Here is a 72089-nt window from a genome sequence, read left to right as displayed (position 1 = left end):
CCAATGGAAAGGGATCGGCCATAGTCAACTCGGTTGACCAAATGGTAAAGAGAAAAACTAAGTCTGTGATAGTCCCGTGTACCATTATCAAAGGGTCCATATGTTTATATTGTCAAAGAAATGGGCATTGGTTGCAAAGCTGCCATAATTTACCTAAGGATGTTAAAGTCGATAAGTTTGACTCTACTTCAGGTAAAGTCCACTAACTAACTCTATTAAGTTCCTATTTGGAGATTCTTATTACATAATGTGAATGGGTCACATGTTGATGTTTTTAAGAATCAAAAGAAAAAGTGAAGAAACTTAAAGAAAGAATATGTTGAATCTGATCGCGTAGATGGATTTCTATCGCGTAGTTTGAAGACCGGATTCTTGAGCTACTTCTTAGGAGTTATAATATATTGCTTGTGAATAGATAACAACAAGGTTTTCATGTGGATTGTAAGGATAAGTTTTTCCGCAAAGTTTTAAAATAAAAGAAAAAAAAGGGTTTTAATTTTATTTATTTTAAAAAAAATATCCTTACAATGGCATCTGTGGAAAATTGTTTCTTATATGTTTCCAGTAATAGCAATATTAGAAAGTGGATTTGATTCTTTCATTTGTGGTAGTGTCTGAATTTACCAAATGAAGAAAGTTTTTCATCACCCAAGTTTCAATTGGACAGAAACTTGGAATCATACAAGTTGTATTCTATGATGAATGAGAATTTTTCATCTTTGAAAAATTAAGACTAATTCTTTGATCACATGTATATGTGAGTCAATTGAAGGACTAAGGAATTAAGTACACTGGGTGTGCACTAGTCAAGGTCCACCACAAAGATTGATTTGTCATGATTTATTAAAGATTAGTAAATATGATTATACTTATAAGGTTAAGTATAATTCTGTAACATTGGAAAGGTTCCAATGTATGGCAGAGTGAATAAGAAGAATCAAATTAGGCAGAAGGATAAAAGTTTCTCAAATCTGAAAAGATGGGAGAGTACTTTAGTATCAGCTTTGTGATCATCTTAATGATTTAGAAACCATATCACAAATTCATACTCTAAGGACGTCTTAGTGCATTGTTATGGCTAAGAAGAGAGGTCGTGAATTATTGGATTGGTTAAGATCAAGAAGATGAGTCATACTTCGTTCCAATACAAGTCGTAGAGTCATACTCCAAGATTGTAACTTGAGTGACATGTCTCAAAGAAGGTTTAAAACACTTATCAAATGTAGTGTGGAAAGTTTCTACTCTTGTACATTTGAGATTGGTAAGTTGTGATGTCTTGGATGAGACAAAGACCAACTAAGACCAATTGTGTGAAGTGTTAGTCTTGATAAGAATCCGCACTATCCGTTGAATATTTGTTTTGTCAAGGAATGGTTCTTGACTGGGGAAACTTATATGTCAAGAGGACAATGGGAGCCTTAAAGATCCTGAAAGAGTTTCAAGATTTAATCAAGAGTGGAACCTGTAATTTATCACTAGCACACGACTTAAGGTTTGCAACCTATCGTGTTGACATAATTCTTATTTCTGTACCTACTTCAAATAAGTTGAATTTGCATGTGAGTTATCAGAGTTCAACTTGGAAGCATTGGTGGGCCTTGTGCTACCAAGGTGACAAGAAACTAAGATTGAATAAGTTTAATCCATGTAAGGCTGAATTTGTCACTAACCTTATCTTGTGATTATGGTTCTAACAAATTCACATGGATAGGAACTCATACACTATAAAATCTAAGTGTCATAAGGTTTCTCTCCGATTCATGAAAATGATGGTGAGGAAACGCTTTCACTAAGTAGATTTTACGTAGATATCAATTGTGTTATTTGCATTTTCAAAAGTCGTTAGTGGAGCGCGTGTGGTTAACCGGCACACTAACATGGACTTGTGAGAAATGGCAAATGCCTAAGCAATTGAGACTATGATTACGGCATCCCTTTTCATAGTTCTGGAAATTGTTTAGACTCACAAGTGAGCTATCTATCAAAAGGATGTATGAATCTAAATTTCAGAAGTCCAGCAGATTTCTGAAAATATGTCAGAGCTAGTGGGAGCATAAGTGTTATGTTGATAATCATCATGTTAGTGGGACCATGATTATTATGATTAGTATTGCAAGCTAGCAATGTTAATTATAGAAAACAAAGTTTCAATCCGTGAAGTTGCAGGGGTTGAAAAGTTGTTTTGCTATAATTAAGGGAGAGGAAATTATACTTCATTTCAATTCTAAAGCTTAGATTGAGATTTTAATCATCTTTAGTCAAGAATATATATGAATTTTGTGTTGGAATGGTTCAACTTGAAGAAATTCTATATATATTGCGTTTTCAAATTCGATTATGATTACGGCATCCCTCTTCATAGTTAAATTTTGAAAACATGGCAAATAAAAAATATTGTAGCAAAAGACTAGTCTAGTATCATGCCTTTATGTCAAACATCATGAATCGTATCCCATATGCTTCGGATATAGGATCGATTTCATGTGCTATAATATTCATCCTTTCTAAATTTTCCAAATGCTTAAGGCATTTAGATGGGAAAAGTCTAGAACTGGATATGACTAAAGTGATTAAGCAATTGTCGAGGAAAATCTGAGGTTTGCCAAAGATTGGTTGCTCAAGGACATTTGGAAGTATAGTGTTAATTTTAGCAGGACCATATTGACATAATCTGTAAGGAGGCAACTCTTGTTCAGAAGTGATAGTCAAAATGGTATCTGGAAATATTTCAAAGTTAGAAATTATTCAATCTATGTAAGATTAGGAAACTTAATGCAAGAAGGATGTTCCCAAGGAGCTGATCTCCTTTGGAATGCTCTGTAATGGTTGTTGTCAAGTCTTTCTGACTTCGTGCATAATCATTACAAGAGGATCAATGCATATAAGTTTAGAATCAAACAGATTTCAGTAAATGACATGAATTTGGAATTCTTGCATTTACAATAAGGATTTGGGATTGTGAAATGAGTATCATTGGAATCATGTTCAATTGATCTACATCACAATGTAAGGATCATAGACAAACATAGTGTGCATACTTGGGGTATGGCATAACTGTTGTTTAGAAAAACAAAGTGTACATGCTAGGAGCATGGGACGACTGTTGTTTTATTCAAGTCTTAAGTTGATTATTTGAAACATTGAATAATGTGTAATCAATATGGTGATAAATAAAAGGTGGTTTTATTTATATTCAAAAGGGTTCTGAGACCATATTAGATTCGATTATTATTGTTTTTCACTTTGCATGTTTTGACTTCCAAAATAGCTAGGTTATTCTTTTCGAATGACTAAGTTATTTAAACACTCCACAGTCGTTCATATGTTGGAAGTAGGTATGAATCAAGACTGTCATGAATCGGGTTTGTAGATGGCTAAATGAGTTTAGTCATGGCAATGGTTGCTACAACATTCATGAGTGCTCTTAAGTTATGAGTATTGGAATAAACCCACGCTCACTTGTATCACTTCATGGAATTTATCTCGAGTGATCGTGAGACGGTAATATCATATAAATCTTCAAACCTAGAGATATGAGTTGTTACCTATGAGTTGGTTGTGCATTGATTGCACGTAAACGCATCAGTAACTTGATGTTATAAAACGTGCCTTTGTGTACAATTCAACAAGTAGTAGAACAAGCATATGAGTCGAAGTTTATATGTTCCTTCTAGAAATAGAAGCGATATCTGGGCCCCTCGATGATTTTATTGTGACCTATGTACCGGCCGGTCAGAACTGAATTGATGTGTTCGATTAAGTTCTTTGTCAAACAAATCGAAAATCGGGAAACAAACTGCTGGACAATAAGTACGACGTTGTTCCATGTATTTGTCCGGCTGATATCATGAGAACAGAGGATTATATGATCCCTTATCTAATGGATAAGTCATTGACAAGGTCAGAGTTCAACAGAAGCTTTTGAGAGCTACGATTGCCAGTTGGTTCCTGAAGTCATACGCAATAATAGTTTTAGACTTATCCAAGTGGGAGACTGTTGGATTAATGTCTAAGTCCATAACTATAATTGGTAAGACTTGACCCGACCCGGCATGGTCCATTTGGGTTGCATACCATCATGCACTTGGATAGACTATAATGAGAGAAATAAGACACTTATGGTTATTGATATATTGTAAGTTCTAGTATATTAATAATAAGAATAATAAGATTATTTAACTAGTATTGATCAAGAATTAATCTAGGATTAATTAAGTGATCAAAAGAAGACTAATTAAATATATGGGTTGATTGTGTAAATCATCCATACTTATATAGTGGGCTAATGCTCCATGGATAATCAAGTTGGGCTAAAACCCATAGGATGGTCCATGGATGCTCCATGGTGTATTTGAACCCATGGATCCAAGGAAATGGAAAGCCATGACAATTAAGGATTTACCCTAATTGTAACGCTATATAAAGATCTTATTCTTGACAAAAATCGGCCACTAGTATCACACTAGAATCACATTAGAAAGTGAAGAAGAGGGCTAGCCGATTTCATGAAGTGTAGAACTCTCTCAAGTTATTCTAAGTGTTTTGATGATTGTGATTCCATTTGAGGCTTCCACACTATTGGGGCTAGGCACTCAAGCTTCATGAAGACTTTCTACATCAAAGAGGTATGTTATCTATCTTGTTACACTCATTGTTTTGTATGCTAGATTAGGATAATACCTTGGATGTTCTTATTTGCATGTATAATAGAGAAAACATAGATCCAAGGTATTTAGGGTTGCATGTACACTTAGGAGTGTTAGAATGCTCAAAACCCAACAAATACATGACTAAATGCATGTAGATTGATAAGGTTGTTTCTTTTTTACTTAATAAAATCAAAATGACTTGTCGTGCTAAGTGAGAGGTTGGTCACTTTATGTATTAAGACCCTCCCTATTACAATATTACCCTTGTTTATTTTTTTATTTTATTCAACTTTTGACAATCTCATGAAAAAGGCACTATCGACCTCGTTTTTTTTCAATGTTCACAGAATTTTAAGCAAAATGTTGGCATCTATTTACCTGTTGTTGTTTGTTTTAGAATTTGGAGAGAGAAAGAGAGAGAGAGAGAGAGAGAGAGAGAGAGAGAGAGAGAGAGAGAGAATCTTCATGCCTTTATGGTGTATCAAAGGAGGCCGCGAAAAGACAACCTAGTTACCATCCTAAGCAATTAGTGGTCCTAGACCATGTGAAAAACAGAGCTCATATCATAAGCTGATTTCATAAAAAGATATAAAAAGAAAGACTAAAGAGCCAGTACCAGTTGATCAAACCCATGACATCTTTTGTGTGCCCAATGAATTTGTTCATGACAAGTGGATCCGAAGGACATATTGCATTTGCTTGCAAAAAAAACTATACACAACCAAAGAAAAATGAAATTACATCAAACCAAATAAAGAAAAGGGTATTTTAGACATTTTTTTAAGAATGTGGTATAGCAATTACTACCTGCTCAACGAGTTTAGGTAAGTGACACCTAAAGATTAAAAACAAATAATTTAATCATATTACACTTTGATAATATTATCATTTTTTAATTTAAATTAAAGAAAAAAGATATATTACCCAGGAAATAAGCGTGCAGCAGTTCAATAACAAGACATAGCTTGATCATCTGCTTCTTTGGGTGCATAAGCATTCCCATATCCTATCCAACCAGGGGAAAATATTCCTTCCAAGTTACATGTAAGTGTTGTGATAGATTAATCAAAAATTAATTAATTAATCAAAAATCAAAAATAGGATGGAACCTTTTAAGTTACCTATTAAGCGTTGTGATAGATAATGGGCAAGAGCAGCTTCACCATGGAGGATTTTAGCGCCACTCCCAACTGCCTCCTCATCAACAACCACACCATCTATTATATCTTTACCTGTTCTTTCATTAGGAATTTGCATTACATTTATAAATTATCATTCTATTTCTATCATTTCATTATAAAAAGAAAAAAAATAATACAGTAGTAATCTTTAGATAGAAACCTCATACATGGCATTTCATAGAGCTGAACATTGAAGTAGTTTGTTGAACAGCTATTTTTTGGTCCTCCTGTGATCAGACAACATAACAAGTCTTCATCCCAAATACACAATTAAAGATTTTTTTTTCTTAAAAAAAAAAAGAAAAGAAATAATATGGTTTTAGTTTACCTGGATGCTATCCTTCCCAATCCAACAGCACAGGTAGTGATCTTCTTTCTTTTCATCAGAATGGTAGGAGTAAAGACAAATATAGCAATCTCCACTGTAAAATTTTCCAATATCCTCTTTGGGTAATTCCGTCTTTTCTTCACCATCAATACGCCATACCTAAAGCGCCCACAATTATTTTATCTTTCTACATTAAATCTAAATGTAGCAACAAGTTTATGATCTGAAACCTCAATTTTTCCATTTTCTCCAAGCAAAGGTGGAACTTCCTCCTCTACAGGAGCCGTTTTTGTCTGGCCTTTGGCAAAAGCACCTTGTTGCTTCAGCAGAGCTAGTCATTAGAACAAGAGTAGAACTTAAGGTAAGTTTTAGAAAAAGTCAAAAATAGCCCTAGAAAACTCAAACACCCATGTCCCATGTAACAAAAATATATATAAGATATAGAATGAATCTACCTGCTACTTTTCCTCTAGTTTCCTCAGGAGGTCAACTTAGGGTTCAAGAATGAATCTACGCCCACAAAGTAAATAATCCAACTCACTTGTAGAAAATATTTGTAAACTTGAAGCCTCAAAAACCTGATAGTAATAAGATAAAATATTAGCTTAAAAAAATTATTTTGTATATTTTCTAATTCCATAAACAATTTAGCATATTAGAATGTTGGAAAAAGATGATGACCTGATTAAAGCCAGCTCTAAATGCTTCCAATTGCCTTGTGATACAGAGAATCAAACTTACTTCTTGTTTCTCCTCAAATAAGATAAAATATTAGCTTAAAAAAATTATTTTGTATATTTTCTAATTCCATAAACAATTTAGCATATTAGAATGTTGGAAAAAGATGATGACCTGATTAAAGCCAGCTCTAAATGCTTCCAATTGCCTTGTGATACAGAGAATCAAACTTACTTCTTGTTTCTCCTCCCACGTTTAGGTCCCCATCCTTCAAGCTTTGCAACAAGGCAACCCACATATGAAGTTCATATGTGGTGGAACTTGTCAAATAAAAGAAAAAGAGAGAACTGAATGTGTTCATCTTAATCGGTCACTTCAATCAAGAATTAGTGCCCTAAATCTTCAACTACATATGTCTTAACAATTTCACATAAATAATTATAAAGGATTGTTACAATTATCTGAAATTTCAGATCTAGGGATGACGTACCTGGAGCCCTTGGTCGCTCAAAGATGATTTCCTCGGTAGAAACCATGGTGAGTTTGGCGCCGACGTCCTCTTGAACGGCATCACCGAACTTAGGCCAAGAACGCCTCTCCATGGCGCGCTTGCTCAGCCGAGCATTAGCGATTTTATGGATGCGTGTGGTGGTGTTAATCTTAACCCGATTACCTTCGTCGTTGAATTTGTACTTTCAACCCGTGTTCATCGGGTCCAATAACCTGTTTCGGCGGCAACAAATAGTCATAGTCACCGCCATCAGCTTCTTCCTCCAATTCGCCCCATCTGGGTTTTTGAGCCATGTCTGCGAAGCTGCTAGAATTGTTGCTGAGGGAAAATTAGGGTAGGAGATTCGAAGTGGTAATGTGAATAAGATAAAGATGTAATGAATTCGGTTGTTGTGATTCTTTAGGCTTCAAAATTGATAGATTTTTTTTTTCGATTCTTTCAAGTTTGAATAAGAAAATGAGAAAGAGTTAGGGAAATCAAGAGTGCAATGCTCGTCCTTGTTAGGTTGAAGATGAAAGATAGATAGAAGATAGAAAAAAAAAAAAAAAAAAAAAAAAAAAAAAAAAGGCGGGTTTTCAAAAATTTTGGGGTTTTCATTTCCCCCCTTGTCTACTAAAAGCGTGTTTCATTAAAATTATAAAGCGACAGGTACAAACGACGCGCGTTTAAGATAAAGCGCCCTCCGTGTTTTTAATTTTTTTTCTTGAGACACTAAATTAAGGGCATGCAATAAAGCGTGACGTAAATCCTTATATTTTTTGGAGAGATGACACTATTTTAAGGGCACGTCCTTTTGCGTATCGTTAATTATCGCGTGTCATAAAAAGCGCGTCATTAAAGGTCTTTTTTCTAGTAGTGTGCATCAACATTTAACTTGTAGGAACCAATTACAGTAGGTGAGATTTGAACAAAAGGTATACTCCGTTGGTGTTTTTTGTTATAAAAAAAATAAAAATAAAAATTTAGTTGGATGGTGTTTTTTAGCGGACAAAAATTCAATGGTCTTTTTTGAACGTCTTTAAAACATACTTACCCTTATAAGTCAGTTTCCCTTTTGGTTACACAAAATGTGGATGATGTGAGGTATGTTAAGGGAAAACCATTTCAATGTGCTTAAGAAGTTTGGAAAGAAATGAAAAGATATAGAATAAGAGGACATGACTTAAGGAAAAGGAAGGCTTGACAAATCTTAAAATATAAAAACTACAAGTACTTAAAAGTTACTTGAAATAGCTTTTGGATTTGAATCTTTTTTTATTTAAACTAAACTTTTGAGACATATTATTACTCATATAACCATCTTATCCGTACAAAACTTAATACTAAAAAAATACCTTACCACTTAATTTGGAAAAAGAAAAAACCAATCTCAATTTCTTTTTAAAGAGGGAGGCGAAAGAAACGGAAAGAAATGAAACAAAAAATCATTGTTTTCCAATTTTTTTAATGGAAGGAAATGAAAAAAAAACAGGTTATAGATAATCGTTCATCATAATTTTCCCTCTAAAATGAACGGATTTTGAAAGATATACAATCAAATACAACTATAAGAACATCCACCATAGGGAGTTTGATGCAAAAGTTGAATGAGGTGACAAGTCTATGTATCATTTAATGGATGAAACTCCATCATTGTGAGATGTCTAATTTGCATTTAATGGATTTGAAGTTCAATGGTCATTGAACTCTTCAATAGGAAAAAATAAAGTTTTTAATTCTTAAATACTTATTATAAATTATATTTTGTAACATTCTATTGAACTTTGTAGAGTTCAATGCATCGTAGGAAAAAATAATAGAGTTGTATGGATTGTAGAAAGATGATGTGACAATCCATTGAACTCTATGAAGTTCAATGGATTGTAGATGACCTAAGGTTTTTTCATTTATTGTATTTACCTTTTAACACAATATAAGAAAAAAATTGCCGTAAATTATGAATTTCTTCAACGTGGGTCTATTTTCCATTATTAACCAATTCGTTATACTCGGTAAATATAAAATAGAATATATCTTTTTATTCTGACCCTTTTCTTTCTCTACTTTTTCTTATTTTTCCATTTCTTTTTAGGGAATAAGACTTATTAAAGTAATTAAATTTTCGGGTTGTTCACATATAAATAACTATGTTTTTTTGTATACATCTATGTAACAAACTTTTTGAAACTGTTCACATATGACAATTATGGCATGTTGTAGCAGGTTATATTCAGCTACAGCAGGTCATAATGGTTATATGTAAACACTTTCAACAAATTCGTTATGTAAATGTGTACAAAAAATAGTTACCTGAATATGAACAAAACCAAAAGTAGGAGTAAATTATACGAATGGTCCCTATGGTTTAGGGGAGTTTGTGTATTTGGTCTCTAACTTATTTTTTTAACTCGGATGGTCCATACTGTTTATTTTTGTTGTGCGCTTAGTCTCTGTCTTACCTAAAAAAGACTATTGTGCCCTTATTTATTTATTTTTTAATTAGTTTTCTTACTTATGTATTTGTTTTTATATCTTTAAAAAAATTAATAAATCTCACATATCTGTATCTCCTCATCGTAAAGCTGAAACTACATTTTAGAAATTTAATCTGGGTCCCACCGGTCACCATCACATCCCTCATCCTCTTCAACTTCTATTTTCTTTTCATCTTTAGTGACATGAAAATCTTCACCATCCCTTCATTTTTGTCCTCAACTCTGGCGAACAAACACAATAACCTACTGACTAGTGTCTCTTCACTTTAGTGAGTTGTAGTGTTGGTTCGTTGGAGTTAAAGGACCGAAAAAAAATGGATGGTGAATACGTCGATGTCACTAAAGATAGAAAAACAAAATAGAAGTTGAGGGTGATGAGAGATGAGATGGTGAGGAGATACAGATATGTGGGGCCTATTAGTTTTTTTAAACATATAAAAAAATACACAAATAAGAAAATTAATTAAAAAACATAAATTAATAAGGGCACAATAGTCTTTTTAGGTAAAACAGGACCAAGCGCAACAAAAATAAACAGTAGAGACCATCCAAATTTTAAAAAAAAAAAAAAAAAATTAGTGACTAAACGTACAAATTCCCCCAAACCACAAGGGTCATTTGTGTAATTTACTCTAACTTTTGGTTTTGTTCATATTTGGGTAACTATTTTTTTATACACATATAGGTAACGTACTTGTTGAAAATGTTCACATATAACCATTATGACCTACTATAGTCGGATGTAACCTATTATAGTAGGTCATAATGGTTATATGTAAACAGTTCCAAAAAGCACTGTTGTAAAAGTCCCGACTACGTCCCGATTAATCTATAGGTGCTACTCGACCGATTAGAGGGAGCCTAGCGATTAATCCTCATTCCCCACATACATAATGAGTGAAACAGTATAAAACGATGAAATTTTAAAATGTTGAAGAATTTTTTTCTCAATGGAAACTATTTGAGACATGATTAGTGTTATGCTATTAGTGATATTTATGAACTTTGATATGATATTAGTCATATTTAATTTTTTAAAATTCAGTAAATTAGCAATTAATGGTCCCCGATTAATCCCTCAATTAATCTCCGTCTAGCCGATTAATCGGTTAACCCTAGTCCACCGACGAGCTAACGTCGAACGTTTTTTACAACCTTGCCAAAAGTTTATTACCTTGATGTGTACAAAAAAAAAATTACCTATATGTGAACAAACCGAAAAATTAATTACCTTAATTAGTTGTATTTCCTTTTTTTATTAAGTCGGGATAGACAGTGTACAAATCAAAATTTGACTGAAAGAGGTCGACTAGTTTATAGGTGTTTTAGCATTTGACGTTTCGTTTAAACTAAATATTAGAATTCTGTAGTGTTAAACAAGACTTTCTGTTCAAAATAGAACGTTTTGTTAAACGCTAAAAACTACAAATTTTCAACACACCAAAAAAAAAATTATGTGCCTACCACGCCCATGATTGGAACAACAAATTTTAGCCATTCACCGACTGGACACATGACATGACATGGTGAAGCAATGCCACCGTCACCGTTAATATTATCCAGGGTGGATCGGCCACTTCCTTTCTCATTCCCACAGACCCAAATCTTAAATCTCTCCCAAATCAACATACGTCTCTCCCTCTCTCCACTTCCACACGATTCCATAAAAACCATCTCTCTCTCTCTCTCTCTCTCTCTCTCTCTCTCTCTCATCTTCTATGTCTATACCCTTTCTCATCGACTTACTAACCCTAAAGTGAACGGCTTGCAGAATTTTTAGTAATTAAAGGAGCAACGTAGATGAGGACGATGGTGAAGACAATTAACAGTAGCCAAAGTCACACGGGTCTTTCTGTCTTTCTCATAGTTAATGCTTATCCCAAAAGGTATTCTTCCAAGATCCCCTCTGATTTAGTCCTCTTTTTGGGACTTGGCTTCATAGATTGGTAGGTCTGTCTTCTCGGCTGCATCTGATTCAATAAATATCGTTTTTTTTTTTTTTTTTTTTTTCTGTTCCTGTCATAAATACCATGGAATTTCTCCTGATCTTGATTCGGTACATGGAGATTCATGTGTGAGGAGATGACCTTGATATAGTTTTCATCTAGGTAAATCATTCTTCTGTTCAGATATATTCATTCCCCGATTCATCTTCCCGAATACTCTCTCTGTTTCTCTCTCCCTCGTCCGTACAAAAAGTTCCGAGTCTTCGATCATAATAATTCAGAAAAAATTGGGTTTTCTTTTTTGTATTCAGCTAGTAATATGAAAGCTGAATCCATCTTTCTTTAGTTTCTAGGCATATTAAAATGAGCCTTATGATGAAGAATTCAAATCCACGATCTCAACTCATAGCTCTTAGAAGTGTGATTTCGTGAGATGGGAGATTCCCTTCTCACTGGTTTTTTAATGTTAAATCATCATCCTTCAACTTTTCTGTCAATGGATTCCAGTGCCTCTTCTTCTCACGATGATTTAGACCTAGAAATGAGTCACCAGATCATCAACCCCACCCGTCCTCCCGACATCAATCTCCCTCTCTCGGATGAAAGAACCTCCCCACCCTCATGGAATCAAGATCAGTGTGAAGTTCTCGATGTTGGAGTCGGACTAGTCTCACAGCTATACGAAACTGAAAGCTTCCTAAACGGAAACGTCCCTAAAGTTGGAAGAAAGTGTGCGAAAAGAGTAGATAGCATATGGGGTGCTTGGTTTTTCTTCAGTTTTTACTTTAGGCCAGTCCTGAATGAGAAATCCAAATCCAAGATTGTAAGAGACAGCAATGGGGTTTCCGGGTTTGACAAATCAGACCTCAATCTTGATGTCTTCATGGTCCAACACGATATGGAGAACATGTACATGTGGGTTTTCAAAGAAAGACCTGAAAATGCATTGGGGAAGATGCAGTTAAGAAGTTACATGAACGGGCATTCAAGACAAGGGGAACGCCCCTTTCCTTTCAGTGTTGACAAGGGTTTTGTTCGATCTCATAGAATGCAAAGAAAACATTACAGAGGCCTCTCAAATCCTCAATGTGTCCATGGAATTGAAGTTGTCCCTTTGCCTAATCTAACCATACTCGATGAAGATGAACTCAAAAGATGGACAGAACTTACTGGAAGAGATTTAAATTTGTTGATCCCATCTGAAGCTAGTGATTTCAGTTCATGGAGAAATCTTCCAAACACCGAATTCGAACTTGAAAGGCAACCTGTAACAAGAAGCAACAACAATTTAAACTCTCAGTCAAAGAAGTTGCTGAATGGGTCAGGGCTAAATCTGTCAACTCACACCAATGGGGATGCTGACCTGTCACCCGTCATCAAGAAAAGGAAAGACCTGTTGGAAGATATCTGTTTGACTGTTAATAATCATCCTCCTGATGGGTTACCAAACCCAAACCCAAACCCAAACCCAAATGAGCCGTATTGGTTGAATGAGTTTTCTGGGGTTGTGAGGAATGCGTGTGGGCCCGTGACAGCTGCAAAGACAATATATGAAGATGAAGAAGGTTACTTGGTTGTTATAAGTTTGCCATTTGTTGATCTTCAAAAGGTTAAAGTGTCTTGGAGGAATACCCTTACACATGGCATTATTAAGGTTTCTTGTATAAGTGTTTCTAGAATGCCATTTGTAAAAAGACGTGATCGCACCTTCAAGCTCACTGATCCGTGTTTAGAACACTGCCCTCCTGGGGAATTTGTGAGAGAAATTCCACTGTCTACCCGAATTCCTGAAGATGCAAATATAGAAGCTTATTATGATGGACCAGGGTCAGTGTTGGAAATTTTGGTCCCAAAGCTTCGTGAAGGGCCTGAAGAACATGAAGTGCGGGTTTGTCTTCGGCCTCATCTTGTTGGTAATGAACTTAAGTTGACTTGAGAAAAATGGTCAAAGATGGTGGATCTTGGTTTCTAGTTTAGTGATCTTTAGTATCATATCATGTATTGTGTTGTTGTGTGAAGTTTCATAGCCTTGGTCATGTATTAGCATATAATGGATTGGTTGCTAGAATAATACCATCATTTCGTATTATATATATATATATTGAACTAAATAGTACTTTAGTTAAACTTACATGTATGATGGACCTATTAATGAATCAAAATTATCATATTATAACAAGTGTATGTTCTATAGACCTGAAAAGGATAGCTTTTGAAAATCATTAATTTTGTTATATATATAAATGTTCCATCTTTTATGGTTTGATTCATGCTTCCCACTTTTGTTGGGCAATATCAAGATTTATGGTGTCGTTTTAACTTCCCTTTTGTGTTAGATTATGGAAGGTGTTGTCACCCCTTTTTCTTTTTTGGTGGAAAAATATCTCCACTTATCTTTGTTGATAATGAAATGTTTGTGTTTCCACATATGGGCGGCTATATCTTATGTCTAATATACAACAATAACAACGATATCCTAGTCACGTAAGAACTCAGAATTAGATAAGAGGGAGGCAACATGAAAAAAGTTATTAAAAGACGTACTTTTTTTATGTGACTGCTAAATGTTGTTCATGGGATCTTGGTTTGATAAAACTCAGATCCAATGTTCTATCAGTTGAGTGAATGTTAGTATTGACATGTGTTGACACACCATTGTCCATTGGGCACTTGTAAAAGGGGATTTGGGAGGTCGAGGTGTTAGTTGGGGTAACTGTTTAATAATGAACTTTTGTTAGGGATTGTGGAAGTTGACAGGGAAAAAGCAAGTGTAGGTGGTGGTGGAGTCACAATAGAGTCTCATTATTTTGGTCAACCTTCTTCCTTTGACTTCAATTGCTTATTATGTCGTAACAGTTGGTGTTATTAGCCAAGTAATAGCTATAAAATCACAAGGAAATACAAGTCTATGTTATAAATTCACATATGTTTAAATTTGAATTCCCAATCAGTGGACATTTGTGTAAGTTTGCAACGTATTTCAACTTTTACTTGTTGAACAGATCAATTTTATTTTGAATGTATTTATCTTTTTTTTTTTAAGGAAAAAAATAAAGATGAAATTGTCACCAGGCAAATAAGTCGAGTAAACTTGTTGTCCTAATTGATGTCTCCCATTAGGGGATTGTGTGGTTTGTACGGAAATCAGTGAACATGGTGAACCTTATGCTGTACTTAATGTCTCCCATAATGTGATTTTTGTGATTGTGGATATGCTAACAACCAATCATATATTTTCATGAAGCTACAGTTTGATGATCTGACCATTGAAGTAAATCAATTTACTTATCAAATTCAAAAAAATGTATTAAAGTTTAGGAACAAATACAAAACTATACATATCAAGTCCAATGGTAAATAATTATGTACCAGTTTTTATTTTATTTATTTATTTATCTTAAGGATAATTGTTTGGGTAAATCATGTTTTTTATATATAATGACATAAATTTCTTGATGAAGAAAAATAACAAAACTATAACTCATTTCACATAAATGAAAATTTTGAGTAGTGAAACATCTTCAAAACAAAGATCAACTAAAATTTCTTAATGGAATTCCAAATTATTGTGAGTTTAATTTTTGGCAAGCTACACACATTGGGAATGTATTTTCAGATGTCGTATCTTATCTAACATAATAGGTTACTCTCGTTTTTTCTATATACAATACTCTTTACCTTTTGTTCTCATGTGCCCTCAGTTCATCATTTAATCACAAAGAAAGTAAAAAATCAATTGAAACATTACCATTTGAATCGATAAGTAACTATGCATCTTGGACTCAAAATCGGTTTTTGGTTCTTCACATGCTATATCTAATTTCCTCCAAATTATCATCCATGTGGAAAAAATGAGACACCAGTCCACCACATCTAATTAACTACAGTGTAACAAATAATGGGTTCCAACTAAGAGCAATGAAATCATTCTCGTGGTTGTCATGATTCACGTTTTATAAGTCAACTGGTGGCACAAGAATAAATAAGTGTAACAATAAAACACCCAAATCCAATAATTGAATTAAAAAAAAAAAAACCCTAAATGGGCCCGGTTCTGATTGCATGATCTAAATCAGCAATCAAATCATTGACATCTTCAATCCCGACAGATATCCGAATTAGATCTTCCGTTAAACCTCTCGCCTCACGAACTTCTGCTGGTATTGACGCATGCGACATGAAACATGGCATGCTAATCAACGATTTTACACTCCCTACAAAAATCAAAAATATATATATAAAAAATATATATATATATATATATATATATTGAAACGAATAAAAAAACAAGAGAAATAAATTATAATTATTACCAAAACTAACAGTTATCCCAAAGTACTTGGTAGTCTCCACTATATGCTTAGATAGTGCTAACGACCCTGTCAAAAAGCTCAGAACAGATCCTGCCCCCTTTGCCTGCATAATCAAATCATCAAAATATAAAGTATTTTGTTTTTTTGCCCAAAATAGCAACATGCTTATCTTTTGGGTAAAAAATGTAAATACCTGAGAGTAGTGTAATGAGTGTCCAGGGTGACTTGGAAGACCAGCATAATTAACCTTCTTTACATGGGGATTAGAGGACAGAAATTCTGCTATCTTTTGTGCATTATCCTGATTAAAACCATTAAAAAAATTTAATGGTTTTCTTTAAGTAATAAAACCCCCCCAAAGAAAAAAATATTTATGTATGAAAATGAAATAATACTTGTTGCTTCTCAATACGTAAAGCCATTGTCTTGATGCCACGTAAGCAAATCCAACAATCAAAAGGTGCAAGTCCAGACCCTTCTGCATTTTGTAAAAAATACAATTCTTTTGCCAACCTATTTCAAACACAGAGGATTTTATAGTAATTTTTAACTAGAAATCTTTCATGCATTTTGTTATCATAATTCATAAATGTATCTTTTATTCTTTCATCAAAAAAATATATATATACAAACCTTTCTCCTTTTACAGCAAGCACTCCAGCCATGACATCACTATGCCCAGCAATAAATTTTGTAGCTGAGTGCATCACAATATCTAAAAAACAACAAAATTGGTTAATCTTATAGATATAAAACATTAAAACTCACAAATATTTTATAAAAAAATATATAAGATTTCAAGCACCTGCTCCGAGTTCCAAGGGTTGAGACAATACAGGAGACATGATGCTATTATCCACCAACACAAGAGCATCATTAGCATGAGCAATTTCCGCTATTTTCTGAAATGAAATGAAAGGTCGTTATTACCCTTTATAGAATGATAATCAAAACATGAGGTGTATTATTTTAATAATTAATATATTATATTAAAACTTACACGGATATCAGAAATTTGTATTCGGGGATTGGTTGGACTTTCCAACCACACGAGCTTAGTTTTAGGGCCAATTGCAGCAGCAACCTCATCTAAGTTAGTTGTGTCCACTCGTCTTCATAAGTTTATTTTATTTTAAAATGTCATAAATTTATGGCTATAAAGATTAATAAATTTGTTTTTTCAAAGATTATAAAATACTAACTTAACAGTGGTTCCTGTTCTTGGAACAACTTGTGAGAGTAATCTATCAGCACCACCATATATGTCTTCTCCAGCAACAATTTCTTCACCTATAAGAATAATGTTATTATCATTTATCAATATCATGGATGGATTATTTATTATTTGTAAAAAAAAAAAAAAAAGGCAACAAATTTTGTTTGATTTTACCGTTTTTTACTAGATGAGTGACAGCAGCTAAAGCAGCCATTCCACTAGTAAAGCAAAATGCTCGATCTGCTTTATCAAGCTTTGCTAGGAGACTGAAAATAGAAAGGAGAATAATGTTAAAATAAGATGTGACAAAAAAACACAATTTATTAAAAAAAAATGAGGGATTGAACCTTTCTAACACATCACGTGTGGGATTGCCACTTCTAGTGTAATCATAAGGGCCATTTTCAGTTGCAGAAGGCTGCAAAATCACAAAAATTAAAGAACTTTCCGATTATAATCCCACAAATAAGTATAATCATAAAGATGCAAAACAGGGTCTTAAACTCTTAACACTTACTTGTTTGAAAGTAGCAGTTTGATATAGTGGTGTGCTCATTGCACCATAAGGATCGAATTTGTTTTCAAAATTCATCAATATGGTCGATACGCTAGGCTCTCTAATGTCGGTTTCCACCATTGAATCTGCCATTAAAACAACCACAATGATAAGAAATCTTTGAAATATACAGATTGAAGAATTTTCCGACAGCTACCATCAAAGCATTCTGCAAGTCCTTCAACGACGGCCGATGCACTCACATCCATTCTGTCTTCCCTTGAGCAGCGCAACACCAATTTTTCACCAAGCGAATTCGAACAACGATTGCTTGCAACACCAGATGTACACCCAAAACTAGCAACCCCCTAAAATGTCATACGAAAAGCTTAAATTCGAAACATGTAAATCTCAAACTAAACCAAAACCCTTTAATTCATCTAGGTATTCGGCTGATTTCATCAGAATTCACCAACTAAACTGTAGTTTTTTTTTTCTTTATGATGTCAAAATGAATGCAATCGCATTTCGTGACCAAATTCATTTGGGTATGGATTCAAATTAGTAAATTACAAGACCCCACTGTTGAAATGTCCTCTTGGTTAATTTTCATTTTCGTTCTATCAAAAAACCTAGTTAAGGGTAACAGAAATTCGAGGAAACACAAGCCTAGACAAACTTACACGGTGATTGATAAGTTCAGATGGTGGAGCTGTGAATAGCGGCGATGATCTGAGAGAAGAAGAAGCAGAAGGAGCAGCCATTGTTGTATTTGGATTGTTGTGGGTCCACGACTCTTGAGCCGGCGAATGTATTTAGACACAGCAGCCAGTGTCAAGTGTGTACAGTATACATGCAACATTTAAGAAAACGGGTTGATCCGGAAAAATATCTGTTTGTGTAAAATAATAATTTTTAAATTAAAATTTCAATCAAATCCAAATTACTTTCTAGGGTAAATGACTTGGGCTGGGGAGTGGCTGCTTACTCCTTTTACCTCCGCCCCTCCACTACGATTTGGATGCGGTGGAGGCCGTCCTGCGTTAGTTTCTAACCGTACTTTTTCTTTTTCTTCTTTTTTACTTGTTCTCTTTTTTTTCTTTCAACCAATCATTTTCTTTTTTTTTTTTTTTCTCTTTCCTAATCTTTTTCCCACTCCCTATTGCAGTTTCTAATTGATGAAAATAAGAACAAATATGAGTTGATATCTACGTGGTATAGGAAGGAGTGCGGTTTCGGTAGCACTACTCCCTCCAGCATTAGGACCCTTATGTTTTTATTTTTTTTGTGATTATATATATATATATATATATATATATATATATATATATATATATATATATATATATATATATATATATAGGATTGAGATCGATTGAGAACTTATAGTTTCCCGAAAACTAAAAGTGGAACGTTGGATCAAAAGTAATTCATTTAGGACATGATCATCATCTTACCAATCTCATTTAATGTTTAATTCTTTTGTGTTATTTAACATATTAATATAAATGTCTAAAAATTTACATCATAAATCAAATTTTCATATTTTTTCAAAATACTATTTTTTTTTTTTAAATGCAGATTTTTTTAATTTTTTTATAGAAAACATGAATTTTTGAAAAAATATTAAAAAAATTGTTTTTTAAAAACTACAACTTTTTAAAAAAACTGTAAGTTTTTTTTAAAGAAAGTTACATTTTTTTCAGAAAAAAATGTATTTAAAAAAATTGTAATTTTTTTTTTTTTTAAAATGCATTTTTTTAAAGTAAATTTTTAGGTGCATATTTGCATATTTTTTCAAATGGACATATGTACATTTCTTATACTATAATATTCGTAAGTAAATCACAACAAATCTCATATTTATTAATTAATCTATAAACATAATAGTATAAGTATTTTATTCGATACAAAATAAAATATAATAAATAAAAAATGCTACAAATTTCAAAGCTTTTTCATATCTTCGTGTCAATATTTTCTTATTTTCTTCAATTTATCATTTTTCAACTCTTCAATATTCACCACAATTTCTTACATATCTACAAGAAAAAATTTTTAAAAAAATAATTTATTGATACGAAAGCACTCACAAAAATACATATGTGATTTTCATGTGATTAACATATGAATCACATTTGCATATGACATCGTATGTAAATCACATGTGATTTATATGTGAATTACATGTGATTCATATGTGAATCACATATGATTTACATGTGAATCACATGTGATTTACATGTGAATCACATATAATTCACATGTAAATATATAATCTTTCCCGTACCTTCTAAAGTAAACAAATAAAAGTATGAGGCTAGTGCCATTGAAGATAATAAAGTTCATTAACTCAAATAATTTTCATTTGTGATTTACATGTAATTCATATGCGTTTCACTCGTGATTTACATGTGAATCACATGTGATTCATATGTGAATTACATGTGAGGTAGATTCATTTTCCATTTGTACATAACAAACATAAAGTCATAAAAACCATAACCGAATTACAAAAATTAACATGATATGTGAATGATGAAGGGTGCAACATGAATAATGGCATTATGGCAATATTTGGCATATTAAAAGGGTAAAATTGTACATTCAGAATATGTATAAGTAGATGAAAGAGGTAAGAACTGAAGTTAAAAAAATCCAATACAAGATTCAGACCATTGTTTTCAAGTATACTGATCCCTAAGATCCTCTTCACTGTGGGTCCCGGTTTCGATACAACCTAACAAAAAAAAACAAAGTATATTTAAAAAAAACAATGGATTACAAACGCATAAGAAGGTGCTTTAACTTTTAATTAGTAACACTAAATGATGAGAAAACATGTAAAAGATGCTTAACCTATTTATTAAAATAACCAACAACATTATTGTCTGCATATGTGAGAAAATGAGTAAGCCCATCAATATCTCGAGCATGTTGCTTTAGATGATTCATCAGTCTTGTACCATAACCCTTTACTTGTTCATCTGAAATGATTGTACAAAAAGCTATCTCCCCAAATTTTTGGCTAACATTTCATATATGATAAGCAAACAAAATCTCTTTTCAGAAAGTAATTCTTCCAAATACTAAATGAAAGTAAACTATGTGAGATATGTAAAATATCTACCTGACATATGGTTTGTATGTAATGCCACCAACAACTGTATTAAGAGTGAAGAAAGAAAGGAGTAAAGAAAGCCCATTGTTGGAGGATCTCTTCTAAGTTGTAACATAATATCTTAGGGGTTACATCTGCCAAAACAATGGATTACATCATACATCTCTTCTAGGATCAACAACTTAAATGAAGTAAAACTGTGACACTTTATCAAAAATGTTGTGTGCACGGATCAATGAAACAACGAGAATGATGACTAACAGACTTGATTAGAATCAAAATCTAACAAAATTCAAAGATTTCCATTGGTACTCATCTGAAACTTCATTTTTTAATAATTTATGATTACAATAACAGTAACATCGCACTTTCTACAAAAACAGGGAAGCAATAAGGATTTTAATGATTTAAATTTCACGTGATGCAGGGGTGTAAACGAGCCAAGTCGAGCCGAATACTACCAAGCTCGAAGCTCGGCTCGACTGAAATACTCGAGCTCGAAACTCAGCTCGAACTCGACTCGAGCCTTGATTTTAAGCTCGAGCTTGGGCTCGTGAAATACTCGACAGTCTCAAGATCGGCTCGGCTCGGCTCGACTAATATTTTTAAAAAATTCAAAATCATTAAATTGAGTAAGAAATATTAAACATTCCACATGCAAATGTGCAAACTACCAAAAAAACCACTATTAATCACCCAATGTCCATATAACAACAACAATATATGTTATAAATGAATAATTATAAAATAATGACATATATGTTATAAATGAACAATTACAAAGAAATTGCATATATGTAAATTACACTAAGGTATTTTAGTACTCGAGCTCGACTCGATAAGGTACTCGAGTAGCTCGAGCTCGAGATCGGCTCGATTAATGTCGAGTCGATTTCGAGTGTTTTCCGAGTCAATCTTGATTTTCTCACGAATTGGCTTGTCTCACTTACACCCCTAACGTGATGTTCATATGATGGAAGAAAATGAAAGTATAGCATCTGATTCCTTTTCTCCGATAGAAGTGGAGGTAGAGTTTGATTTAGTAATCTTGTTTTCCAATGTTCCTTATTCGATTCTGTGACAAGTCATTATATACTTTTTTGTATAAGGAAAGGTTAAACACATCATGCCGCTATACTATGGAAAACAAAAGAGGATAAGATGCGTTGTTCAATGGATTACCTGATTCATGAAAGACCGAAACGATTGATGGTTTGAAACTGCTGTTGAATCCAAACTCTTTGTTGATTCTCCGTTCGATGTGCACTCGAATCGCATGGATCTTCTTCTCGAGCATCCTCCAGAGCGTGCACGACGGCGTCTTTTGTATAGAGTCTCTCTAGATCGAGTCAATACACTTCAAAGCCATTTAGAGATGAGATTCATCTTTGAATCTGGAATGAACATCGATTGTTTCCCTCAAAATCAAGCATCACCATTTTGGGAAAGCATCAAAGATGAACGTCATTGGGGGAGGAGGAAGATCGTGGGTTTGAGAGAAATGTATTAGGGGGGGTATATATTATCTTATCCCTAAAATGCCTAGTGATTTATTTCAGTCGTATACCCCCGCATCATTTTTTAAGTATTTACAAAACTGCCATAAAACATCATATCCTTTTATTATTTTGATCTGATGGTCCTTATTTAGTTCTCGGGTTCTCGGGAATATATAAGTTCTCAAATGATCATTCCTCTCACTCGCACTCTCACTCTCTCTGTCTCTCTCTCTTTATATATATATATATATATATATATATATATATATATATATATATATATATATATATATATATATATTGTAATTATTATATGACAAGATAAATATCACTTTATAGTATCTAAATGAAGGTTGCATGTGAATAAAAATAAATTTACGTTTGGATTTACTGTTATATCTAATTACTATAATAGTTAATTAATTTATAAAAAACATATTTTAGAATTGTATCATTAAATTGGTTAATCAATTAAAAGCTAATATTTGCAGCAACAAAAATTATGGTTCATGTCTAAAAAATTAAAGTTGACTCATTATATACGTCTTAATCAACATCAAGTAATAATAATAATGTATACCACACACCCAAGATTGTATGTGTAAATTTGAATATAAGTTTATTTTGGTAGGATATTTCGATCCCGATTCGATCTTACGATCAAGGTTTTGCAACACACAAAACGATCTTATGTAAGATCTCGATCTTAACAGCCTTACCAAAAACCCTATCTAGGGCCTCAAAACCGTCCACTTCCTACGGAGGTTCTAGATCCTCTTTTTTGTTCAACTATTGAATAATTATAGCTCAACCTTTACACTTTTAATTAAGAGAAAATGACAAAAATAACCATTTACACTAATTACATTACAAAAATAGCCAAAAAAACCGAAGTTGCAAAAATAGCCATGAATTTCGCAGATGGAATAGTCCCATCTGCGAAATGGGCTTTCCATCTACGAATGTACAAGCAGCTAAAACACAGTTGTGCTTTAGCTGCTTGTACATTCGCAGATGTTTTTTTTTTAATTTTTTTTCTCTATATATATTGAAAATGTAGGGTAAAATCGCAGATGGAATAACCCCATCTGCGATTTACTCTGATTCCATCTGCAAATTTGCGATTATTTTTTATTTTTTTAATTTGACTATGAAATCAATTTGTTTGACTACGAAATAATGTTGCTATATAAAAAGTTTTGTAGAAAATTATCAGATGGATATTTTCTACAAAACTTTTTATATAGCAACGTTATATATATATATATATATATATATATATATATATATATATATATATATATATATAATTGCTATTAATTAGGTGAAAGTGAAAAGTTGTTTGAGTAAATAAATATGGTGCAAGGATATGGAATAGCCCCATCTACGAATAGAAAAAAAATGTCATTCAAAAAGAGGTCATTCAAAATAACTTGTTTGAGTAATTGCTATTAATTAGGTGAAAGTGAAAAGTTGTGTAGGTTTCAAATGAATATGATAGAAGGATATCACTTATCTTGAAGGACATTCATTTGAATGGTTTTTTTATAAGACTCATAACAAAAAGAGGTCATTCAAAATAACTTGTTTGAGTAATTGCTATTAATTAGGTGAAAGTGAAAAGTTGTGTAGGTTTCAAATGAATATGATACAAGGATATCACTTATCTTGAAGGACATTCATTTGAATGGTTTTTTTATAAGACTCATAATTCTCAAAACGCTACCAATATAATCTACTGATATAATATATATATATATATATATATATATATATATATATATATATATATATATATATATATATATATAAAATGGTGTCATTAGTACCATTAACTATTATAAGTTAGAAAACTTTTGAGTAATTATTATTAATTAGGTGAAAGTGAAAAGTTGTGTAAGTTTCAAATAAATATGGTGCAAGGATATGATCTATCTTGAAAAACATTTTTTTGAATGACCTCTTTTTTAAGATTTATTACGCTAAAGATATAGATATAAATAATAGGTCACACACGGTGTAAAAGAAATGTAAAACAAACATTGAAGTGGCCTTGGTTCTCTATCATGTCGTTGCCCATGCATTGGTAGCATGTTGATGAAGTGTTGTCTAGTATACATCGGTATCTTTTATAGAAAGAGATTGCAAACTCACAAATTTTTCAAAACAACGATTCATGATTGGTAAGGATGGCAAACAGAACATGCATCCAGGAAACTCGATACATAAACCTGGCTTGACCATGGAATCCTCAACTTGACCGAAGACAATGATGAGATAGGGCATCCATGGATTAATAACCCACGGTCGTGCCTAATACCCCTTGTCCCTAATTCCGGTAAATATTAAAATTTTAAGAAAATTATCTAAAACTTATACTTGTATTACAAACATACAATACCTAAAATTTGATCCAAATATCTCACGTCAGTTGAAATCATATCTTTCTTTGTTCTTGATTTACCTAGAAATTAAAAGTGTTTTTTTATTGATTTGCCTATTTTTATCTTAGATGACTTTTATCTTCTATCAAATGAATACCAAATACTCGGTTCACATTCAATTATACGTTTATTTTCTAGCATAGATAATTTAAGTAAGTTGTAAAACATTCAGTCCTATTATATCAATGATGTTTATAAATTTTGGTTGACTTTTGTTGATTGTTATTGCAAAACATGTGGTAAAAGTTAGTTGTCTCATGTGGGGTTTAAATGGCCATTTTGATTCACTTGATGGTAATTATGATTCGAGGAACAATGATTTTATTCCCATTAGGTATTGTGGACATTGTTTGTGCTTCTATTGACTATTTTCAAAGAATAACTATACGCAACCTTGTACCATTGCACAATCTCAAAACTTGATTAAGGTTTTGTATTAGCATAACTGGTGTACCTATTTTAAGTTCGAGTATGTAATTTGGAACACCGTTGAAATGTAATGAGTTTAAGAATCCAATAGTGTACAACATACCATTTTTATTCCCACCATTTTCATATCTACATATGTTATTTGAACTTAGATACTTTATCAACTCCATGGAATACGATTCATGATTATGTCATTAAACTCATGCACAATGTTATTTTTTGAGTAAATATTATTTTCCATTAAGTAATAAGGGTATCGATGCATGTTTTCTAGGTCTAGATACATAATCTCTTAAGTTTTTAGAAACTTTAACTAATTCCTTTGCATTGTTGTAAAAGGATGATCCATCACCAATTTCTATATTCGTCAGATTTCAACATCCTATGCCAAGTTGTAGGTGTTGTCAAAAACTTTAATGCAACTCAAGTACTTCAAAGCAAATGTGATTAGTTGTAGGTGTTATCACGTATGATAAAGATTTTATGCAAAGACATTTAAATGGGTGTTTTCATGCTTATGTCGCATGCGGAGTTGATGTCTATATGTAGTTGAATTAATGTTTTATATGATTATATCAACTTTGTCACAAAAATAAAACTACAAAATATTAAAATTAATATTTTCAATATTATATAGTATAAGTTATTTTAACATAATATTAACCGTTTAAAATAACAATTAGTGATGTTTAATAACATGTGGATTTAAAAAATAATAATAATAATAATAATAATAATAATAAAAAAAAAAACATAATATGTTAGTACCTTGTTTTTACAAATAAATAATAAAAGTACCAAATAATTTCAAAAAATTTATATTAATTTTTGGAAATTAACTAATATTCACTTTCAACTTGTTATATGTTTTCATCACCAATGCTTTAAAAACTGGTTTTTTAATTGAACCATTCTGACGACTGGTTTCCGGTTCGATTTTAGTTCAATCGGTTCAGCTGTCGGTCTACATCTAGTAGTGGTGTGCATCGTTCTTCGAGTTATATATATTTTGGATAACTTGATCTATTAAAGTCCAATAAACTGGTTTAAACGGTTTTTACCGATTTTATCACACCGATTCAGCCTGATTTTTTATGACAACCTTTCATTTCAATCCAATCTATATTTTAACATAAAACCAGTCTTTAAACCACTCTCTTCTACAAAAACTAATCCAGCTAGCCATTTGAATCAGTTTTTAGATCATAGTTCATTACTTGCAAATTTCTTCAAGTTTAACTTGACAATCTTTCCATAAAGATCTTATGTATGGATAACATCAATGCAAACATTATTTCGAAAATTTTACTTTTACTTATTTATTTGTATTTATTTTTTATTTCCTTTTTATCGGAGGTTTTCTACAGAGGCAATCTATCAACCCTACCTTGAGGGATACCAACCATCGTACATCCTTATTACCTCATTTGCATGGAACCAATAATGGTGTTTTATTTTTGCAAGAAATTGTTTTGGAATAAAAAAACACTACCTATATTGTTAAAAAAGATGGTGTTACCTCAAAAATAAACATGAATTAGATGTATATATTACGGTCAGATGTTCCACAATAGTGTTATGCAATTGTTTTAGAATAAAAATGTAGTAAATTACAAGCAATCATAATGTTCCCAACAACAGAGGATGTTGACATTACAGGAAAAAACACAACCAATGCAATAGGAGGCTGAGAAAGCCTCATCCATCAAGTAACACTACCTGCAATGCAATAAACAAGTCAAATAATGGGAGGGTATGTTTGTAATTTAAGCAGACATCTGGAATAGTTTATTGCTACAAGTAACAGGAAGAATGCAGGTGCTCACCTTCTTCTAGACCTTGTAACTCTCACACTCACACTCACACTGGGGACATGAGAATCAGCCACCTTCTTCTCAGATACACCGTTGCTTTTCTTGCCTCTAGTCTTTGCTGTTCCTGTGCCATGAATACATTCATCGTAATTATATTTTATTTCATAAATAAATAAATAAAATCATTAAATTTCACATTACTACCTTTTGGAATAACTTGTGGTGATTGGACCTCATCATCGAATGATGATTCCGACTGAATCACTTGACTAGAAGCATCATGTGAAGTTTCTTCAAACTCCACACTTTTCTTGGCACTAGGACCATGTTCCTCTTTATTAACAGCAACAACATCACATCTTTCATTCTCATGCTCATCCATTGGAGGATCCATGACCTCACCATCTGTTTTGTTATATCATTTTAACAATAACAAATCAAATAATTGTACAAAACTTTTAACTAATCAATCACACAAGCAAACCTTCATCAGCTTCAGATTTTTCTTTTTCATTTTCATTTTCCTTTTCCTTTTCGAGATTCGTATCAACAATGATGTTTTTGATGGCATCTGCTTTCTGTTGATGAGCAGCTGCATTTCTTGCTGTGATTTCTTGCTCCTTTTTATCCTCATGAAACTTGCTGATTTTTCCCTCGAACTCCTCAATGCATGACTTGAGTTCTTGTTTGGCAAATTTCTTTCCCTATAAAATAATAAAATGTACATCTTGTTTAGAAGAAAGTCTTTGAACATATAAATAGTGGAGTTGGAAGTAAGTAGAAAGTACCTTATTTATGATGGTTCTAAAATGCTCCATCACAGTTTCATTGGATAGAACATGCTCATAAAGTTTGAATAAATCTATCAGTTTCTTGATACCCTTGTCAGTAAATGACAGCTGTGCAAGACAGTATGATATGTTTTCCCATTGCTTAGCATCTGCAGATTAAAAAAAAATAGATTAAATCGTAAATGAAATTGCTAATTAAAAAAAAACAATAGTTGAAAGATTTACCTGTCACACCACTAAATCTATGGCATAGCTTTTCAACAAGAGCTTCCATTTGCTTGTCCTGAAAAATTACAAAAAGTCAAAACTTGAATTTATTATATAACTCAACACTTCCATAAAAACCAATCTGCTTCTTTACCTTCTTGATTGACCCAATCAAAAATTGCATGATGTTGAAGAATGATTCTCTTTTCAAGTCCTGGTTTGATAACTTTCCAAGAATATCCGGTAATAAATTATATATCGGATTATTCCCTGAAAAAAGTAAAATGAGTAATTAATAATGCCACTTCAAAAATGCAACTATTCAAAAGGGTTAAAATTTACCTTTCTTTGAGAGCTCATTAAAGAAAAGCTTTGCAAGATTAGAAATCCTTTCATTTTCATCTTCTAGTCGCATTGCCATCTCATTTATATGGCCTTTAACCTAACCAATAAAAACAACCATATTCAAAATACTAACAAATTTTAAAAAATGTTGTAATGAGTTAGGTAATTAGAAAGATCTAGAACCTTCATCATGTCATTGAGAATGAGATGAGACAGAACTAAAACAGCATTTGTCCTGACAGAAACTGAAGGATCATGAAGCCTAGAGTACATGTTTTCAGTCCATGGTTCTAGAAGATTTGGAAACCGAACTGCCAGGTCACCAAGAGAAATTGTACAGTTGGAGCGAACAGTTTCTGATGGTGCATTCTCAACCACAGTGAATAGAAGCTGGAGATTTGCCTCGCTGGCAAGTAGATCACACACATTTTTTTGTATTTTTTTAGAAAATTAAAAAAGAGAGAATATGAAGAGGGTAAAACGAAAGAGGTCCTACCAAAAGTTGGCGTCTATAATCATCAATCTGCTTAAGGCAAGCATCCCAGATGCCTGCAATTCAGGATACTAAGGACAAAATGAAAACCATGTTAGCAGCTATATAAAATAAAACTTACAAAACCAAATCAAAATAGCAAATATTCAGATAAAGAATAATTAATCACCTTCTGCAACAAACCAAAGTTTCTACATAGTTTTGACAGAAACGGTGCACAGTGTCCAATCAAGTTCTTTTCACCAGAAGCACCATAAACAATTTCCTTTTCTGCCCTTTCAGAAAGTATGTCAAGCAAAGCGTCTTCAGAAGCAGCAACACCCAATTCCGCATTTATACCATCCTCCTATAAAAAAAAATTAAAAAGTGTAAAAAGATGAAAGGAAACAGAGTATCTAAAAAGACAAGGTTTCACCTTTTGTTCAGGTTTGTCAACATGTTGACCTTCTGCCATCAGTTTATCTTTCTTTGCTTTCTCTTTTTGAATCTTTCTAACACAAGACTCAATATAAACCAATTGGTTCATGGCAACATGGCTTGTAACATATAGAAACCTGCTTAGTTTTGAAGCTTGAACTGTAGTAAGGGCATCCGTGTCATTTTGCAACTCATCAACTCCAACAACAGAATGATAAGATTTTAACACCAAATCAGCTGCTAGGGTTTCTGGGGAAGGATGGATAGCATATATTGTACTGATTGCTCTATCTGCAGCAGCATACCAAATGTGTTCTGGAAGCCAAGATCCAGTAACTAAACTATCCAAAACACCAAACACCCTGCTTCCATGATTAGTCAACAGATTTTTTTGGTCATCAAGGGTCAACCTTTGAAGTGCAATACAAGCTGTTCTTGCAAGCAAAGGTTCTACCTTTGCCCACCTACCAAAACCAATATCTATAATGTCTTGTAGATGAGAACTAAGAACTTCAGGTGATGATTTTGCAGCCATACATAACACAGATAGGGCCCCACGGCTGCGTTCAGCACTTGTTCCACTGACATTGAAACAGAAGTAATCCCACAATGCTGCCACCTGTCACCACACAAGAGCTCTGTCTTATGGTTTATAACCTTATATGAATATGGCATTTTACAAGATTGGTGATTTAAGAGTTAAGATTTAACACCATACCATGCTAGCAGAGATGTCCCCTTTAGAGACCAATGCACCAATAATGAACTCCAATGCTGCAAGATCTCCAACATTTGAATCAATAGCAAGTGTTATGAGATTTTTAGCAGTTTCAGTTGGGTTCTTTGTTATGTAGATTGTAATAAACGCGTTCTCAACAGCTTCATAAATTGATTTGTCTTGGGAAAATACCTTCACACATGAAAACCAAAATGAGAAGAAAAATACCTAAAAAGGAAAGGCTCAAAAGCATTAACGCTTACCAGTGGCAACATCTTTCTAAGACAAGCTTCTGACTCATCAATCTGGAACTGTTTACACCTCATAAGCAATAAGATTGTGTTTTCAACATCAGATGCTGATGAAGAAGCCATTAACTGAACAAGAATCGGCATAGTGGCAGATATACATTTGGAAAATCTCAAGCCTGCTTCAAGTGATGCAATCAAAGTTCTGGTTTGTTCTAAATTCCCAACATCTGGTACTGAACTATCCATTTGAGTGCTTTGATCTTCCTCTTGAACCATACAGCTGTCAGTCAAACTATCCTGCTTCTTGACTTTATCATTGTCATCAACTATTTCACCATCATCACTTCCAGAATCACTATTCAATGGTATCCCATCCAAAACACTTTCTGATGACACATTTGGTTCTAATTCATTCAACTTCTTCCTGTACTGCTTTAATGTTGCTTCAAATGAAGCTACGCGAAGTTGTGGCCCAAAGGGGTTATGTTGCAGCATCATAATGAGTAAATTCAGTGCAGATTTTCTAACTATGGCACTCTTATCCTCTAACCTTCCAGCAGCTACTACAGCAACTTCATTCCATAAACCAATAGATACAGAATGTTCTTCACATAACTCAACCCAAACCTGTAGTACTTTACTTCTAGTGTAAGCTGAAACATCCCTAGCACGTTCTAGAAGGATTTCCAACATTGCTTGTTTGGTTCGAAGGCGAATAGACTTTGAACTTACTTCACCTTCAATGTCATTAAAAGCTTTAGCCACCAGCTTTCCCATTACTGCAACAAGAGCATTCCTAATCTTGTATGACTCTCCACCAAAATGGGGAACCAATAAACCAATGTTGGTTGAGATTAACTTTGGGATACGATCAGCAAGTTCTACAAGAAATCGCCCAATATTTTCAGCTCCAACAGTGTCTTTCACATAATCTTTTGGGTTAGTTCTTCCTATTTCTCTAATGAGAGAGATTGACAGGCTTCCATCAGAGTACTTTTTCTCTGCCCAAGCAACAGCATCAGCTAAATGTAGAACAACAAAGTCATGTTTATGAAGGATGTGTAGGATTGAAGCACAAGATTGTGCTAAATAGTGGTATTTGGTAGCACAAGTTCCAATCATGCGACATAAAGCTTCCTTTGCATCAGAATCTTTCAACAGTGTAGCGTTCTCAAACATAGAAAGTGCATTTCTACAACCACAGAAATCAGGCATATGTAATTGGAGTAATCTTTGAATTTATAAAATAGATGGATATATTCAAGCTAATTAGATAGATGGCATACCTTACAACAAAGGATAAATAGTTTTCATCTGGGTCTGAAGAGCCAAAGAGTGATGAGAGGTTGATCTCCAGGGAATTTGCAATCAAACTTAGTATACGTCCCCTTTGGGCCTCCCAATTCCAAGAGCTAGAAAGATGTTTCTTTCTGTTACTTGGCAGCACCTAAAATAGAAGGATGTTAATCCTCTTAACGCAACATAAATCTCAGCTTCTTGATGAAAAAGCAAACACAAATCTAAGCGTCTGAAGACAATGGCACTACTAAACCTAACGTGAACCGAATCACATTTTTACTGTATACAGGTATATGTTGATCTTTTTCGGAAAAAATAAGTACATGTTGATCCTAACGTTAAGAAATAATAAGCACCGATATCACAATCAACTATTAGTAAAAGATAGAGATAGAAGTACTTTGGTAGTGTTGCTGGAAGCACTGTTTGATTCCTGAGCTAGGACAACATGGATAAGAAAGAATGTATAAATCTTGAATGCATTCCGATGAGAATTAACTCGATCGAGTACTCTACCACCATCATCAGAATCGCGCCCATCGCTAGTCGGTGATGCTGGAACCCTAAAAAGAGAATCGATGTTCGGAAGCAAAACACTGAAGTTTGACCGGAGACTCTCGACTATATTCAACTTACAACCAGGAGTTAGGTCACCAAAACACTTAATCAATGAGTAAATCCGGTCGAATATTTCTTGTTCTTCAACACAAGACAGCTCTTTGTCGGACAAATCAAACGACACGCCTGCAATTCAAATTTTTGGGGGCATTCAATTCAAGTTCATTGAAATAGCATGAAATAGTTCAAGTAAAGCAGGAAAACGAAGATGGTACCTTTGACGAATTCTTCCAGATCTGAAGGTCGGAGAGATGAAATGGAGGTGGGGTTTTGGACGGATAGATGACCGGCGTCGTCTCCGGAGTCTTCTTCAAGAGCGATTAGGTTTTGGGGAAACACGAACGGAGGAGACATGAGGGAATCTGATGAAGAGAGAAATGAGATATTTCTGTGTGCTATATTTGAAAGGGGGAGATTTTGAAACGCTTGCAGGAGCGGGAAATGAAATAAGGTAAGAGGAAGAAGAAGAAGAGAAAGGTGAAGTTGCTTAAAGCAAAACCTTTTAAATTAGACAATTGGGAAATCCCTATTCTAATAAAAGAATAATTTTATTCTTTTTTTGACATGTATCACCTTATTAGGCCTTCTAATTAATGTATATTTTATTTTTGGGTAAATTACACCAATCATCCCTCATGTAAGTGCCAGAAAGCACATTTGATCCCTATTTTCAAAAATTAACCCGGACCATCCCTCGTTTGTTTTATACTTGCACGCTTCATCCCTTAAAGACGAATTTGTTGCGCTTTTAGTCCATTCCAGATTTAAAATGACCATAATGCCCTTATGTATTTATTTTTCAATTAATCTAATAATATTTACTATTATTTTTAATTTAAAAGGAAATTGGGTCTCACTTCCACCCTTTCGTCCTTTACCTTCAGCTCACCCACCCCTTTTCTCTGTAAACCTAAAGAACACCACACAAACACCGGCAACAAGTACCTCCCTGATATCTCAAAATCCAGCCACCGGCGGTACATCTGGCCTCCAATCCGTCACCTTCGCCTCTACAATCCGAATTTCTGTTCAAAACCTTCGCAATCGCTGTCAGAATCAGCAAGTCCACAAGTGGATCTATGCATTCGTTGTATTAGATTTACATCATCTTAGATCTACTTGTGTTCGATGGAAAGCCTTCGTCTTCGTCACTAACTGTTATTCGTCACCATGTTTTCGTCGGAGATGGAGCCCAATTTGCATTGCTTTGCGCTTAGGTCTTGAGAGTTACAAACCCAATTTGCAGATGTGTTGCCGTCAGCATATTTGAACAAGAAAAGAGAATGTGGCTGAGTGGATCTTCTTTCTCGGAAGTCATCGATCTCCTTCACCTGTACACCACCATCGGAAATCGTCTTCGGAGTTTCAAACATGTTTTCAGGATCAGTGGTAGTATTGGAGGACGAAGTCAAGTGTAAAGGTGACAGTTTAAACATAAGCGGATGTAATTTAAGGGTGAACGAAGGTGGTAGCAAGAGGTGTAAGGTGGTGATGGTGGTTTGGTTCAATGGTGTTAGTCTGTGAAAGAGGTGTGAGAACAGGGGAGAAGGAAAAGTGACGTAATGAGGGGTTGGGATAGTTTTTTTTTTCATTGTTTTTAATTTAAAATTGATAAGGAAAAAAAAGAAAATGAAAAAAATATATATATCAAGGGTAAAAAAGTCATTTCATGTCAATAGGGACTAAGTGTGCAAGAAAAAACAAACCAAGGGACGGTCCGAGTTAATTTTTGAAAATATGGACTAAACATGCTTTTTGGCATATGCACGAGGGGCGAATGGTGTAATTTACCCTTTATTTTTCTTTTGTCATGTGTCACCTTATTATGTCTACTAGTTAATGCTATGTCTACTAGTTAATGCATGTCACTTGCCAACCTATTAAATCTCCATTTCAAATTTTCAAATTTTAAATTTGTCACTTTAATTACATTAAATTAATAATATTAGAATAAAAATAAAAATAAAATTAATACAAATTATAAAGTGATATAATTTCATATATTTATTTAAATCAATGATTATAGTTTTGTATAACTAAAAATACCTCTTAATTAATAATTTATTTAAAACAATTGATTAATAATTTTGAATTTTTTCATTATAAAAGTTTAATTAATTTTGTAACCGTGGTTTCCACGGGTTATAAACTAGTGTCCAATAAAGTACTAAAATTTTAGTTCGGTTTATGTTTTAGTCCTAAACTAATTTTTGTTTACGAAAAAGTCCCCAAAACCGGCAAAAGTTTGCATTTTGACCATTTTTGACTGGTTGGAACTGGTAACAAATTAATTTATGACTATTTCATAAATAGACTCAAAATATTGGGACTTTTCTGCAAAAACAAAAAATATTAGGGTTTTTCTGGAAACAAAAATCTTATTATTATTATTATATTAAAAATATAAATAAGTATATTATTTTTTAAATTTGTTATTATTAATATTATTAATAATACATTTAAATTAAAAAAAAATATTAAAGACATTATATAAAGGTGAAGGTTGATGTAACGCCCGTGTTTCTAGGCTTGCCATTTTTAGCAATGTAATAGTCTAGGTTAACCTTGTAACTCAACTTGAAATAATAAGAATGTATTATTTGTGAATTATTTGAATTATGTGATTTATGTGTGTATTTTCTTAATTTTTATAATTTAATGAATTAAGAATAAAATAAGCGTCAAAATTTAAGTGTGAGATAAGCCCGACATCTTTGCATAAAGTTGTAGTGGTCGAAACAAGGATTCCAGAGATATAAGGAATGCCAAAATCCGAGTTATAACGAAGAAGTTATGACCTGTCGAAGTTTCGCGACAGAACCGGTACGACGCTGAGTGACGTAAAATATGAATTTAAGATAGAGCGATATTTAGCCTTAGCGATCTAAACAAAAGTCGTAGATTTCGTTAAACCGAGAGCATGCATAAAAGGAACGCCCAAATCTGACTTCGTATGAGGAAGTTATGATTTTCTGAAGTTTCGACGTGGCAGTATGCAGCCCGAATACTCGATTTGAGATCGAGCGGTTTTTAGCCGAAACAATCTAAATGAGAATCGAAGATCTTGTTGTTAGTAGCGAAACGATGAAAAGTTAGGCGAGAACGGACGTCAGACGAAGAAGTTATGAATTTATAACGAAGTTTTTCTGTCCCGGCCTTCTAAAAATAAATAATAAAAATAAAAGTCAAAATTAGCCGACGGAGTCTAAATGAAAGTTGTAGAGTATGGTCTGACCTTCGCGTGGATATAAAGAACGTCGAAAACGGAGCTTGTATGCGAAAGTTACGCAATTTAGAAGTTTGACAAGTCAATTACGCCCCGCGTAATTTGTGTACGCCCCGCGTACTCAGTCGGATGCAACTTGTCTGACCAATACTCGAGTGCCACCAGTCGACGCACGCAGTGACGTCAAAGTACGCCCCGCGTAACCCGAGTACGCCCCGCGTACTGAGTACGCCCCGCGTAATTTGAGTACGCCCCGCGTAATCCCAGACCCAGCAGCCTATAAATAGAACTCGAATTCAGCCATTTTCTCTTGTTCAAACTCTTCCCTCTCTCTAAGTTTTGCCTCGATTTGCGTGTTGTTTATACCCCAAAGCCCCGGTATCATTCCCGAGCCCCGAAGTAAGATCCGAAGCCCCGAGGATCCCGAAGAGCGTTATTCCCGAGCCGAAACGCTGCCCGCGAGGAGCCCGGTTTTGTGAAGATCTTCCAGATCTACGGAGAAACACCTCTTCTGCAAGCCGTAGTGCTGCCCGATCATCTTTTGATCAAGTGAGTGTGTAGTTATTTTCATTCCAACGCAATATTATGAAGTATTTCCTATAAAATACGTGTTATGTGTATATATTTGGTTGTTATACGTGTGAGTGTATATTCACTCTCTTCTATCTTATAGATCTGATGTATTCTCTATGAAATACGTGTTATGTGTGTATGTCTCATCTGTTAGGTGGAATATGTGTTGATTAAAACATGTTATACAGGTTTTTAAACTATGTATAAAAATGTATATTTTTATCTACTAATATGTTGGGTAGAACATGGGTAGATAATTGGTGTGTAATAAACAGATGAGAGGCCTCGGTGTTATTGGCGTTATTCTAGTCATTCAGCAGAGTATGGATGACGACCACGGACTATTCTAGACTGTCCTGTGGAACACTAGCAGGCTCATTACCTGTAGGTGTTGTAAACGACGTGTTCACCGGTGTACTCTATCCCCCACATGGTTGCCTTTAGGACACTTAATGTTGAGGAAGCCCCTCTGCAGTAATGTCCGTCTCGATGAAAAATCCTGAAATAGGTTCCTTATAATAAACGTTATTTTTAGGAACGTAAGGTGAGGATAACGGGAATGGGTAATCGGGTTTATTGTTGATTGTTGAAATTAAATATAATTATTGTGGGTTGAAAACCCTATATGCTCACCAGGCTCCCAAGCCTGACCCACTCAGTTGATTTACTTTACAGGAAGTGGTGCAAGAGCTTAAGATGGGCGAACATCAAGTTGTTTTTGTTTACAAGTCTGTATATATATATATATTTGTTGAACGACTTGTAATGTTATCGTTTATGCTTTATGACCTGTATCGGAACATGACATCCCGACTTTTGATTTTGTAATGAAATCATATTTCTTTATGAAATGTTTTGATAAATATCTATTTTATCATGTTTTGTCTTTGGGAACAAATTCCGCATCTCTTTTAAAATTAAAAGGATTTACTCTGAAAATTATTTTAAAAAGCATAAATGAAATCGGTCTTTTCTGACCGAGATTTTGGGGATGTCACAGTTGAGCGGATGGTAATGCTTTAAGCTTTGAAATCATGAATGTCTATTTGTATATTATAACTTTGTATATGGTCATTTCACATTTGTTATTATTGTTTTTAATTCAGATTATTAACATTTAACAATTTAAAAGAAACTACTGATTTTTCAAATTGTTTACAAATAGTGAGCATGTGATATGCGTGTATGTCTTGTGTGTAAGTATTTTTGAATTACCAACATGTGTGTTGCTCTATTTTCATTACTTTATCCTTGTGGTTTTTTTGGAAACATAACATATATAGTGCGATAAAGCAAAATAAATCATATTACTTTCTATTAAATAATATATTTTAATTAATATTTTCGAATTTTGATATGGGCCACCAATGTTAATATTTATTGTCGATCTATTGGATTTGAAAAGAAATCATTCTACCTTAAGAAATTTTACATACAAAGTGAGAAATCCTTTTATCTTAAACAATTTATACATAATTTTACAAATAGGCAACTTCTTTTAAATTGTTAAGTATTAATATTTTGAATTGAAAACAATAATAAGAAATGTGAAATGATCATATACAAAGTGAGGACATACAAGCAGTGATTTCAATGCTTAAAGCATTACCATCACCACCACCTTCACCTTTAAATTATTTCTTTAATATGTTTTTATTTAAGTGTATTTATATGTATTATTAAAAATATTAATAATAATGAATTTAAAAATTAGTATACTTGTTTATTATTATTATTATTATTATTATTATTATTATTATTATTATTATTATTATTATAAAAATAATAATAATAAAGTTTTTGTTTGCAGAAAAGTCATAATATTTTTTTTGCAGAAAAAATCCTAATATTTTAAATAATTTTGTGAAATAGTCTCAATATTTTAGGTTAGTTTATGAAATAGTCCCAAATAATTTGTTGCCGGTTCCAACCGGTCAAAAGGGGTCAAAATGCATACTTTTGCCGGTTTTTTCGACTTTTTCGTAAACAAAAATTAGTTTATGACTAAAACGTAAACCGGATCAAAATTTTAGGACTTTATTGGAGATTTCCCTTAGACAAAACTTCATAAATGCTACATTCGGTGTTCCAAAATATGGATTTCGGTCCTTTAACCTTTTTTATATTCAAGAAGGGCCTGGTTTAAAAACTTTTCACATATATTTTTTGACAAAACTTCAAAAATGATCCATGTGGTTTTCAGAAATTTGAAGTTTAGTCCTTAATTTTTTAAAAACCTCACAGATGGTCTATGTGGTTTTGAAACCTTTAACAGATGACCATTTTAGTTAACTCTATTAGCATTTAACCTTTAAGTGAATCACATTTCTGTCATTTTGCTGATAGGTTTTGAGCATTTTAACACTTTTATGGTGTACATGCAACCTTATAAACCTTGAATCTATGTTTTCTCTATTATACATGCAAATATTCAATATTCCAAAGTTTCATCCTAACTAGCATACAATGAAGCAACTATACTACAAGATTCTAGTAGAATGACATACATTTTGATGAAACTTTAAGTCTTGAACCTTTAATAGCCTAGTGTGTCAAGTGTTGCACCTCAAATGGTTCACACAACACCAAGAACCCTTGGAATAACTAGAGAATAAGGATATTTTCACCAAATCGGTTTACCTTCTTGTGTATACACACTATAGTCATTTCATGAACTAGAGACCTCTTTATATAATGTGGAGGATTATGGTTACATTCATGTAAACCCTAATACCCATGCCCTTCGTTTCCATAGGATCCATGGGTTAAACACTCCATGGACTATCTATGAAAGCATAGCCCAACCTAAATGAACTTGGCCCACCACACATATAAGAGTTCATATTTAATTAGTTCCTTTTGATCATTAAATTAATTCTAAGATAATTATTGATCAATACTAATTAAATAATATGATTTCATATTAATATATCATAACTTATAATATATTAATACAAATCACTAGTATCCTTTTTTCTTATTTTGTCTATCTAATTGTTCCGATGTCATGCAACCCAAATGGACCATGCCAAGTCGGGTCGAATACATACCAATAATAGTTATGGGCTTAGACATTAATCTAACAGTCTCCCACTTGGATAAGTCTAAAACTATTATTGCGTATGACTCCAAGACACGACTAGCAATCGTAGCTCTTAAAGCCGGTGTCGAACTCTGATCTAGTCAGATGACTTGTCCATTAGATAAAGGATCATATATTCCTCCATTATAGATATTGTTAAGACTGTTATCATACACGATTTAAACAAATAAAAATATAATATAAACTGCTTTATTGCACTAACAGGTAGTACATGTAAGCAGGGTCGGATCCTCAGGGACACATCCTAACGTTTACACCTCTTTGCGTAAGGTATGAACTATTTTTTTATGAATGCAACAAACATAAAAATGGGGATATGTTATCTTGGTGTGAAAATCAAAAGTAATGAAAATAAAGAAGATTATTCAAAAAGAAATATGATTCTCTTATTGAAGACCCAAATGATCTCCATGCTCTTAAAATTGATGAAGTTCAAGAAATGGGATTTCGTTCGAGTCACGAGTTGGATCGACTCGTACAATCCGCAACATAAAACGAAATTTGGTGAGCCATAAAGTTGCAAACTTCATATATGGACCAAAACATGCTAAGAAATCTAGATCTATAAAAAACGAATCACCAATATAAGGACTTACAAATGGTCCAGAAGGTGCATAAAGGATGAAGGTGGCTTGCTTGTTGGATTCAATCACTAGAGATCATTATTCCTCCTTTGAAGGTCACAAAAACACCAAAGATTACCTCAAACATTGTAAGGATGCTAGGGTTTTATCAAAGGCACTGTGGATGTGATAGAGGTTAAGGGTGGAAGGAACCATAGCCATAACTTCCTTTAAATAGTGCACACAATCAATAAATATAGGGTTTACATTGTTACCCTCACCACGTCGTGGTGGCCAAGTGAAACACACATTTCATGCAACGTTGCCACATTATGGTGATCCTTTCACCACATCGTGGCCACCCAAAAACTCAAAGATTAAAGATGTGAAATTCATACCTAGAACTGGGTGTTGCACTTTGGTGGTACTAGATTCCATTCCCCTTTGGTATAAAAAAAATCATTCCAACTCAAGGGAGATACCAGGGTCTAATTTGAAAATGTTTGTTGGAAAATTGATAATATATAACAATTGGAATGCAAAGAAGAAAATTTATTTAATAAACATAATTATCACGGAGGATCATTGATTAGTAAGTTAATTAAGTATGTTGAGGTGGGAAAAACTCTTGGGTATGACATGTCGAGATGTAAGAAAACCTTGAAACGAATCCTAAATAATATTGATGAAAATGAGTTTTTAAAATGAATATATTGTCCATTAAATTTTATGGTTTGGGGGTAAATAAGAGAGGTTAGATCACTTTGCTATGTATAAAAAATAATGTTAATTTTCTTGGAGTTCAAGAGATTATCATAATGCAAGTTGATATGGTAAAAATAAAATCTGGTGGTTGTCGAGGCCAACACAAATAATAACCCTAAATATTACACACTAAAATAGTGTATAGTGGTAAAGGGATCGAATCCACGGAGACTGGTTCAATTTGATAACTCTATGAAAAATCTCTTTGTAAAATACTTGGAATATGACAATAAATTAAAAATGGGGGTTTTGATGTTTTGAAATACTTGAAACAAACTAGAATTAACTATGATTTAAATAGACAATTGCAACAAAAATAAGAATTTGATGTAAAATCAATAAGGGAAAGATGGTTGACTTAAAGTTTTCTCACTTTGACTTTTGATGAACATATCATTAGAATTCAATGGTGGAATACTTGTTTTTAATCCTCAATTTGGCTATAGTAATCCAAGGAGCTTGAGATTACCTAGACTTTTCTTAATCGTTGAAATGGCTAGAGAAGCTCATAACAATTTCCTTAGTCAAAGTCACTAATTCCAAATAGCATGTAATTAGTGAAAGTCAACTAGCATTAAGAACCAAAAAGTCACCAAATCCAAGAGGGGTCAAATGCTTTCACCACCATGTTGGAGGAAATGTTTTTATGATTGTGTGAAGCAAAAACAACACAAAAATCATTTGTTGCTTGCTAATTTGAGGATCCTTTACTTAATCAAGAAATTAGCCAACTAATCACCACAAACACATTTAAACTCATGAACTAAAACATACAAGTAATGATAAGATGTTAAAACACAAAACATTTCCATAAAGATTCAAGAACATGTTCATGGATTCTTCAACATTCAACAAAAGTTCAAAGGATTAACCAAAAGTCAACCAAGATTAGCTTAGCCAAGCATGGCTAAACCCAAAGAAACAAAGTTAGAGAAATTTGTACCAAACATTAAACAAGAATCAAGAGGTAAAAATATGATGTTCTCCAAGGGTTCTTGGCCTTCAAAAGTCTCCAAAACTCCAGAGAGAATCTTCAAAAATCGGGGGTTCAAGAGTATGCAAAAGATGGGCACCAACCTTCCTCAAATAGCTCAAAAGAAGGATTTCCGAAATTGCCCCTGCAGGGCCTTGCGCGACCCGCGTGCTGCTGCGCGGGTGGGTTGTGCGGGTGGTACCTGACATGGGCTCCTTTGAGATTTTGGGCCTCTAAAGCATATCCCACTAGCCCAGATCGAATCCAATCACCTCCTAGCCCATTTTCTTCAAGTTTTTCTTCATTTAAAGCCCAATTAATAATTTTCATACGCTTGAATGTTCCCCCGCATCTTTCAAATTTAAAGCTCAATTCTTCCAAGCCTTCAAGCAATTGACAAGTCCACCCCATGAATCACCTTCATAGCCATCAAGCATGAAATCTCCAATTCCCTTCAAGCCCAATCGCCTCGCAAGAGTGCTGCCCCGCTAGTTTCCAAGAAAATCTGCAATAATGCTCAAGAAACTAGAAAGTATCCCGAAATGGTAATAAAAATAACAAAAGGGAAAATATGCATGAAAGTTAACTAAAATGCGAATGAAATGTACTAAAATAAACTATAAAAATAAGTAAATAAAATGAAGCTATCAAATCACCCCAAGCTTAAACCTTACTTGTCCTCAAGTAAGACAAGACTAAATGAACTTGGGATGAACTACCCTAGAAATAAAAAGAATGGATAGAACCATGGAACCTGTTCGACGTTAGTCAACATGGTCAGAATTGATTTCGCTGCTATCTCACAACTTTTTCATCTGATGACAATGGAACCATAAACCACAGCCAGGACAACTCCTTTAGGTGAGTAAGGAGGGATGAGCAGTCGCAGCCTCAATGGAACATGTATACAATGAAGAACATCTGTAGTAGGGAGAAAGCAACTAGATGGGCTCGGGTGGATCTCTTCTTTAATTGTACACTCTGATCTCACATTTGCCGGTTTCTCTCATGTGTAACTAGGTTTAATCGCTCGGGCACCGTTGTAGGAATCAGTTCACTTAGTGTTGGCCCAAACCTCCCGTAGTATCCGACTCGACAGTCTCTCCAACATCACCAATTTGTGAGAAAGAAAAAAAAATAACAACTCGATCTATATACAATAAAACAGATCTATACAAATGAATATCAAACGTCGGGTGACCAAGATGTTGGTAAATTTGTTCAATAATTGAACCGGCCACCTATCTAAGATAGTTGCAACTGGAAATTTGCATGCTTCATTTTGTTTTTGTTTTGTTTTGTTTTTTTTGTTTTTTGTTTTTGTTTTTGTTTTTTTTTTTTTTTTTTTTTTTTTTTTTGTTTTTTTGTTTTTTTTTTTTCAATGAGAAAACCCTTTGACTTAAAATTTGGTTCCCAAAGGCGTGTAGGTGGAACCGAAAGGGTAATGATATAATCCGAATGGCCTAAGTGTGAAAATGACCATGTGTGGAGCATAAAGATGTAATGTAAGCTCCTTTTCAAACTTGTGGTTTTTCAAAGATAATGAAAATGTCCAAATATGGACTAAAAGACTCTCTAAATTCTAAGAAAATCGCAAAAAGATATGGTGATGTAAAGAGACCGGATATGGATTCTACTCGGGGACAAGCACCAATGCTTCATCCTAACAGTTCAAACATGATCAAGTGTGATCCTCTCCGCGGTAGTGACCGCAAGGCTAAGAACACCCATTGCTATAGTATATCCTACAGTTGTTAGTATTGTATGCATAATTCTTCATGAAAACTACCTGTCCATGATCACTTACCCCTTTAAGCTACCAGCATCTGATCCCAAGTATGAAATCCCAAACTGCAGCTAGTGGTCCCGATTCGATGGGTGAGATAGCAACAAGATCCTGGACCAATAATGATACAATAACTGTGAACCTGTTCCATGGCATCCAAGAGAGGTGAGAATAAACAGACAACAAAAATGCATGAATGCTAATGTCTTAAGCTAAATGTTATGCAAAAATAAAAAGTGGAAAAGAAGAAAATAAAATCTTTTTGAAATTTTATAAAATAAAAAAAATGAATGCAAATTAACTTAAACTAATATGTTATGCAACCTAACTAAAAATGCATGAAAAGGAGTAAAAAAATATAAGGGAAATGCCCCACCCCAAGCTTAAGAACAAGCATTGTCCTCAATGCTTAAGGAAAGGGCGGAAAGGACCTAAATCGGAGGGTCGGGCGGCGGGAAATGTCTGTGGCGGTGGTTTCGTGAAATTACGACCAGTAGAACTCCGCCAATCTTGAATTTTCGAGCGAGGTGGGTGCTGGAAGGTTATATGAGAGGAATGGAGTGGGAGGTCAAGATGATTAAATGAAGAAGAAGAGAAGCTGAACAGTTTAATCTATGGGTCAAAAAGGGTCAATTTCGGTCAATGTTGGTCAAGAAAAGTCAAAAGGTCAACTCATTAAAACCTTTGGTCAACACCTGGTCAAATAATAGCCAAAAATAGCCCAAATTGCCCAGCACAGTGCGCGGGTCGCGCAGTGTAGCACGCGGGTCGCGCAGACCTTGCAGTTAAGTCTTGGGCCAATGTCGCTTCATCACACCTGGCCGCGCAACAGCACGCGGGTCGCGCAACCCCCTGATCCTGATCTTCATTTTTGCTTCATTTTTCTTCGTTTTTCACCAGTTCTCGCTTTGGAAGGCCCCAAAAACCTAGAAACTCTTGATTTCTTCAAAAACAATTCTTTTGAATCCTAAAAACATCTTCCAAACTCATTTATTCAAATTAAAAACACAAAAACACAATGCTTTCCAAAAATGCCATTCTTTAACGTCTTTGGCGAGACGCCTCCAAACTTCACTTTAACACTTTGGGGCGTCCAAATGGACGACATCTTGGACATTTGAATCAAAAACTTCATTGAATGGCTTCAATCGATGTCCATTAACCTTGTAAATTTTCCCCGTGTCGACATTTTTTAATTTCCACACCTCCATTGAGACTCTTTTCTTGTATTTGACTTTCTTTTTACGGGAGAACCATACCGGACTCAAACCTTTGATAATAGCAATCATCCAACCATATTCTTTCTTGTACTTGTTCATTAAGGTGACCAACTCTTCCTTCTTTGACATGGTTTTAGAGTAGGTGACTGGTTGGGCGTCTTCTTTCTTGTGATACGTATCCTTTGAAGAGTCCGACAAATTTATTGCTTCCATCTCTTGTGGTTGGTCTACCAATGGAGTTAGTTTCTTAATGGTAGTGGGCGGCTCAACCTCTCTTTCATTAACCCCTATCACTTCCTCTATAGTTTCATTGTCAACTTTTTTAATTTCTTCTTCTTCTTTGACAACCTCTTCCACTTATACTTCTTCTTCCTCTTCTTCATATAACACTCTTGGGCCATCAAAAATTTTCTCATCATTCAAAGGAATGGAACATGCACTATGCAATGGGCTCTTTTCGGATGGTAATTTGTCTTGAGCTTCCATTAAACTAATTGATTGAGCAATTTGTGTTATTTGTTGCTCTAAGCTTTTGAGGCTAGCTTGGGTTGTTTCCTGAAAAATTTGGGTAGAAGTGGCAATGCTTTTAACAATGTCCTCTAAGGACATGCTTGGCGTTTCAGTTTGTTGAGGGGGGTAAGGATAGGGTTCTTGGAACAGTGGAGTTGGTGGGTATTGGTTATTTCCCCAAGTTTGGTATGGGTTTTGGTATTGGTTATTTCCCCAAACTTGGTTGTTGTCCCACCATTGATCATGTTGAGGTTGATCATAACTCGATTGGTTTGACAAATAGTAGCTTCCCTTCTCTTGCACGTCTCCCCATTCTCCTTGTAAATACGAACACATATTGGAATGATGTCCATTTTGGGCACAAAAATCGCAAAGAAGAGGTGTGGGCTGCACACTTTGGTCACTTTCAATCATCATAACTAACTGAGCTAGCTCAGAAAGTCGCTCTTCGGTGCAAGGAGTGTTCATCTCCGAACCATACTTCTTTTTTTTTTTTTTTTTTTTTTAATTTCAGGAATTTAAATTTGAGTACCTGCACAATGAGATCTAGGCATAGAGAAACAAATTGATTAAAAATAAACCAATCCCCGGCAACGGCGCCAAAAATTTGGTGGTTGTCGAGGCCAACACAAATAATAACCCTAAATATTACACACTAAAATAGTGTATAGTGGTAAAGGGATCGAATCCACGGAGACTGGTTCAATTTGATAACTCTATGAAAAATCTCTTTGTAAAATACTTGGAATATGACAATAAATTAAAAATGGGGGTTTTGATGTTTTGAAATACTTGAAACAAACTAGAATTAACTATGATTTAAATAGACAATTGCAACAAAAATAAGAATTTGATGTAAAATCAATAAGGGAAAGATGGTTGACTTAAAGTTTTCTCACTTTGACTTTTGATGAACATATCATTAGAATTCAATGGTGGAATACTTGTTTTTAATCCTCAATTTGGCTATAGTAATCCAAGGAGCTTGAGATTACCTAGACTTTTCTTAATCGTTGAAATGGCTAGAGAAGCTCATAACAATTTCCTTAGTCAAAGTCACTAATTCCAAATAGCATGTAATTAGTGAAAGTCAACTAGCATTAAGAACCAAAAAGTCACCAAATCCAAGAGGGGTCAAATGCTTTCACCACCATGTTAGAGGAAATGTTTTTATGATTGTGTGAAGCAAAAACAACACAAAAATCATTTGTTGCTTGCTAATTTGAGGATCCTTTACTTAATCAAGAAATTAGCCAACTAATCACCACAAACACATTTAAACTCATGAACTAAAACATACAAGTAATGATAAGATGTTAAAACACAAAACATTTCCATAAAGATTCAAGAACATGTTCATGGATTCTTCAACATTCAACAAAAGTTCAAAGGATTAACCAAAAGTCAACCAAGATTAGCTTAGCCAAACATGGCTAAACCCAAAGAAACAAAGTTAGAGAAATTTGTACCAAACATTAAGCAAGAATCAAGAGGTAAAAATATGATGTTCTTCAAGGGTTCTTGGCCTTCAAAAGTCTCCAAAACTCCAGAGAGAATCTTCAAAAATCGGGGGTTCAAGAGTATGCAAAAGATGGGCACCAACCTTCCTCAAATAGCTCAAAAGAAGGATTTCCGAAATTGCCCTTGCAGGGCCTTGCGCGACCCGCGTGCTGCTGCGCGGGTGGGTTGCGCGGGTGGTACCTGACATGGGCTCCTTTGAGATTTTGGGCCTCTAAAGCATATCCCACTAGCCCAGATCGAATCCAATCACCTCCTAGCCCATTTTCTTCAAGTTTTTCTTCATTTAAAGCCCAATTAATAATTTTCATACGCTTGAATGTTCCCCCGCATCTTTCAAATTTAAAGCTCAATTCTTCCAAGCCTTCAAGCAATTGACAAGTCCACCCCATGAATCACCTTCATAGCCATCAAGCATGAAATCTCCAATTCCCTTCAAGCCCAATCGCCTCGCAAGAGTGCTGCCCCGCTAGTTTCCAAGAAAATCTGCAATAATGCTCAAGAAACTAGAAAGTATCCCGAAATGGTAATAAAAATAACAAAAGGGAAAATATGCATGAAAGTTAACTAAAATGCGAATGAAATGTACTAAAATAAACTATAAAAATAAGTAAATAAAATGAAGCTATCAAAATCCTTGTGGGGAAATTTCTAGTTTGATTTTGCTTATCTGTGTGCTTGTGGTCATTCGAGTGGTACTGTTTCGTTATGGACCCAAATTGTTTTAAAAATCAATTATTTATAAAGAGAACTGTTTCGTTATGGACCCGAACTGTTTTGTTATGGACCCGAATTGCTTCAAATTTGAAATGTTATATGGCTAATGTCTATGCTTCTTAAGAGAGGATCGATAAAGGTATTTTTTGGAAATTTTTATTACCTTTTATGAGAATGAAGATTGATGCTTCCATCATTGTTGGAGATTTTAATGCAGTTAAAAACATGTTGAAAAGGTTGGGTACAAGTTTTTGTGGACACATATTTTATGATTTTAATTCTTTTATTGATGATGGGGAGTTGGTTGGTGTGCCTTTGGGTGGTTTTGCCTTTACTGGGTCCAATATTAATGGGACCAACATAGCAAAACTTGATCAATTTCTACTCACGAATGTTATAGATGTGTTTCCTATGATAACGTCGGTGGCTCTAAGTATAAATGGTCATATCATAGATCTATTATTTTACACAATAATTACTTTGATTATGGCATAATTCCTTTAAGATGTGTACAATTACTGGTTGCATTTAGATAGTTTTAATGACTCGGTGAAGAAGTTTTGATCGAAAATAATGATATGATAAGGACTCATGATTTGCATGGCTGGTTGGATAAGGTGAATTTGTCTAGAACCAAGAAGTTGGTGTTGGATGCAATTATTTCAATGACATGGTGGAACACTTGGAGATTCAACAACGAATCAAATTTTAGGATCAGTAAACCAAGGAAAAACTTGTTATTTGATTATATTCATGCATGCTCTTATAATTTGGTTGTGCATAGAAATCATAAACTCAATATTGGATGAGATTTATGGCTTCAAATTCCTATTTTCTCTTATCCTATGTAATTTTTTTTACCTTTACATGTCTTTGAAAAAAACTAAAAACTAAAATAATCATATAATTATTAAGAACACAAGTAAATAACCCACCTTTTGATATTAAAAATAACATCACTAACGTTTCATTGTTCGAGGAGGTTAACCCAAAAGTCGTTTATAAACAAGAAATCTTCAGGATGTAGCATTTCAGATATTCATTTTGAATATATTTTTTGTATTTTGGAAATGTTCTCTCCACTTGGATTCTCATTCCATTTATCTTGAATTTTCTTTTGTTATGTTGATATATGTCAATAATAATCAAATAAAGAATAAAAACACTGATAAAATATATAACAATTTCATTAAGTATGTCGGAGTATGTTAAGTTTAACGCTTAAAGTGTATCGTAGATTGTTATATATATATATATATATATATATATATATATATATATATATATATATATATTTGTTGTATTATGATTTAGTTAAACAAAGAATACGATATTCGAAATAAGATTATTTCAATTATATATATATATATATATATATATATATATATATATATATATATATATATATATATATATATATATATATATATATATATATATGCCACAACAGAACACTAGGAGATAGATAAAAAAAGTAAACGAATATATTTTTTCCGCCCCGATTTATTTTTTTAATCTTTTGGATACATGTCGTATGCCTTTCTAACTTAAAATAAGACATCCAAAACTAAATAAATTTCCTTCCAAACTAAAAAGTAATGTAGTTTGCTTTGTGAAACGAATAAATTTTAGGATATCTACATCAGTAACCCCATATTAAAAAAATAATAAAAATAAAAAACTTTTCAACAATTTGGTGGAACTTGCTTGTTTAGAAAAAAACCGAAGACATCTTTTAACTTGATATGTCTATCTTCTTATTGTAGTATGTTAGAAGAATAGAAGTGCAAACTCTAAAGTAGAATGGTTGAGAAAGAATTATATTGTGACTTGACAACACTGATTCGTACACAATAATTTTTTTTATACACAACAATTTGTGCATTAAAGTGTTGTATTGTACAACTCTATAAATCATAATTTGTTATATATGGAGAAAAATTATTATTTACAAATCACTTCCTAATTCTATAATTGAAAAACTTAAAATAAAAAGCTATTTTAACTTCCAAAACTTTCTTATTCAACCCTTTATTCGACAATACAATAATACATATATCTCCCCTAGTATTAGTGAACACTATTTGATATTCAGGCACTTGGGAACCAAAAAGTGAGATGGAGGAATCTGTTAAAACTAAAACAGTTAACTGTTCAACCATAAATCCATTAAATGATAATTCAGCTGCCATATGATGTTTGACCAGTCAACCAAAAATTTATGTTTTAACCAGAACATTTTGTTGTTGTCTATTTTGGTTAATTGCTATATCCATAAAAGATAAAAATATGTCACAAGTTGAATATATTGTTACTTTTTACATTTTTGTCAAATATGGCACAAACCCCAAAGTCCTTAGGAATATTGGGGAGAGCGTATAGTACACAAATACAATGATACAAGATGGAAATTAAGCATGTGGGTATGTACCTAAAAAAAGAGTTTGTGTCTGAATTATTCATCAAACCATTGCAGCACTACCCCAAAAACCCCACTCAAGCTGCTGCTTCCACTATTCTATGATAAATTCATTTCATTAATGGCATCCAATAACGATGATATCGCCGCCGGTGCCGTCAACCTGGAACTTGAAGCCATGAGAACAGATGACTGCTCTTGGCAACCTTGCGAAATCTCCTTCAGGTCCGAAATCAATGTGTTTGATCTGTTTATTTTCATTTTTTCGTCACCAATTCCAGTGATTCACTTACTTATTATGGAACGCGATGATCTTTTCAGCTGAAAATAGTTCACGATAACGATCCTAGTCGCTTTTATTTCTTAATGATCGATTTATATCACTTCTGTTTGATGTTTACTTGAAGTTTCTAGCTCGAGTTTGATTTTGGCATGGATAATCCAAATCTACTCAAGTTCGGAATCAAGCAACCTAAATCCGAGTTTCGCTGCCTAAATCGGGAAAGTTCCCTAGAGATATTATTACTTTCCAATTCCAGATGACACCTTATTTGAAAGGAAAATGGGGGTTTCCACGTTGAGTGTAATCGTATGAAATCAGAAGAACTAACAAAACATTAATAGAATTTAGTTGTTGAATTTTGATCTCTCATCTCAGCATTTGTTTATATTGTCTGATTATGATAAGTTCAGCGACTTCTGTTATTATCTGCAGCCCAACTGGCGGTGGTCTTGTTGTAAAATATGAGGACAACGATTCCGAAGATACATTAACGAGTGAGAAAGAAGCTCTGATGCGAATTCGAGCCCGTTCTCTTCCTCTCCAAGATGATGACTGTGCTCACATCAAACCAGGTGAGACTGTTCTTGTCAATCGAGACTCAGAACCCGAAGGAGGGTTCTTTGATGCAAAGGTAGAAAAGGTATATTTTCTTGCACTTGAATTTCCATTTCTAAAGTACTTGATCCTTTTGTTATCATCCATCCATGATCTAATCATCTGCACCATTAACAGGTGACACGGGTGAGGCATTCAAAGAGAGCGAAATGTAGATGTAGTTTCATGATTAGATGGCTGAACAAAGATGTCAATGGTGAAAGTTTAACAGTTCCTTCTTCTTCAGTAATGAGATTGGCTAACAAAAGCATCAATAATCATCCAACAATTTCAGCATTCATAGATGCAGTGCAGCTGAGTAACTCAAGTGACTCAGATATGTCTCCACAGATGGACATTGTCGGTGACTTCGATCTGGATCTACATAACTTGTTAGAAAAACAAATTGAAGGAATCAGAAACTCAGTTCATGGTTCCAAAAAGAGAATTAGAGATGAGATTTCTATGTTTGAAGGTAAACTCCATAACCAACATACATACATACATGAACTAAAAGAATCGAGCATGATGCATTATTCCCAATAAGAACATACATATCTGGTGATTATTATTAGTCGTTCCTATTTACTAACAAACGAGTAAATGAGACAGATGTTTCAAAGCCAAATGGAAGAACACTGAAAGTCGAAATTTCAACTGAAAAAAGTCATTCAAGGAGGTCAACCCGGAGTCAAAAGCAAAAAGGTGGACCAAAAAAGCAAGAATCCCCTGTAATCCCACCTCCAACAACTGAAGTAGATCTTTCAGACAAAAAATCCCCTCTTAATCCTCTAGCTGCTCGTGCAGCTCTTGCTTCTTTAATGTCACACAAAAGCCTTGAAATTTCTGTTGATGTCAAGGAAACAAAAACCTTCACCTCCTCAGAAACAGATTATGCTACAAAACCAGAAAAAATTGTCAAGAAACTTTTTTCCCCAACTACTTCATCTGAGTTGTTGGAAGAAGAAGAAGAAGATGATGAAGATGATGATGATGATGATGATGATGATGACAAGATGAATAATACTGAAACATCAACCAGGTCAACCCGTGGAAAAGTTCAGAAGGTCAAAGTCAATGGTACTGTTTCTGGTAACAAAGTGAGTGCTGGCAAGAAGCGAAGGCGTTCAGCAGTTGGGAAAAAGGAAGAAACAGAGACTATTGAGACTACAACAGTAAAGCATACTACTACTTTTCATGTGCAAAAAGACAAGAATACCCTTTTTGCCACATCATCGCCTGATAATGAGGTTAAGAATTCGATCTATGGGAGAAGGCGTAAGCGTTCAGTGGTTAACAATGAGGTATCAGAGGCAACAACCGAAGAAACTGAGACCAAATCCACACCGGGTCCCACTGCAGTGAAGAACAAGAAGACCAAGACATCTGGTAAAACTCAAGATTCAGGAGGTCTGTGGATAGTTTTTTTTTTTTTTTTCATTTCATTTGTTAATTAATTTTAATCATCCAAATTGAATATTTGATAGGGAATGTGATGAGCAATGGTGGTAGGAAGGGTTTGGTTGAGTTAAAGGCACAAAGGGTGCGGTGTTCACCAAGGTTGAACCCTAAGACATGATATGATGCACAAAACAAGGTGTACTCTTTTGTTGTATGTTTGATTAATTATTTGCCACTTTGGTATGTATGGCATTTTCCTCCAAGTTGTCATGAAAAGGGGCAAAACTAGGAGTGGTAATATAATTTAACGTGATAAAAGACTATGGCTTCATGGTGATCATCATCTCTCTAGCTTCTTATGTTGTATTATTATCATGTAAAAGGGGCTAAACTTGGGAATGGCGATATAATATCATGAATTTTGATAATCATTTATATTGGTATCTCATTTTGTTAAGCATTGTGATTAGATAGATATAGAAAGATTTATAGTTTGACTAGTAAAGATAAAAAAAAATATATTGATTCAATAATGAAGAAAAGAGAAGGAAAGATATGAAGGATTATCACAAATTTGTTGAATCTATCTCATGATAAATGACATCTTAGGGCTTATTACATTGGTCCCCTTAGGTTTACTCATACCTATTCCTAGTGAAATTGTAGATGACAGTGTTTTTGAGGGGAAAAAATGTTTTAAGAGATATTTTAAAGACAAAATTACATAAATGGTACATGTTGGAAAATGTAGTAGGTATTTTGTGACATACAAACTCAAATTTCCCGTTCCAAAGCCCACAATTTTCTGTTAATTTAATTCTTGAAGTCCGTAATTATCCATCTTCTGTTTTACTTTTCACTTCTGAAAACAAGATAAACGATTTACATCACTAAATCCATGATTGATTTTCCTTATTTCTTAGACGATCACAATATCTTACACTTTAAAAACCAATAGAATATACAGCTGATCTAAACACATACAACTCATTTCCAACATATATTCGCTCAACACAGACAGATATATGGTGTATTTTGAACAAAGAAATTGAGTTTAAGGTGCACAAAGAAAGAAAATTGAGCAAACTAGTTCATACATTGTCTCACATCATGCATTTTCTCAAGGTCTACCACTACATCATATCAAAACATGATCCAGTTACATTTCTGGTGCTATCATCTAAATCAACCATTAGTTTCCTGCATACTTAGGATCTGCCATCACAAAATGATAAGCAATAACCAAAAAGAATATGAAGATGCCCAGAGAATTGGCAAAGAATCCCAGGTCCTGATCGTTAAACATCTGTATAAGATACAACAAAAACATATATCAGTCGTCATCAAAAACATGACTTGCAACAACACACATCATTTAGGGTTTGTAAATATAAATCCATTCTAAAATCACTTTCGTTTCATCATTTCCCAGGCAGTATGGAGAAGTCACATCGATAATTCAGTCCCTCTACTCGCAAAACCCTAAATCCATCCACAATTTCTACTAATCCAAATCCAACATCATATGCAACCCTAATACTTACCTAACTTGTATCTAAATGCAAAATTTGAAATACAAACATGTTTAGATTAACGAAAGGTAAAAACCGATGATAATCAAATAGATGTCATCATATCAACACGATGATGCGATTACATAAAATTAGAAGAAGCTGCAACGTAAACCTAATCGGAAATTATAGTGATAATTGTAATAAGGAATCATGGATCACTCGACATCGTAATAGGAAAAAACCTGACATTGGCAATCTTGGAGAGCGAAATTCTACTTCTTCGCGAGAGCAGGTTCTATAGCTTGGTAGACGGGATGCGGAAGCAGAGTGTTTACAAACCCGATCGAAATGTTAAAAATCCTCCTCATAAAGGTCGAACCTTCGGATTCGGAGCCATTAAAGTGGTTATTTGGATTACCTGTATTTGGGTCATTCGAATAGTTTACTAGTTTAGTGGCCCAGCTTTCGTTTCAACCCATTTAAATTTTGGACTATTATATAAATGAATTTGAATTTAGTTAATAAATTAAAAAAATATAAATATAACCATTTACCTAAACTATTATATAATAATAAATAAAAAAATTAATGTCATCCCACAAATAAATGCATAATCAGTTAATCACTATCGTTAGAAGTTAGCAGGTACCAACAACATGGAATTTACCCATAAACAATATTATTTTCACATTTGTACTTACATCAGACCATTTGTAAAACGGGCCCTACAATAAGCCATTTCACAATGCCATCTGTAGTCATGTTTCTCATAGGGCCCTTTCCACAATACTAATAATTCTATGGTGTGACCCAATTTTACCAAAATATTTCTAATCCAATGATATAAAATGTTGTCCTTTATTATTAAAGTTAATGGTAAGGTTGTCAAGATCGGGATCCTACCTAGGATCGTTTTTGGGTTTGCAAAATCGGAATCGAGATCCTAAGATCCCACAAAATAGAATATAATTCTAATTTATAATATTAATCATAAAAAATATTTCAAACATTTAATTTTTCGTTCAAAAGTTATAAAAACTTTAAAATATTAGTCATAAGTCACAATAAAAATGATAAATGGTAGATTGGTAAAGGATAAAAGACATAAAATGGTAAAAAAATTTCATTTGAATTTTTTTTTTTAAAGAAAGGTAGGATCGGATCGGATCTTGATCCTACGATCCTACCTGCGATTCTACCCAAAATACGATCCTTTTACGATCCGGATCGTTTTTCATACATAGGATCGTAGGATCGTACGATCCTACGATCAGGATCGCGACTTTGACAACCATGGTTAATGGTTTAAGTCCCGTCAGAAAAATATGTTTATTTACGACTAGTTTATGAGTAAAATATATATTCTGTTAAAAAAAAAGTTTATAAATAAATCCCTCATTTGCAGTTAAAACACATTACCATATTCTCTCTAATCATGAATACAAATTATTTCTTCTTACATTCTCACTATTATCATGCCTCTTTCACTAATCTAAAGAATTTAGATAGAAGTGTCAAATGGTATCTACCTACTCGATAGACAACTTATTAAGTAAATTTTACCAGCGATTTTATAAAAATGGTGATATGGAATGTCAATCATGTATTTTGACCTAATTTAGTTAAAGTTGTGAAGTTTTTGAATGTGTTAATGTGTTCATTTAATCAGTTTAATGTGTTAATTTTATTGAGTTTTCTAGTAGATTTTAGATACATAACTCCATAGTCATCCACAAGTATGATTAAAGTGAAAAGCTGACTACAAAAGGTGGAAGAAAGATTATGAAGATGGTTGTTAATGATGAGACATTAACTCTTCAACCAAGCTAAATCATTATGCATATTGTTTATCTTCAAGGCTCCAATCTAATCGAGGTTATTCACCACATCTTTATCACTTGTTCTTGTTTAGATACATCATACATGATTGATTTAATTATATATAATTGATGCCAAAGGTGATAAAGTTTTGTCGATTGGCTCTTTCTAAAACAAAAGTTTTGTTGATTTTTCCAACTAAATTTCAAAAAATCATGTGATATGTAATCTGCTCCATATATTGTTGTTATATATTTGCAATAAGTATTCACATGGATTCTTTCATAGAAGATCATAACTTCATGTGTATCACACAAATATTTCAACCGTTATTGTTGTTTATATGCTTTGTAATTATTTATGCTTAAATTGGATTTTATATGATATTTTGTAAAACTATTTATCAATTTTATCAAACAAATACATTTTATTCGGTACAAAAGAGAATATAAGGGTAAAATGATCAATTTTCGCTATCAACGCAACTAGTTATATGCGTAATCAAACAACATTGTTTCAATTACAGAAAGATATATACAATCAGAATTTCAGAACCAATGAGACATTGACTTAGTCAATAACTATAAAAAAATTCATTATATATAATGTTTAGTTTGCTTGAATAGAATATCCTTTTTTTTTCTTTATATATTATATATAAATACAATGTTGAGTTTTAACTATAAGTATATATTATTCATATTATTGATCTCATCTAGGTTAAAACGACATTTCCTTGCATAATAACCATTTTTTCCCAAGAACATTTACGAAAATTTTAAATTTCGGAAATTTAAAAAATGTGATGTACTTGGAAAAAGATATTATGAGGGATTTTTTTTTTTTTTTTTGTGTGGCTAACAGGTCAAATATCTCTATTATTTAATCATGATAAATAGATATAATTTATGAAAAAAACTAAATACAATAAAAATCCATTAAAGTTCAAATAAAATTATGATAGATTATGTTTTTAGTTTTTCTAAAAAAATATTGGATTTAATTAAAACCCCTGATTTTTTTCAAGTATTTACATTATCGGAAATAAACTATATTGATAGATAGATAATATTATAAATTATCATTCAATATCTTCAAAATAAAAATAAAAAGCAAACAAATAAAAAACATGTTTGCAAACATATCAGATAACTTTCTTTTTTGTTGAACTCTTCCATTATACTTTCCCCATTTTATCGTACAAAAGAGGAACTACTCGTTTGGGGTAAGGAAAGGAAATAATGAGTCAAAGTGTTTGTCTGATCGTCTTCCCCACTCGATTCTGTTGATTCCAAATATGACTACCAAACGATCACACGTTCGATTTCGATTCACTTCCCATCAAAGATTCAACAACTATCTCGCCCCTTTCTTCCTCCTTTTAACCGCACTCTCTCTCATCCTTTTTCTCGCTCTAAGATCACCCCCACATTCCATTTCCAAAACCCTTTCAAACTCCGACGCCATTTCTAATTCAATCCCCGACACAGCCAATAACTTGCCTGAGGTTCCTCGGTTTGCTTACTTCATCACCGGTACAAGAGGCGACGGTGCTCGTCTCCACCGGTTGCTCCGGGCGGTGTATCATCCGCGAAATTATTACTTGTTGCATCTGGATCTGGAAGCTTCTGATGCAGAGAGAGTTGATCTCGCGAAGAATTTCAAGGAGGTGAACAATGTGATGGTGGTTGGAAAAGCTAATTTGGTGACTTCTAAGGGACCTACCATGATTGCTTGTATGTTGCACGCTATTGCTCTTTTGCTGAAGCAAGGAAAGGACTGGAACTGGTTTATCAATCTCAGTGCTTCAGATTATCCTCTTATGCCTCAAGATGGTTAGTTTTACCAATTTCAGAGATCTAATTTCAGCTTCAATATGATGTTTTGATTTTCGACCTCGTTCTCTTTTTGTTGTTCTAATTTTCAGATATTCTCCACATTTTCTCCTATTTGCCTAGGGATTTGAACTTTCTTGAGCACACAACCAACATCGGCTGGAAAGAGTGAGTTTGCAGCTCATACTTAGATCTCCTTCATCGTTTCTCAGATAAGATGTTCATCGATACCTCAATTTCTTACCTTATATCTTTGCAGGTTTCAAAGGGCAAGGCCGATCATAATTGATCCCGGCTTATATCATTCAAAGAAATCTGGTGTTTTCTGGGCCAAAGAGAAACGATCCATGCCTTCTTCATTCAAGTTGTTCATGGGTGTGTACTTCTGCTATACCTCTTACCTTTTTTTTTATGATTTTACACAACAAGATTTTACCTTTTTTTTTTCATTTCTGCAACAGGCTCTTCTTGGGTTGTTCTTACTAGACCCTTCCTTGAGTTTTGCGTTTGGGGATGGGATAATCTTCCTCGTACTCTTCTTATGTATTACACAAACTTCTTATCATCTCCTGAAGGATACTTTCACACAGTCATCTGTAACCATAAAGACTATCAGAACACGACTGTCAACCATGACATGCACTACATCAAATGGGATAATCCCCCAAAACAGTACCCTGTAAATCTCACAATCCAACACTTTTCTGACATGGTTGAAAGTGGAGCTCCATTTGGGCATTCTTTTGCCCAAAATGACCCGGTTCTTGACAAAATTGACAATGAGCTTCTGCGAAGATCTGTTGACAAGTTGGGAAGATCGGTCATTTATTTAAAGGCAGATGCTATTAAACCATCTATGAGTTCAAAGAGACTTGAGAAACTTGTATCTGATCTTTTAAGTACTGAAAATTTCAGGCCTAAACAGTGTAAGTAATGTAGTTGTGAGTGTCCTGATTCTTTGATTTCTTTCTGTTGTAGTTGTGTTCTGTTATTGTGAATATGGCTGATCAAGTTTGAGATTTGATTTTGTTAGGGTAACTTCAGCCGAATGTCAATATTTCATTTTTGTCCTCCATTTTCATTCCAACCATATTGCAAAGTTCAAGTGTTTTATAGAACTAAATTTTGTGTTATACTATTTAGAGTAATTTATATATTTTTTAGTATATAACTGATTTTTATAAATTTAGAAGCAATTATTTATTTATTTCATTTATGTATTACAAATTTGGTCTTTATTTTGCAGTTTCTTAACAAACAAACTTAAATTTAATATTGGAAGACCAGATTGTAGCACTATGACCGTAAACATATAGCAATACATGAAAATAAAAACTTGGACCAGACTATGGAAAATATAGTTGAGACAAAATATGGTGGAAATTAATAGTTGGTGTTTTCCTATGAGATTTCCTAACATGTATCCTAAGTGAACTTGATAATTTGTGTCTATGCGCTGTGTATTTGTGTCAGACACGAATTTATACGACACAAATTTGTTAAATGCGAACACGACACACATTATAAAACGTGTTTGAGGTATCAAACACGAACACGACACGTAAAAAATCTGTGTGACATGTGACACGACACTGATAGATACATTTTTTAGCCATGTTACACAAAAACACGAAAAAACACGAATAGACATGTTTTTAATGACTTTTAAGCTAGGGCTATAAATGAATTATTCACTTTTATGAAATTGGTCCATAACTTATTACAAATATAAAATTTAACCCTAAAGTATATATATGTTTATACGTGTTTGTATGTGTCACTTGTTAACACGAATTTGTATCGTGTCTTATATGTGTCTAAACAGGTAAATTCGTGTTTGACACGTCTGAGACATGAAACACGAATTTAAAATACGTGTCAGACACGAATAAACATGAAACACAAATTTTTAAAACATATACACAGAAAACTCGTATCGTGCTTGCGTCATGTTAATCGTGTTTTGTATCAAATTGTCAGGTCTAATCCTAAGAACATGTATCCTAAGGACATATATATAAAAAAAAGGATTAATAGTTGGTGTTTTACATATGTTTTTTTATTACTTCTTTTTAAAAAACCTCTCTACTTATATCTGAAATATCTATTTTAAAATGTTTAATATCACTATTTTTCAATAAAATATTTGATTTTATGCATTAATGTCATATACAATTCACATATACTATTTTGTTTATCTTTAAAAAAAAAAATTATGCATTAATGTTATGAAACTTTCAGTAATTTCCTGACCAAATTTTTTTCTTTTTTGAACCATAAACCTTCAAATAAATTTCTATGTAATGTTGTTTCTACTGGTGTACACTTTTGTTTGATGCTTGCTTGCTTGATGCCCTCTTCAAGGGTTATGCCGATGTAAAATTACCAAGTCTTGTTGGTGCAAATCAGTCACTTCTTTTTCTGTCCGTCAATTATTTGATAAAATGCTCAAATGAAGTTTTCAAGTGCTGCAATCAATTTTGGGCCCAAGAAGATGTAGAGTTCCTACTTTCGTGTTTGTGCCAAATCTCATGACTTGTAACTCCAATTAAGGCGATTCAATATGATCTAAAAACTAGACAAAGTTTCAGACGACTTTCGTGTTTGTGCTAAAATGTGAAATCCAACTCCCACGACATGGTGATCATCATTCATCCACCACAACGTGGCAAATGGAAACTTCGCAGGCATTGACTGACTTGGAGAATAAGGGATATCTATGGAGACCACGACGTGGTTCCTATCTACCATGACGTGGTGACCATATTTTAGGCAAGTGTATGCATTCCGGACATTAGGTTGTTTCCAGAAGTGAGAGGCTAGAGGGCTGCAACAGTTGACGAAGAAAAACCCTTCCAAGAACCCTTGGAAGGTGGAATTCGACTGGAGATCAAATGATAAAGAGATTAGAGCAAGGATTCTCATCTACACATTCGGTTTGCTAAGTTTAATGATGTTTAGCCTAGTTTTCCTTTTGTTTATGTGTTTTCCAGCTATGAATATGGACTAATAACCCTTGCTTTCATTTAGATTAGATAAACTCCTAAATACTATGTGTTGATTTCTTGTTTGATGGATTGATGAAGTTAGTTTTAGCTTTAAATACTGTTTGATAAATCTAAACCCAACTTTTAAAGATTCTATCTTTATTGCCCTGTCTCAAGAATTTTGTAGCTAAACTGCAGTTAATTGTATGAAATTGATTTACCTAGCTATTTATGATCATTAAATTGTTAGAGCTAGTGACTAGTCATATCCTAGTATAGGTGATAAGTTAGTAGTTTAATTGTGTTAGAGAGTAATATTTGATCATAATATTTGCTTGATTACTAGACTTAACAAAATAATGGTAGTTTGGTGATTCGATCATTCAGAGGCCAAATTACATTTAAAATCAATTTAGTGTTCTTAACTTGCATGATCATTAAGGTTAAAGTTATTGAATTAACTTATGCTAGTTAGTCTGTTCATGATGACTACTTGACTAGTAACTTTTATTTGGCAACTAACATAATTAAATTATTGTCTTGAAATCGATCATAGGAAGCACGAGGGATTTAAAGCGAAACGAAAGTGTCTTTTATTCTTAGTTTTAAATCATCTTTCTAGTCATTAATTAGGTATTTTAATTTAAGTTTTTCTGAACTTGTAAATCAGATAAAAAAAAACCCTATTTAGCTGTTTTTCTTAGTTTAACTTGTAGTAGTTATTTTATTAATTAAATATCGTTCTATGTGATCGACACCCTACTTACTATTCTATAATCCCTCTAGGTACACTGTCTATAAGTGCATAATTAGTTAAGTTTTGTTAGGTTATAAATTTAAAAGTTGATAGGTATACTTTTATGCACATTAAATTTTTGGCGTCGTTGCCGGGGAACGACTTATTTGATTTTTAGTTTAATTACTTTTAGTTATTCGATCCTTTTTGTAGGATAAAAAACACAAAAAGTTATTTTTATGTATTCATTTTTTTATCTGAACATTCACCATGTCGTGGGCATTTTGACCACGTCATGGTTATGTTTCAGTCAATCTTTAGTTTATTAATTGTTATTCTTTTTCGCGTTTTGTTTTATTTTGTTTTTTGTTTCAGTGATTTATGACCCAGGGATCTAAAACTCCAATAGTTCCACCACTTCAAGATCCAGAATTGGCTTTCCATAAAAAGAAAGACAAGAAGGTCGACAAGTTAAGTAGCAATTTTTAATAGGACAAGAGATTTGAAAGCTTTGAAAGAACACCAAACGCGAAGGGGAGTAGTTACGAGGCAGGAACAGAGAGTGATACGGATGATGCCATAAAAAGCGTGGTTGAAGAAATGGATGACATCACGAGAATGACTATGGTAGATTAAAATAAGAGGATCATGAGGATAATGGACCAGGGGTTGTACCACCCGAGATTCCAGCTGAAAGAAGTTTTGAAATCAAGGGGCACATTTTATCAATGCTCAAAGACATATCCTTCTCCAGGAAAGAATGCAAAGACACCTTCAAACATATCGATGAAGTAAACGACATTGCAAACTACTTTAATGTTCCAAATGTGCCACGAGAATCAGTGTTACTTAGGATGCTTCCGATGACGTTTACCGGTGAAGCCAAAATTTGGTTAAAATCACTTGCACCCGAATCCATTACTACTTGGTCCAATCTTTGTGATGATTTCATTGAGCAATTCAACATGCCTTCAAAGATCTCAAAGCTAAAGAAGAAGATTGCTATTTTTCAACAATAAGTCGGATAATCCTTATATGAAGCATGGGAGAGATACAAAGGGATGCTTAGGAGTTATCCTCAACATGATCTAAATGTCCAACAAGTGACCATTTTCTATGATGAGGTGAATGTTACAACAAGGCAACTTCTTGAGTCTCAAGGACCTATGACAAAGAAAGAACCGACTACCATTAAGGAGTTAATTGAAGAATTTGCAAAGTACTCACACGAATATCATAACCCACGAGAAGATGTCACTAGAGGTAAAGGAGATGTAGGGACCAGAAAATGGATGCAATCATTGCTAAACTAGAGAATATGGATAGACGAATGACGAAATTGGATCAATCTATACACGCCATAAGATTTGGATGTGACAATTGCTATGGGCCACATTTAACGAAGGATTGCGATTTGGATGAACAAGAGAATAAGAAAGCGCAAGTGTTTTACTCTAGTGGTGACAAATATGATGAAGATTAAAGAAAGTCGAAAGGAGTGGTTGTCTTATGATGAGTACATAAAGCAAAAGGATGAGAAATATAGACAAATCGGTCGAGGCTACTACCAAAAAGAGCAAGTACCACCCGAGAAGAAATTGGATTTTGAGTTAATACTTAATCGGTTATGGAAGCCTCTGAAAAAATACATGATACTTCTAATGCTAATGTAAGAAATCATCAAGATTCCATTAAGAACGTTGAGACTCAACTTAGCCAATTAAGAACACTTGTTTACGAGAGGCTACTATTGGATTAATGTCTAAGTCCATAACTATAATTGGTAAGACTTGACACGACCCGACATGGTCCATTTGGGTTGCATGACATCGGAACATTTGGATAGACCTTTTATGAGAAGAAGATATTTGTGACATATTAATATATTATAAGTTCTAATATATTAATATGAAATCAGGTTATTTAATTAGTATTGATAACAAATTAATATGGACTTAATTTAGTGATCAAAAGAAACTAATTGAATATATAGGGATTGATTGTGTAAATCATTCATTCTTATATATGTGGGCTTATGATCCATGATACCTTATGTTGGGTTTAACCCATGTGGTGACCCATGGATACTCCATGGAGGTTAAAACCCATGGAGCATAAGGAACGGGTAAAGTCATGGGTTACATGGTGTAACCCTAATGTGCACACTATATAAGGATCCCTTTAGCTAATGAAATTGATACTAGTGATACATATATGAGGGCTAGCCGATTTGAGCATGAAGTGTATTCTTCTCATGGTTATTCCAAGTGTTGATGATGTTGTGTGAACCATTTGAGGTGTCACACTTGGGGCACTAGCCTCTCGAGTTTCATGGAGTCAAGCTACATTAACAAGGTATGTATTCTATCTATTTTATTACCCAAGTATCAAAGATTGTATGCTAGTTAGGGTAATACCTTGGAATATTCATATTTGCATGTATAATAGAGAAAACATAGATCCAAGGTATTTAGGGTTGCATGTACACTTAGGAGTGTTAGAAGGCTCAAAACCTAACAGCTACCTCCTAGAAATCCCGACCCAAAACCTCAATCTCATGTAATGGCAATTTTTGCTGAAGAAGAAGTCCATTATGAGCCATTAATGATCTATACTACAACTACTATTCAGCCTAGTAAACGGTTGGAAGAAGAGAAGATTAAAGCAAAATCTGAGTCACATTTTGACGATTCACCACATCGTGGTTAGTTGAACAAGTTTGAATAAGTTTTAGCCAAACCGGTGAAGAACTGATTGAGATTTGTAAAATTTTGGAATTATAGTAATGGGTACAACAATATAGTAAGCCATATAAAAATCAATTATAATATTCTCTTATAATATATTTCTGGCATAACCAAACAATTTCCATAAAATAAAGGGCTAATTTGTAAAAGAGTAAGGAACTATAAGACAACCTATTGATGAATAAGATCATAATTAGGAAAATGAAAAAATTGATGCGAAATCTCATCAAAGAGGTCCATAGAGCTCCCAGAGACTATATAGGAACAAAAAAACATAACGATTAATATTTAGCCGAATCAAGAGAGCAACAATATTTAGATTCATTTTTTAACAGTAATAAGCATTTCAATAATAACTAGTGGAAACCCCACTCACCATTGGCGCGAGTTGGAATAAGTTTTGGCTGAATCTGTGAAGAACTGATTGAAATTTGTAAATTCTGGAATCATAATAATGGGTACGACAGTATAGTACCATGTAAAAATCAGTTATAATATTATGCTCTAATATATTTCTGGTATAACCAAAACAATTTCCATGTAATAAAGGAAAACTTACCTATCAGACAATAATCAATTGTTACTGCCCCTACTATCGAGAGTTCAAATACTATACACCACCTGTACAACAATACAAGGTATACTCTTAGATTACCCTCCAAAACTAGGGTTTTGACCAAAATTCAACACAAATAAATAAGTCCACAGTTAAAGTCAAAGTCAACCTCAGTCGACCTCCATGTTGTGGTCATCCTTCGGCCACGTTGTGTTTGATGGGTTCAACCTGGTCTCAGATAACCCAGATACGTACCAAAATACATAGCCACACCATGGACCTAAAGCACCACGTCGCAACAAAGATAGTCTCAAAACAGTCGCGAAAAACCCCACCCCCATGTTGTGGCACCATGCTACCACGTCATGGAAAACATCTGTAAGGCATAATTCTTTACAAGGTCCTTAATCTGTAAAGCCTTTTGCCCAAACTTTCCAGAAGGCATCTAGGGGTCCTATTGATCCCTAAAAATGTAAGCTTTGTGGACATGCATTCCCTATGCATGTCCTCCATAAACGCTTGGTAAAAAGAGTAGAAATGGGACCTAAACCCATGAAAACATCCCCAAACCACAACCATTTCTCAGATCTACAAAGTATAGTGTCCTTGGGACTTTTAAGGGTCATAAAGTTGCAAACTTTATCACTTTGCTTCACTCAAAATCCATCAAAGAGTTCAATCATTCAAGATAACTCTAGATCCATAGAGAAAAGATGAAAAGCTAGATTAAATATCCTTAAAAATGATCTAGAAAAATGATTAAAGAGATTGGAGAGTGTTGTTTCTTGATTCTTGCACTCAATATTCTTATACTTTCTTCAAAATCACCAAAAAGTCTTGAAAATGAGCTCAAAAGCTTCAAGGTGGGTTAGGGTTAGGTTTCTCGGGCTTGAGAGTGATGAAGGCTGAAGATGGGCAACCCTAGCCTCCCCACTTTCCTTTAAATACCCAAAAATTTTGGATTTTCACGACAGAGGGTCGCCATGTCGTGGCTAATAGATGCCACGTCGTAGGGTCATTAAATGATCCGCGAGACTTCCAGCATCGCCACATCGTGGGATGCCTTCACCACGACGTGGTCACTCCTAAATTCCAAAATACATTAAAACCAAATTCCTCCAAGAATACAGATGTTACAATTCTCTCCCATTTGAATCATACTTCATCCTCGAAGTCTTCTGCTGCAAAAAACTGTGGATAATGAATCCTTGAACCAATAACTTTAACCAGTGAAGAATAAACATCAATACTCATCCTGAAATCCAAAAATCTAATACCTTGTATGACTCCCAAGCATGTAAAAGCATCCCAAAACACAGTCAATTTGACTTCACTTTGCAACCCGAACCATAAGGAACCCTTCCGAACCCGAATTATCTTGCTAATCCCACTAGAAAACAGAACCTCTGACTATTCAATTCTGATGAACCCTCCACTTGAAAACAAAGGTGACTCCTAACACGAGTCTCAACTAAATAATCATTGTAGTGGAACATAAACAGCGTCAACATATTCCACAAACTCCCTCTAACCACTTCGAAATCAAGGCATCTTATAAAGAAAACTCAAGAGACCACTCGGAAACCCACAATTGCCAACAAACAACCCAATAACTTGAAATCACTCAATCACGATGACTATCTTTCTCTCCTTAACTGTAAGAACTAACTTCCAGTAAGAACCACATAACCAGGAACTCTCAAAGTACAACCCCAAACCAACTCCATCAATATACTTCCCGGAACTGAGAACCCATCAGTTCTAAACGTCACACCATAATATAAGAATGATGATCATCCATTCGTCGTACCTACCCTAGTCACTGATTAGGAACACCACCAAAATATGCAGAAAAAATACTCAAAACATACCGATCATGTATTCCAACTAATCCCAAATACGAAAATTATGCCCAAAAACCTTAAATACACACTTCACTTCTTGATAAGTCATCACCAACCCACTACTCCCACAAGCATAGTGATGGTTCATCAAAGAATTTCACGTCATAGTCAAATCCCTTAACAACTTAGGTGTACATCCACCTAACAAATCCCTCAAGACATTTACAACGAACTTCATGAATCGAGATTCTATAATCGATGCCCAACATTAATAACCAAACTTCAAATAAACAACACACAAGCAAATGGGGTTCATAATGCAAACACTCTGCAAGATACTTCTGATGCACAACTATTACTGCCTATAACCTTTAACTGCCTAGATGATCCAAACCAACTGGTCACTAAGTCTCTTGACTCCCAACAATACACTAACACCCAAACATGCCAAGAAAACTAACAATCTGATACCTTAGAGTCTCAATCAAATGACTATCGGGTCTCTCCCATATGAATCATACAAACATTGGTTCATGATACATTGTGGCCCCATCCAACCGTTGAGACGAGAAGTTCACAGTTCCTCACCGTTCTTGCCAAATCTCAATCTCAACCATGAAGATTCCTGACTAGCGTCTGATGGGCCTATAAACATATGGCCATCATCCCAACAATCGGCAGGAATCCAAACAATGTCTCGCTTAACACTTACCAAAACCACATGATCCATACCATACCACAATATGTAGTCCATCTACATTCTCACAACCATTCCTAGTACGACCTAACTTATCCCATCGCTGGAGTGAAGACTCACGACCAACACCACATGCGCCTAAAAATACTTAATCCTCAATCCACCAATCTCCAAGAGCCCAATCAACATCCCTCTCAATGCTAACTGAACACAACACGAGCTATACACTTTTATCACTCACAATTCCGTTCACAATATAGGTTGCTACCAATGCAAAATCAAATGAAAACATGGTCACATACAACTAGAGAATGAGATAGGTGCTTGCACTTTTATTCTAATTCAAGGGCTAAAAACCAATTAAGAATCACGCCAATAACTCGAGCTAAGTGTTCTCATACTATCTTACTCAACCTACATAAATCCCCAAGGTAAACACATAACCACCCTATATCTACTGCACTCATTCTTCCTCGCAACCTCACCCATAGGGTGTGGTACCAGTAGATCTAAACGAAATGACAAACCTTAACCACTAACAGAAACATCTTCATGAGTAGCCGAAACTAAGATCCTATACATGAAAATTTAAACAACATTGCCCCAACATCCGAACTTTAAATAACCAAGGACATCTGCCAAAATCGAGCCTGCTATGAATAATCTTTCTACAACCAACCATTGAGGGTACCCATACCCAGAAACCAAAAAATACAACATACAAATTTTGACAATAGGTTGAGTCATCCACTGATACAACTCGAAACTTCCGAAGAACATTAACTATTGATGATGAACAAAAATACCAATCGTCGAGAGTGCATGTACAACTAGTCTATTGATCCAATACACTACTTGATAAAGCCCATGAGGAACTAAACATACCAAACTCTAAAACTGGTTGACCGATCAACAACATACCATCCTAGAATATAGGTATCAATGTACACAATAAGCTAACAAATTCCTCAATAATCAATACTCAATATGAGCAACCCAAGCACCTCTTGACCTATTCATCGATGTTCCCAAAAGGAAGCACTGGCTACTACGAGCTCCCTGTCCAACACCTTCTTGTTATGAAGATGAATCTTGCATTCCTTAGCACACACATCCGATGGCAACTTGCTCTACACCCCCATCTTGACCTAACCTTGAACCAAGTTTCGCATACCCAGAATGTAAATACATATGATCCATTCTTTTGTAACCATAACTCGAACAGATTGATGATCCTCAAAGTAGAATATACAGTTCCCCCACACTGACACACTTAGAGTTCAAACTACCACCAACTGGCATTGCAGACAAACCAAAACTCAAACCGGATCACCCAGATACATAAAATCCCTGAACCTTGGAATATATAACACAACGCAAGATGATCTTCCAGATAAAGACCAAGAAAACTCAAAGTGACTCCGAATCTCAGATGGAGACCTTGGAAACTCCCATGTGTATGCACAAGCAATAATTTTGATCATCCAACACCAACTTTCTATCTAAAAACAAATGGACTACCACACCCTTTGCATGAAAATCCCCAACTGTCAGTTCTTCGCGAGAATCATTCATAAATACAAAAAGCATCATTCTCATAGTCGGGATACATCAGACACGACAAAAGTTGTTGCTACCGATTCACTTCCTTGATCACTTAGAAGCATCAGATAGCACCTAACCTACCTATATCCAAAGAAAGCAGACCCTTAATCTCATCTCAAGGAAACCAAACCACAAGAATCCTCTTGTGCATTCATACAGTACCATACTGCCACCAAAAACCATAGCCATCTAGCCCTATACTGGGTTTGGTGGATTAGGTGTCTAAGCCCATAACTATAATTGGTATGTACTTGATTTGATTAGAGCAAGCCCCTTTTGAGTTTCCTTCACTCATGCAACTTGACATGATGACTGGTGGAGAGAGAGAGTAAGATTTATTATTTGAAATAATAAATTGGTACTCAAATGATTTTATTAATATATTATAAGATTAATATATTATGTGGAAATCTTATTATTAATTAGTATTTAATTAGGAATTAATTTGATATTAATTTTGGGATTAAAGGAACTAATTAATAATGGAGAGGCTATTTTGCAAATCATTGATAGTTATGAAACTAGGCTATTGGAATCCTTAATTAGGAGTGGACGAAATTCTACAAAGAGGCCCTATAGATTTAGTCCAAGGCTTGCTAAGTAAGGGTCCATGGGCTGCTTAAGCTTTAAGTAGGAGTTAGGGGTTCCTCCAGAAATCCTACCAGCCCACAACTATATAAGGAACCCCACCATACGAGATTTTCGGCTTTTGCTTGTGTATTATATACCCTAGCTGTTTTTTCCTTGTCTCTCATCTCATCTTGTTGCATTGGGTGTTTATGACTCCATTAGAGGTGCAACATTTAGGGCACTAAGCTTTCAAGAGTCAACGATCTTCAAAGGTGTTCTTGTTATTGCTACATGACAAGTGAGGTAATCTTCTAACCCTAATTTCTTTGTGAATTTCAAAAATTGTATGCTACATCTAGGGTTATTGCTTTGGAGTTCTATTTGCATGTTTAACTAGTGAAAAAATTAGATCCGAAGCAATTAGGGTTGCATGATCACATAGGAATATAAATATGCTCAAAACTCAATAGTAGTATCAGAGCCTAGGATGTTTTTCAATTGAATTGATGCAAGAGTGAATTGTCCAAAGCAGAAACAAAATCGATTTTGCTGTCCGATGCCAGAACTCGACGAGTTTATATATTAAATCAACGAGTTCCTTGCCCAAATCGACGTGTTGACTCGTCAGTTGCCTAAAATTTTGATTTTCGGATTTAATCTTGATTAGGAGAATTGCCATAATTTGTTATAAAACCTAAAATCAAATTTTCTAAAAGATAACATGATATCCTTATCAAAACTAATATATTTGGTTAAATTTGGATAATAGTAAGATTATTTTGATTTTAGATTTAACCTAGAATTTTGAAAAGGTTTTAAAATACACCATTTTGGTTTTATAATTTAAATTTGAAATTAAAAGTTTATTTTTAGAAATTTAAATGGAAAAACCTAGAAGATGTCTTTATGGACTTCATTAATAATTTAATAAAAAGATTAATTAAAAGACAATTAATAAATCCATAAAATGATCTAAATTTAATAAAATTAAAATTTGAATGTATTAAAAGATTAAACCTTAAAATTTTAAAATTTTAAAATACAACCTTATACTATATAAAATTACAAGTTATATATATATATATATATATATATATATATATATATATATATATATATATATAAGAAAAGTCATTCTTACCGTTAGTAGGCCTCATTCACGAAGCTGGTCTATAATATATATATATATATATATATATATATATATATATATATATATATATATATATATATATATATAAGAAAAGTCAGTCTTACCGTTAGTAGGCCTCATTCACGAAGCTGGTCTATAAGGGGTGTTTAAGAAAGCGGCATGTAAAATGACCGCCATTAGGTATCCACTCTTACCCACCGGACCCTTGACTAATGGAGGGTCGTTATCCGAACGGGTTTGATAGGACATTAATTCTCATTAATAAGTATAATGAATATAGAAAGTAACTAAAACTTTTTATAAATTCCAAATCTTAGTTACTTTAGAAAAATGTGAATTTGATGCTAACCCATGAAATTGCACATTACACATTATTGGTCATTAGTGGAGCATGTGTGGTTAATCGACACACTAATATGAGACTAATATTGTTGGAAATGGGTTTCTCGTAAATTATCATTGATCAATAGAGTGTGTGTGGTTAACCGACACATTGATTAGGTGATAAATGACACCGAGAGTACCAAGCTAATTTGCATGGTTATTCACATCTCGTTTGTGATCCTCGGCATCCTAGTCATAAAGTGAGAACATAATCGAGATTAAACATGCCATTGAAAATTCAATGAATCTCAAAAGATCTAGGAATTTCTTCTAAAACCTAATTCTTTTAAAATTTCATTTTTGTGGTAGAATTGGTAAATCGTCATTTGCCTACCTTCAAAAAATTTGCAATTGGATTATGACATCCCTCTTATGAGTTTGTAAATTGTTTTGTTGGATCCTAGCCTTAATATATCATTTGGGTGTTATATTAAGGATCTAAATCAACTAACTTGATTTTTCTCCCTTTTGGAGATGTCGAGTTCAAACAACCATGGTCTTCCTCATCCTTTTGGAAAAAGCTTTCCGTCTGAAGATGATATTCCACGTGTCGATCAAGGTGAAAGATCATTCCCTTTGTCGTGCATTGGTGGAACTGGACATCATACTTTTGTTCCTCCACCTGCTCCAATGATTCTCCATGATCCACATTTTCGTCGACTTGAAAAGTTCAAGGTCAATCAAGCCCTATTGGCATGCGAACACCGAGATGGAAGTTCTATGTGTTCACGCATCTTGAAGATGAAGTTGCACATTGACAGACTGAGAATGTTGGATGTCGTTTTTCTAAGGAAGTTGGCTATTGACTTGGTTCTTCAAACGCTTCCTAAGTCATATAGCCAGTTTGTCAAGAACTACTATATAACAAACCGCGACGTATGTAACATCTAAAATTTTCAACCAATTTAAACTTTTCAAAAACAAACCATATTCGTTAATTTATTACAAAAAGGTTTTCAATTCATTTATTATCAGAGTATTTCCCAGAACCACATCATAAACCCATAAAACATGAAGAGCGGTACGATTACGCCTTCGCCTTGCCACGATCTCCTGAAGTACTTGAAACAATACACTGAAAACTGTAAGTCCGAAAGCTTAGTGAGTTACCCCCAAAATACCAACAACATATACCATACACATAACATATCATATCATAAACAGAACATCCACGCACTTCGGGTCTATTGTGTGACTGGTCCGCCACATCGGGCCTTCAGTCCAACTGGTCCACCCTCCGAGTCTAGCCATATACATCGAGTTTGTAGTGTGGTTGGTCCGCCCGCACCGGGCCTTCAACCCACTTGGACCACTCTCTGAGTTTACAGTATGATTGGTCCGCTCGCACCGGGCCTTCAGTCGGCCTGGTCCACTCTCCAAGCCTCGGTACGTCTGGTCCGCCCTCGTGGGGCTTACAACCTATCCGAACCGCTCGCTGGGCCTTCAGGATATCCGGTCCGCCCTGGGTATGTTGGCCTACAACACAAAGCAGGACCCGCGTCAACCCAACCCCAGTCAACCCTGTGCACATAAACATATCATCATATAACAATTCCTCACTAATCAACCGATCCAGCAGATCACATATATAGCACACTCTAACTAGGATACCGACTTAACCGGTCAATAACATAGCATCATTCTATATACCATGATTCCGATCTTAACCAGGTCTCTAACATATACCATCCTAACTACCAGGATGCAAACATATAGCAAAGCAATAACATAACAACTACCCGGGTTTCCATCCG

At 34.0% G+C, this 72089-nt stretch overlaps 6 protein-coding genes and 1 non-coding gene across 7 annotated transcripts; 3 read left to right on the top strand and 4 right to left on the bottom strand.

The window, feature by feature from the left end:
- Positions 1 to 11395: 11395 nt before the first annotated feature.
- Positions 11396 to 13878, top strand: LOC145009036 (uncharacterized). The gene has a single exon (XM_078967696.1). It carries the CDS (start codon positions 12201 to 12203, stop codon positions 13701 to 13703), a length of 1503 nt encoding a protein of 500 aa, XP_078823822.1. The 5' UTR covers positions 11396 to 12200; the 3' UTR covers positions 13704 to 13878.
- A 1790-nt stretch (positions 13879 to 15668) lies between these two features.
- On the bottom strand, positions 15669 to 18635 carry CBL (cystathionine beta-lyase). Its single transcript, XM_078971333.1, has 13 exons — positions 18476 to 18635; positions 18010 to 18160; positions 17814 to 17938; positions 17644 to 17714; positions 17471 to 17562; positions 17283 to 17370; positions 17081 to 17192; positions 16886 to 16982; positions 16714 to 16795; positions 16476 to 16593; positions 16274 to 16381; positions 16081 to 16183; positions 15669 to 15981 (listed from the first exon to the last, which is right to left on the bottom strand). Exons 1-13 carry the CDS (start codon positions 18554 to 18556, stop codon positions 15806 to 15808), a joined length of 1404 nt encoding a protein of 467 aa, XP_078827459.1. The 5' UTR covers positions 18557 to 18635; the 3' UTR covers positions 15669 to 15805.
- An 8165-nt stretch (positions 18636 to 26800) lies between these two features.
- Positions 26801 to 32699, bottom strand: LOC145010840 (binding protein). The gene is made up of 17 exons (XM_078969391.1): positions 32454 to 32699; positions 32021 to 32364; positions 31608 to 31768; positions 30334 to 31513; positions 30071 to 30262; positions 29351 to 29971; positions 29105 to 29281; positions 28939 to 29006; positions 28626 to 28848; positions 28440 to 28539; positions 28252 to 28367; positions 28116 to 28173; positions 27888 to 28039; positions 27584 to 27803; positions 27304 to 27504; positions 27112 to 27223; positions 26801 to 27004 (listed from the first exon to the last, which is right to left on the bottom strand). Exons 1-17 carry the CDS (start codon positions 32590 to 32592, stop codon positions 27001 to 27003), a joined length of 4068 nt encoding a protein of 1355 aa, XP_078825517.1. The 5' UTR covers positions 32593 to 32699; the 3' UTR covers positions 26801 to 27000.
- A 16906-nt stretch (positions 32700 to 49605) lies between these two features.
- Positions 49606 to 52320, top strand: LOC145011736 (uncharacterized). Its single transcript, XM_078970466.1, has 5 exons — positions 49606 to 49836; positions 50327 to 50534; positions 50627 to 50963; positions 51101 to 51898; positions 51976 to 52320. Exons 1-5 carry the CDS (start codon positions 49733 to 49735, stop codon positions 52065 to 52067), a joined length of 1539 nt encoding a protein of 512 aa, XP_078826592.1. The 5' UTR covers positions 49606 to 49732; the 3' UTR covers positions 52068 to 52320.
- Positions 52321 to 52937: 617 nt separating this feature from the next.
- Positions 52938 to 53195, bottom strand: LOC145008394 (dolichyl-diphosphooligosaccharide-protein glycosyltransferase subunit). The gene has a single exon (XM_078967019.1). The coding sequence runs from the start codon at positions 53193 to 53195 to the stop codon at positions 53082 to 53084; it is 114 nt and encodes a 37-aa protein (XP_078823145.1). The 3' UTR covers positions 52938 to 53081.
- A 3173-nt stretch (positions 53196 to 56368) lies between these two features.
- LOC145011452 (Core-2/I-branching beta-1,6-N-acetylglucosaminyltransferase family protein) lies at positions 56369 to 58189 on the top strand. The gene is made up of 4 exons (XM_078970178.1): positions 56369 to 57056; positions 57149 to 57224; positions 57316 to 57431; positions 57518 to 58189. Exons 1-4 carry the CDS (start codon positions 56519 to 56521, stop codon positions 57988 to 57990), a joined length of 1203 nt encoding a protein of 400 aa, XP_078826304.1. The 5' UTR covers positions 56369 to 56518; the 3' UTR covers positions 57991 to 58189.
- A 3573-nt stretch (positions 58190 to 61762) lies between these two features.
- LOC145013452 (small nucleolar RNA R71) lies at positions 61763 to 61869 on the bottom strand. Its single transcript, XR_013665011.1, has one exon. It is a non-coding gene; the product is annotated as a small nucleolar RNA R71 (small nucleolar RNA).
- Between the last annotated feature and the right edge of the window lie 10220 nt (positions 61870 to 72089).

The sequence above is a fragment of the Lactuca saligna genome, chromosome 8, assembly GCF_052625555.1.
Source record: "Lactuca saligna cultivar CGN05327 chromosome 8, ASM5262555v1, whole genome shotgun sequence".
Taxonomy (NCBI): Eukaryota; Viridiplantae; Streptophyta; class Magnoliopsida; order Asterales; family Asteraceae; genus Lactuca; species Lactuca saligna.
The sequence above is the reverse complement of the archived record's forward strand: the minus strand, read 5'-3'. Positions and strand labels throughout refer to the sequence as shown.

Bases quoted from the DNA above. Each gene is read 5' to 3' on its own strand.
- LOC145009036 (XM_078967696.1), top strand. From the start codon at position 12,201: ATGGGAGATTCCCTTCTCACTGGTTTTTTAATGTTAAATCATCATCCT.
- CBL (XM_078971333.1), bottom strand. From the start codon at position 18,556: ATGGCTGCTCCTTCTGCTTCTTCTTCTCTCAGATCATCGCCGCTATTC. The intron at 17,939-18,009 runs GTAGCTGTCGGA...TTTTAATGGCAG, and splicing joins ACTTGCAGAATGCTTTGATG to ATTCAATGGTGGAAACCGAC. The intron at 17,371-17,470 runs GTAAAATCAAAC...TTATTCTTATAG, and splicing joins CACTCATCTAGTAAAAAACG to GTGAAGAAATTGTTGCTGGA.
- LOC145010840 (XM_078969391.1), bottom strand. From the start codon at position 32,592: ATGTCTCCTCCGTTCGTGTTTCCCCAAAACCTAATCGCTCTTGAAGAA. The intron at 31,769-32,020 runs GTACTTCTATCT...CTTCTATTTTAG, and splicing joins CTTCCAGCAACACTACCAAA to GTGCTGCCAAGTAACAGAAA. The intron at 29,282-29,350 runs GTGAAACCTTGT...TTTTTTTTATAG, and splicing joins TTGACAAACCTGAACAAAAG to GAGGATGGTATAAATGCGGA.
- LOC145011736 (XM_078970466.1), top strand. From the start codon at position 49,733: ATGGCATCCAATAACGATGATATCGCCGCCGGTGCCGTCAACCTGGAA. The intron at 49,837-50,326 runs GTCCGAAATCAA...TATTATCTGCAG, and splicing joins CCTTGCGAAATCTCCTTCAG to CCCAACTGGCGGTGGTCTTG. The intron at 50,535-50,626 runs GTATATTTTCTT...CACCATTAACAG, and splicing joins TTGATGCAAAGGTAGAAAAG to GTGACACGGGTGAGGCATTC.
- LOC145008394 (XM_078967019.1), bottom strand. From the start codon at position 53,195: ATGTTTAACGATCAGGACCTGGGATTCTTTGCCAATTCTCTGGGCATC.
- LOC145011452 (XM_078970178.1), top strand. From the start codon at position 56,519: ATGACTACCAAACGATCACACGTTCGATTTCGATTCACTTCCCATCAA. The intron at 57,057-57,148 runs GTTAGTTTTACC...TCTAATTTTCAG, and splicing joins TCCTCTTATGCCTCAAGATG to ATATTCTCCACATTTTCTCC. The intron at 57,432-57,517 runs GTGTGTACTTCT...TTTCTGCAACAG, and splicing joins TTCATTCAAGTTGTTCATGG to GCTCTTCTTGGGTTGTTCTT.